General features: G+C 41.4%; 2 protein-coding genes and 1 pseudogene across 3 annotated transcripts; all 3 read right to left on the bottom strand.

Annotated features, from left to right (window-relative positions):
* Positions 1–10,391: 10,391 nt before the first annotated feature.
* On the bottom strand, positions 10,392–22,706 carry e2f2 (E2F transcription factor 2). Its single transcript, XM_089004453.1, is given in 8 exon segments — positions 10,392–10,782; positions 11,860–12,025; positions 14,148–14,262; positions 14,362–14,523; positions 15,399–15,618; positions 15,702–15,792; positions 22,096–22,232; positions 22,235–22,706. Coding segments are annotated over 8 exon segments (1,254 nt in total). The 5' UTR covers positions 22,344–22,706; the 3' UTR covers positions 10,392–10,528.
* A 2,286-nt stretch (positions 22,707–24,992) lies between these two features.
* On the bottom strand, positions 24,993–27,364 carry id3 (inhibitor of DNA binding 3). The gene is made up of 3 exons (XM_089004430.1): positions 26,997–27,364; positions 26,807–26,881; positions 24,993–25,465 (listed from the first exon to the last, which is right to left on the bottom strand). The coding sequence occupies exons 1-2, from the start codon at positions 27,288–27,290 to the stop codon at positions 26,828–26,830; spliced, it is 348 nt and encodes a 115-aa protein (XP_088860556.1). The 5' UTR covers positions 27,291–27,364; the 3' UTR covers positions 24,993–25,465; positions 26,807–26,827.
* A 22,611-nt stretch (positions 27,365–49,975) lies between these two features.
* On the bottom strand, positions 49,976–54,071 carry LOC148893609 (uncharacterized; annotated as a pseudogene). The gene is made up of 4 exons (XR_016116047.1): positions 53,702–54,071; positions 53,417–53,509; positions 53,092–53,259; positions 49,976–51,148 (listed from the first exon to the last, which is right to left on the bottom strand). The product of XR_016116047.1 is annotated as an uncharacterized LOC148893609 (transcript).
* Between the last annotated feature and the right edge of the window lie 8,203 nt (positions 54,072–62,274).

Here is a 62,274-nt window from a genome sequence, read left to right as displayed (position 1 = left end):
TCTTTTGACTTCAAGGTGGCGCCGCGAGAATGGCTGCCTTTCCAGCAGCTCCTGTATTTTGTTTTTCTACTTCTTCCTTTCCTCCTCCTTCCAAAACTTTGCTGCTGCGAAATGTAAATTTCTCCACTGGGAGACTAATAAAACGGTTGCGAACAAGTCCTGTCTGAATCCAAATCTTCTGTTTCTAACTCTGGCAAAGATTTTCTTTTTTACCTTAAAGTCTCTAAGCCTAATTAGAGTCATTCGTTGAATCCTGGTAACTCATTGCACCTTTTGACGCTGTTAATGCTTGCTGTAGTGTAGCCTTTCCAGCGCGCCCGCGCGCGCGCGCGCGCGCGCGCACACACACACACACACACACACACACGCGCGCGCGCGCGCGCGCCATAATTCTTCTGCGTCTGTTTCTTCTTTTGGGGATTGGCAAATATTTTGGTCCATTACCATCAGTTACCAGTAAGTGGCAGGAATGTACCAAAATTATTTGAAAACCAACGGGAAAGCAGAAGAACAAATGGAACCGGAAGAAGAAATAGAAGTCAACGAATGTATGCCGATGATTACAGAACGAGGATTACAGGAATGAGCTCTTCTGTTCTTGGTCTTGATTTTTGAAAAATAAATTTCCCACGAAAACATACAGTATATTATGAAGCCACTGATAGTTGGGAACATATGGTAACTGGATTTAATAGTGCTGTTTATTTATTCCACCATGGACGTTGATCTTTCACACCTAGATCATAGATGTCTTTTCTTCAGTGTGAGAGCGGTATATAATATTACCTCCAGGGAGGCGTGACGCTGGAGAAAATGAACCACCCTCTGTCATCAGTTGCTCGGAGGTGAAACACCTCCTCCAACTTGGCACCTCATTTTTTTCTTTTTCTGTGTGACCTCGGTGACCTCAAGGGATGATTTGATGCCATGAAAGAAATCCCCAAAACAGCAAAGTCAGACAGATGTGTGGAGAACACGTCCCAGCGTCCCGGACAGTGATCAAACACAGGACGTTTGCCCTAAGCTAGACATTGATACTCAATGTTGTGCAGATCGGCGACTTTATTGAAAGGGCGGTGTCAAGTTTACCAGCTTCCATTGTGGGTTTTAACTAGAAAAATATCGATATAATTTTGGGATGAAAAAAAAACCAACATTTTTGTATTTGAGTACCACAAATGGGCTGTGCAATTTAAAATGTTAACAACTGTAGAGAGAACCAATTTTTGTGGTATGACGGTTTTTGAATTTGCTTTTTCACACTATTTTTCTTTTACTTGGAAACCCATCCTCCATCATTTTCTTTAATGAAGTAGTGACAGCATTATTTTAGTGCCATCTAATGAAATCTCTGTGTCAAGGAAAAATGTTTAATTGATTTGAGGAACTTCATTTAGCCGACACAATGTTTTGCCGCCATCTTGTAACAAACATTAGTGCTGGGGAACTCTGTTGAAAGTAGTGGAGGCGTTGCATTTAGACAAAAAATAGTGCTTAAATGCCATTACGTAGCACAAGTGGAAATCAGACACTTTTTGAAGTGTAGTTTCAGTTGCGCATTAATTTTTCCTATTTGAGGTAAAGCTCACTCTCTAGCCACTCCCTAGACACTGCTTCTCTGTTCATACATGAATAGACAAACTCCTTGTGCCGCTTGTCCTTCAGTTGGCAATGAAGGCCGCTGCATGTGCGCCATTCTATGTGTTTACACACCGCCTAATGTGTGGGCCAACACAAACACGCCCCATGTCGACCACAGGCTTTATTCTGACGGCGCAAAACAGTCAACTTATCATTAGAGCTCACTTACAAGGAAGTGAAGTCTTGCAAATTCCAACCGCTTTTTTGTTTTACTTTGTAAGTGAAAAGTGCTCATTGAAAACAATAGGATTGTGCATATAGCATAGAGTCAGTCATGTTGGATATTCATTGAATGGGTTAAGTTCTTCCAAGTGCCTGTCCCAAACCGGTCCCGCAGAACGCAAAAAATACCTTTGTCTAAAATGCCTTAATGAAATGAAAAATTCCGAATGGTTAAACCCCAACCACTGATTGATTATTGGGAGTCTTGTCTTGTCTACATACTTTTGTTCACATAATATAGGCGTATTATGCAGTGTGCATACATCATGGCTATTTAGGGCTGATGTCATGCAGTCTCCCTTTGTCATGACAATACACTCCTTGAGTTTCGTGGCGGGCCCCTTGCAAAGAGGCCCTGCTTTTTTTTGTGCACCCTTCCAGCCTACACAAGCCTTTCAGCTTTTGTCGAACCCAACGAACCGGTCTGCTCTGGCCAAGCACCAGAATACAGGCCAAATCCCTGGCAAAAGAAAGAAGATGGGATTTAAGAGAAAAGGGGTGGGGTGGGGGGGGAGTACAACAAATCATGGGTCTCCATTTCCTGACGAACACCAAGTTCACATAGAATTTGCTAATTACACAACCAACATTTCATTTTCATTCAAAGAAATGTCTGTCAAAAGGCAAACTATTCCAGATCCTCAGGGGAGTGATGCACAGTGTGGTGTGGTTAAAAAAACACAGCATTAAAGGTAGTTTAGTGTAGTGTAGGATTGTAGTGTTAAAACTGATAGCGAAGTGTGTACGATAGCTAGCAAAAAAAAAATAAAAAATACTATCAAAGTTTGTACGGTAGCAAGCCAGACTTCACTTGTCCTTCCGCCCTTGAGTCTCTGACCAAAGCTAATGTGTTCACTAGTAAACCAAACGTGGTTCTTCATAATGTCATGGGATTGTGAACGTGCAAAGATGTGATAGTCACAGGGGACCATTATGGAACGTCAACAAAGTAGCAGTATTAAGCTAGCTTTAGCCATATAGTGCAAACAAGCTCATGTTCGCCATGGCTATTAAAATTTTGGATTGACTCAATCGTTACTAAAACATTAAATGTAATTGATTTGAAGGGGTTTCTTAAGTTTACAAGCAATTTAATGTCAGAGTAAGAAATTTACCTTCCCTGTTCATCTGAATCCTCTCAGCTATCCGAGGTCCCTTCGGTTTGCTAATCTTGGGCCCATTATTGGCAACATAGGGGGAGGGGGTTACAATGTAATACAGTAAAGTCTCGTTATATCGATATTCAAGGGAGTCCGAAAAAATATCGATATAACCGGGACTATCGATATATCCGATCCTGCGCCGAACTGCATTAAACAAAAGCCGCCAAAAGAGGGCAGCGCCATATCAGAAACGGAGCTGGCCATTAGCTCCCTTTTTTTTGGGTGAGAGATGTTCCCCCAATGTTGCCTCAAAATGGCACATATAATTCTTTAATGATTGTAAACATGTATGCTTTAATCTTCAGAACTACGGTGTATTTGAAACATATTCATAACTGGATGTGTAACAAGAAAGCATATTATCCGAATCTGAAGCCATTGTTTGGATTCACAAGCAATGCAAGACGTCTTGGCGTGAAGTCATTTTTATTTGCATTTGAATAAAAAGTGACATCGGCTGTCCCTTAATACACAGTATGGAATGTTAATAATTTTCAAAATCATCGCGCTTCAGCAGACAAAACAAGAAACATTGTTGCAAAAAACGATTGCATTCATATACAGTACAGTGGGCATGTACATAACACAACAGGGAAACTGCAACGCTTACATCTTACTGTATTATGTATACAATTTAAAAAAGTCATCAATCTTCTTCTGCTTCCCATTTTTACCTTTTAACACACACTTCAATCTCGTCTGCTACACACGAGCTAGCGTCTGAAAATGAAAATGGCTCTGCTACACGGGTGCTGGGCACGTAACCAAGTCACCTGACCAAGTCGACCAATGGCGCGACTGAGTGCGTGACACGTAACCAAGACACGTGACCAAGTTGACCAATGGCGCGACCGATAGCGTGTCACGTGACAAAGTCACACGGCCAAGTACACCAATAGCGCGACCGATGGCGGCTCATGTGACCAAGTTGACCAATGGCGCGACCGATGGCGGCTCACGTAACAAGACACGTGACCAAGTTGACCAATGGCGCGACGGATATATCGATATAAACAACAAAAATGGCCGGCGGGGGATGAAAAGGAGCATCGTAATAACCGGATTATCGTAATAACCGAGTATCGTACTAAACGGTACTAATTATACATAAAAAGACTAGAAATGTGCAAAGGAAATGAAAACAGTATCGTAATAAGCGGTACTATCGATATAACCGATATCGATATAACGAGACTTTACTGTATTTATAATTCTAGAGGTGGACTGTTATGCGGCGAACCAGCAAGCAGGTGGAAAGATGATAAAAGTTCACTCAGCCAGATGCAGGAAGGGTATTGTGAGTTGTCTTTATTTGAAGTCCCAACAGATGTTGGGTTTTTGCGGACCACTGGTAACACTGCTCTCCATGTTGTCCTTTCTCCCTCTTCTTCCTCCTCGAAGTGACTGGCTCAGTCTGGTTTTAAAGGTGCGTCGCCTGAGCTTCTGGCCAATCAGGTTGTCGTGCGGCGATACAGCAAGCAGGTGGAAAGAGGATAAAAGTTCACTCAGCTAGATGCAGGAAGGGTATCGTGAGTTTTCTTTATTTGAAGTTGATATCAGCTTTCAACAGACCACAGGTAACACCGCTCTCCAGCTTGTCCTTTGTCCCTCTTCTTCCTCCTCCTAGAGACTGGCTCAGTCTAGTTTTAAAGGTGCTTCACCTGAGCTTCTGACCAATCAGATCCCAGCGGCAATTGGCCATTCCCAGGTGGTTGCAATCACCTTCTCAATCAGTCTCAATCAATTAGTGGTCGCCCAACTCTACTGTTTTGGATGGGGAGAAATGCGCACCTTTCTCCCATCCAAAATCCAGAACACACAAAATTATTTAACATTTCTTTTAGCATCATGACATCATTCACCCACTCTCCTCAGAGTTCAGACATTCTTGTCAAATAATCAGCAATAACATTTGTTGTCAGGGCAGAGAAAGTCATATGTGACAGGTCCTATTCTCCTAGTCACAGCGTATGGGCCCTGCCACTTTGCCAGTAGCTTACTTGATCCCATATGCTACAATATTAACACCTTCTGTCCAGGGTGCCAATCTCTCCCTGATAAATTCTTGCCGTTATTCTCGCTGGAGATCCTCTTCCAGCTTCTGACGTTCTGCATCTTCCGCTTCTTTCTGCAATTCTGGGTTCAGAAACCATGGGAATTGCAGCTTGTCTTAGATGATGAAACTGTGGAGGTTGGGCATGTTAAGTAACCCAACTTGGGAGTTTCTTGTGCGGGACGAAGGTTCGTTGGCCTGGCTGTTCGAGAGTCAGCGCCCCGGGGCTGCGGTCCCAGAGGGGGATAATGTTGACTAGATCGACTGTCAAATGTCCATTCTTACTTGTTGGATGCATCTGATCTCTAGATCTGTTCGATCAACATCACCTCTCGTCTGAGTCTTAGGCTTCACCACTGGTTCCATCTCACTCTGCTCAGTTCCATCCTTGGCTTGGCAACTGTCAGACGCCTCATGGAAAAGAAGAACGGCATCTTCTTGGGGCAACTCAAGCTTCTGGTTTCCTTGATCCCCTTCAGAACTCTTCAGTCCAGTTTGGTTGGCCCATGCTACACAACTTCTTACTCGTCCCACCTTCTTCCTCTCGGCTTCCTCTTATCCTTTCCACTTCAGCAAGGCGTAACGATCCCACCTTCTTCATGCAGGGTGAAACGATCCCACCACTGCCACCAATTGTCGTGCGGCGAGACAGCAAGCAGGTGGAAAGAGGATAAAAGTTCACTCAGCCAGATGCAGGAAGGGTATTGTGAGTTTTCTTTATTTGAAGTTGATATCAGTTTTCGGCAGACCCCAGGTAACACCGCTCTCCAGGTTGTCCTTTGTCCCACTTCTTCCTCCTCGAAGTGACTGGCTCAGGCTGGCTTTAAAGGTGCTTCACCTGAGCTTCTGGCCAATCAGGTCCCAGCGGCAATTGGCCATTCCCAGGTGGTTGCAATCACCTTCTCAATCAGTCTCAATCAATTAGTGGTCGCCCAACTCTACTGTTTTGGATGGGGAGAAATGCGCACCTTTCTCCCATCCAAAATCCAGAACACACAAAATTATTCAACATTTCTTTTGGCTTCATGACACAGGTCCCAGGACTGTCAAATGTCCATTCTTACTTGTTGGATGCATCTGATCTCTAGATCTGTTCGATCAACATCACCTCTCGTCTGAGTCTTAGGCTTCACCACTGGTTCCATCTCACTCTGCTCAGTTCCATCCTTGGCTTGGCAACTGTCAGACGCCTCATGGAAAAGAAGAACGGCATCTTCTTGGGGCAACTCAAGCTTCTGGTTTCCTTGATCCCCTTCAGAACTCTTCAGTCCAGTTTGGTTGGCCCATGCTACACAACTTCTTACTCGTCCCACCTTCTTCCTCTCGGCTTCCTCTTATCCTTTCCACTTCAGCAAGGCGTAACGATCCCACCTTCTTCATGCAGGGTGAAACGATCCCACCACTGCCACCAATTGTCGTGCGGCGAACCAGCAAGCAGGTGGAAAGATGATAAAAGTTCACTCAGCCAGATGCAGGAAGGGTATTGTGAGTTGTCTTTGTGTGAGTTGGGTTTTTGCGGACCACTGGTAACACTGCTCTCCATGTTGTCCTTTCTCCCTCTTCTTCCTCCTCGAAGTGACTGGCTCAGTCTGGTTTTAAAGGTGCGTCGCCTGAGCTTCTGGCCAATCAGGTCCCAGCAGCAATTGGCCATTCCCAGGTGGTTGCAATCACCTTCTCAGAGTCAATTAGTGGTCGCCCAACTCTACTGGTTTGGATCGGGAGAAATGCGAACCTGTCTCCCATCCAAAATCCAGAAAACACAACACTATTTAACATTTCTTTTGGCATCATGACATGGACATTAAGCTATATTTTCAGTAAACCTCCCAAAAGTTCAAGTTAACAAGCCATGCCTCCTTATTTTATTTCCTTGCGTGTGATGGTTGGTTCATAGATTGTTTTTACTCACATTTTATTTGATAAAAATTAAAATCTCCCCATTTAAATAGTCAGTGTGAAAAGTATCCAATGGTTTTAACCTATTACAGTAAAGTCTCGTTATATCGATATCGGATATATCGATAGTCCCGGTTATATCGATATTTTTCTGACTCCCGTGAATATCGATATAACGAGACTTTACTGTATTTAGAACCAAGTACAGTGCATTTTAAGTAAATTTTGGTTGTACTGTATTTAATTTTGAATATAGCAAGAAAGTCCAACATGGCGTCCAAGTAGGCAGCTTTCAGCAAGTGCTCTCACGAGCCTTGCTTTTTTGGTTGTTTTTGTATATATGTTTTTTCTCACTTTGAGTTGTTGTGCATCGTGTGTAACGGGTACAGATTTGTTTTTCAGCATTTTTGGCCACGACATTCATCAAGGTGGAGACTGGTGAGCGGTTGCGCCTTTTCGGCGGCACGCAAATGCCTGCACTGTTTTTGATTGGGAGGAATGTCGGTGCCATTTGACTGTCATTGCTGGACATTTTGTTTTTCTACTTCTTTCTTTCCTTCCCTCTCCCTTTCATAATTTTGCTGCTGTGTAATGTAAATTTATCCACTGTGATACTAATAAAGGCTAGTGCAATCCAATATTTGCATTTACTCTTTTAGAACATGGAGCATTTACCTTGTATTCATTATAATTCATTTTCTGGTAGTCATGTGCTGTCTGTTACAGACATATAAAACATATCTTTTTTGAAATATATAAACCCTCTTTCTAGTTTTTGAAGAACATTTGGACTTGTCGCACTATTGTTATGTAATTTATTGTCATGTTTGCGGGACCTGGACAGTTTAGTAAATTTTGAAGTGGTGGTTGGGGTTAAAGTTTTGAGAACCGCTGGTCCATGGCAGCTGAGCTACTTCTGAAAGATTCATTTCTGAAAGATTCATTTCCCTGCAGCCCATGTCCCGCTCCACCCTTCCTACTCTTCATTTCCCTTCTTGTTGACTCAGCTCCGCCAGGTCCTGCTATCAATTTACGAGCGGGAGGAGGAGACCCGGTTTACGGTAAGGCTCTTCTGGACCACACGCGTGACTGACAATAGCGGGAAATGGACATAGAGAAGGTTTGAAACATTGTTGTTGAGCGCTACACAAGCAGAACACAAAATCAGTTAAAAGCAGTTGGTCAATTATGCTCAACTGTTTTCAGAACATCTGTTAATCCCTGACTCAGCAGACTGTAGAGTGGAGCTGGGTGGTGCATGGGAACAAAAAAATCAACCCGAACAAACTGTCTCTATATGTCGAACCTGTTTACGAGTCACAAATGCAGTGATATATGTTTACAGACAATATTAAAACTAATACGTTTAGACTTTAGAGTGCCTCGTTGTCGTGGCATGAAAAAGGCACGATACGGATATAAAATGTTCTGTTAAAGGTGAGTGGCGGTTGACAGTTGAGTAGGTCGTGATTTCAGTGCATTTCGCAGACATGTTTTTCGTGAACAACTTGATTTTTCATGATTTTGAAGCTTCATTTAGTATAACTTGAATTTTTAGTTTAAAGTTTAAAGGGATTTTACCCAATATACCGTAATACATTTTGAGCAGTTTCAGACACTGATTTGCATTGTCAGAAAATGTCTTTCAGACTCAAGTTCCACTGGCAAAAGCTCAAACCCATAAAATAAATAATAGCCTCATTATGTTGCAGCTCACTGATGACCTCCGGCCATGCAAGCACACAAACGTTCATATAACCACAGGCAATTAAAAACCTTAGAAAGTCTGCCATGATGGATGAGGAAATGTGTGTAAAGCAGTTTTTATAGCCTTGTGTTCACCAAACTTGCCTTGTGGAGCAAGGGCTAATGACACTTAGGGCTAATCGGCACCTGATGCTAGTTCAGCCGTAAACAGACAACAAAAAACTGCTGGCTGGCAACCAGTTGACGCTTACCCCACCAACATCCCGAAGACAGCTCGAATAGGATACAGTACGCCTGTGACCCCCGTGAGGGGAGGCGGATCCTGAAGAGGCATGGTTGGATAGAATTTTTAGGAGTCTTAAAAGGAAACATCTCGGCATTGGAAAGACTGTAAATACCAGTAGATGTGACACACTGTTTGGCAACTTTAACCATGAGGAATAATTGCTTCACTGTTTATTTCCACTTTTTCATAAAACAAAACACAATATTATAAAAATATTAAGTGCTGCATGTAGTACAAAAATTCCTGTATGAAAACAATTCAGCAAAAATAGGTATAAATACAAAATCATCTATGTACAAACAGCACCAAAAAAATCACTAATGTTGATTGAAATGACTAAAAATTCTCAAAATCTATTTCATAAAAAAACAAAACATGCGAATAAGACAAAATCACTCAAGCATAAAACCTAAAAAACGTTCTCCCCATGTTGCTAAAAAAATAATAATAAACATTTCACACCCAAATGCACTTTCAAGTTTTGTTAGGACAGGACAGTTAACTTATTTCTAAAAGCCCAAATAACTACCAGAGCAAATATGACACTTTCAAACATTGGCGGTAAAAAAAAAACTCACACATTTGAACACAACGAAGAATAAAAAGACTTCCTCAGAAATACAATAGTAATTGTGCATGACCAAGTCCACATCAATTTCAAGCTAATTCGGAATCCACACATCCGAATAAACACAAGGGTGCCTCTTTATTATTGGCTGCACATGAACGGCATTTAAGCACCTGATTAAAGATACTGAACATCACTTAGACACAACTGCAGATGATGATTTTTTGAGCGTTCAGTGCTGTTATGGCTTTACCTTCAGTCCTTTCCAATGATTCAAGCCTGTATGTAAAGCTTTGCAACTGTCAATTAAAGCTAACGCACAACAACGCTGCCCCCTGCGGGCCTAAGACCGACAAGACAAAGGATGAGATATATAATTCCTGAGTTAAACGTGTCAAATATCTTCTCTGTTTCATCATTTCTATGAAATGATTGATCCTTTGCAGAAGTGAAATTTAGTTTTAAAAAGGACAACAGCATTGCTGTTTTGATGCCAAAATGAAATGCAAACACAGCATATAAATATATGTATATAAACATATACAGTACGTATATATAGAGTACATATATATGCACATACACACACATATATATGTACTAAAATGCATAACATGTAGGTATTGTTTTTTTACAATACATACATATTTTTATTAGTTAAAAATGTCCTATTAATTGTAGGATTCGTATCACCTGTGGTTCAAATATGGCTAGTATGAAACATAGCATCCTGCCCGTCATTTAACACAAATGAAACCTCAGAGGATCTATTCAGGAAAGCCTCAACAACTCAAAATTCATCATGTATGTATGTTTAACGTTCTGGCTTGTAAGTGCAACGTTGGAATGATACATTTCTTTTTCTTTTCTTTTCTGATGGTTAGCAAGACTTCACTAAAAAGAAACCTACCTATCGCATCCCCCACAACACTTTTTGGAGGAGCGGGGCAAACAGGGCTCCATACTGTAATATTTTTCCAAAAGTTCCATAACCTTTACAAAAGATCATTGAGGTCATACGTGTTAAAAAATTCAGACACGCCCTCACCATCCTCCAGGCTCCACAGGTAGTCGCTATGTTCCAGATTTGGGGAGAAGCTGACGAAGGGGGTCCCGCCCCCTTCGCTGGGGAAGGACGTGCCAGGTAGTTGGTCTTCAGTCATCTGAAGCAAGCTGGGAGGCAAACCCAGCAGATGCTCCACATCCAACAAAGTGGAAGGGGAGGAGGTTGAAGCTGTGGAGATGGATGCTGTGTTTGTTTTGGGGGAGTAAAGAAATTATGTCTAACATTTTTTCATGGAAAATGTGGCAAGTGGATCATAATTTTTAAACTTAAAGGACTACCGACGTCACTTTTTTGTTTCCTAACTGACATCATAAAAATGTTTTATAGCATCTAAAATACCCAAAACACCAGTATGATATTTTTATTCAGGGGCGTTCCTTCAGTGACGTCACGTACGGACTCGTCACCAACTCAAAACCAAGACTTGCGGAATGTTCAGCGTGAGTCTTAAAACGTAAAATATAGCTATATGCGGTGGAATCTTTGTAAAATACGCTCAGTACAAGTCATTTCAAGCCATTTTACAAATTATGGACACAACTTGTCCGGAGGCGCCGGTTGTCCTTTAATATTTATATATGGATTTGTATCGTTAATTAAAGAGGCATATGAACTTGGGTGGTTTTGCAATGGGGCTGTCACTTGCCGAATTATTTTCTTTGACTTGAAATTCAAAATAGTTCAACGCAAACTGAATGAGAATAATCTTTCAAGGCTTATCACAGAACATACCAATGGAAAGAATACAGTCGACTCCATTCTCATCACAAAAAGGCCCCTTCAACTTTGTGGTAGTAGTATTTAGTAGTGTGTGAGTGAGCATATGTGCCATGAATCTATTTGTGGTTGTGCATTACGTTGCTTCAACTTCAACATTTAAATCATCTCCATCATCTATTCACTCTTTGCAATACATTTACAATACTCTTTGCAATACATTACAGCATGACAAACACCAATCAGTCATAAACTGGTTACAACAGTCAAATATGATTTATGATACTATACAAGAGTTTCGAGTTGCAAGTTTGGTCAGTGAACGAGTTAAACCTGTAAGTCATGGCCCCACTTTCTATTTATTTATATTTATTTGGTATAATGTGGGATGATTACTCATGAAGCAACTCTTGATCTATACGATCAGAAACTTACTTTGAAAACTTAACCATTGTTAGAAAACTCCAACCCAGTCTTCCAATCCAAATTTAAAACCACAACCTTGATCCTGAATTTGATAGAGAAGAAAAAGTCCAAACTTACCTTCAGCAGACTCTTCTCTGTTGCTGCTGAGGCTTGCTGGTGTTGCAGTGGGCTTTTCTGGTGTGACCGAGCTTTTAACCGCATTGGCATCTTCGAGACACTCCTCTGGACACAGGTACACTTCTATCGGACCATTCCTACTCTTCAAATAGATCTGTAATGAGCCCTGACAATAGAAAAATAAATCAATGTTAGTGTCTGATTTATATTTAAGATTTATATTGGTAAATGGTTGAGTCTGAACATGGCACCTAGACCCCACCACAGGCAAGTGTTAAACCGAAGAAGACACAAAAGAAAATTACGGTCGAGCAGAAGAAGGAGATCATCGGAAAACACGAACGAGGTGTGTTTGTGTGACTTAGTGTCCCAGTACCAGTACGCTAAGTCGACAATTGCTACGTGTGGCTAAGGGTGTTTCTGTGTTGTCGAAGCAACGGTCTCAGGCAATAGAAGAGGTTGAAAAACTTGTGTTGATTTGGATTAACGAAAAGCAGCTCGCAGGGGACAGTGTGAGTAAGGGTATTATCTCCGAGAAAGCACGGTAACTTCACTCGGATATCATCAAGAGGCAACTACATCAACGGCCATCACAAAGGTCAATAAAACTTTTTTTTTTTTAATTACAATACAATAGCACATTTATTATACGTGAAGTAAGGTATATTTTGTGTAGTTTTAAGGCTTATTTAGTAGAAAATATTGTTTTATGGGGACTTAGGGAACGGATTATTCTCATGTTAATGGTTTCTTATGGGAAATAAATGTTCGGCAGACGAACCTTTTGCCGTACACACACTTTCTGGGAACCAATTAAGTTCGTGAGCCGAGGGATCACTGTATCCTGTAATTTACAGACTATAAGCCATCTGAGTTGAATGGGAGGCTTGGATAACCAGCGGCGAGAAATCATTTACCAAAACTGGCCGTATGCGAAGAGCCACTTTTGCACAAGACTGCCAGTGGATACTGACAGCTTACAGCAGTGTGAAAAAAATCCACCATTACCAATGGGTTTTGAAAAGTCGCTCTGCTGCGTGACGGAGAGGACAGCACAAGCACGGGAATGACTTTACCTCAGGATGAAAGTAACACTTAATGCGACAACAAAAGAGAGAATGGGGAATATCAGACGCTATTCCAATCCAACGCTCAAGAGGAAGACTCCATGGTTTCAGTTGACAGGAAGAAGATGATGACGGCTCTCGGCGCCTTGCTGTTTTTGTAACCAGCCCTGTTAGTAGTGCTAACGTGTTGCTGCCGTGTCACTGGCGTGTCTCAGTGAATTTTACCAGCAAGTTTTTGTAACCAGCCCTGTTAGTGAGTGCGAACGTGTTTCTTCCGTGTCTTAGTAACTTGGTATGTTGTTTTTTTTACCCAGACCTGTTAGCGAGTGCTAACGTGTTGCTGCTGTGTTACTGCCGTCACTCAGTGACTTTTACCGGCATGTTTTTGTAACCAGCCCTGTTAGTCAGTGCCAATGTGTTTCCTCCGTGTCTAGGTAACTTGGTATGTTTTTGTACCCAGACTTGTTAGCGAGTGCTAATGTGTTGCTGCTGTGTTACTGCCGTGTCTCAGTGACTTTTACCGGCTTTTTTTTTTACCAGCCTGTTAGGGCTGTGTTACTAACATAATGCTTGTTGTGTTGCTGCCGCGTAACAAGTACTGTTTTTAAACAAGAGTTAAGGTATATGATTAAAACTTTTAAAACATTTTCTGTGTATTGTCTTTCTTTATAAACAATCGCCTTATAGACAAGTGCGGTTTATGTATGTACAAAATTGTTTTTCCTTTAAAAACGTGAACACATGAAGATTCAGCCTTTTGTTTAGCTGTGAGAATCAATCACATTTTTGATCGCTCCAAAGGCATTTTCATCTCTAGTTAAGACGTTTTCTGAACTAAATGTTTTCTTCGCGGATTTAAGTTTGATGAAGAAAACAGTCTCTATTTAGCTTGCAGAGTCCAAACATCTACTGGGTGATCACAGTTTTTTTTTTTTTTAAATAAACATATATATATATATATATATATATATATATACACATATATATATATACACATATATATATATACATATATATATATATATATATATATATATATATATATATATATATATATATATATATATATATATATATATATATATATATATATATATATATATATATATAACTTAAAATCAGAGCCAAAAGCAAAGTCACACACACACAATGTGTTGCATGCTTTAAGACAGAATCAATAAGGCGAGAAGGAGAAGAGTCAAACAACGGACGTGTCCTCACCCCAGACGAATCTGGTACTTCCAATTTGGTCTCCGAGGGCGCCTTAATGGCAATCACAGTCTCCTCTCGGAAGCTGCCGATGAAGCGAATGTCTTGGTAGGTCACGTAGCCCAGCGTGCAATTTTCAGGTTAAGGGGGTCAACGGTCAAACAAAGACGACAAGGTTCTAAAGATCTCGACGAAGAGGATAGAGTTGTTGTTTTGTGAAGGATATCTTTGGTTGCCTTTGTGTTCGGTGAGCTGTTTGAGCTGCGTGCTGCTGGAGCGGATGAGCTCGTCCAGCGATTGCTCGGCTCGCTCCAAGTCTTCGAGTTCTTTCTGTAACGATCGGGCCTTCTCTCCTCCACTGGTGCTGCCTTCAAACACGTCTCCAACCCTTGTGACAACAACAAAATGTATGCTTTTTTTCTCATTACCATAAGAGTTGGAAATGGTTAAGATTTTTAAGAATAGTTTTTATTTTGTTTTGGGAATTGTTTTTTTTTTCCTCTGTGCAGTCTTAACTCATTCACTGCCTTTCCAGAATTTGTTCGGGAATTGAAAAGCATGACGTGGAGCACCACTCCCGAATTTGTTCGGGTTTTCGTTTCTCTTGCGGGTGGGTGCCGATAAAGCGCTGGTCAGAATGCTGGCAATGTTTTTCTCTCCCACGAGGGGGCAGCATTTGCCTTTTGTACAGCCGCCCCCATTTCAAGCTCGGATAACTCCAGATCCATATAACTTAACAATTAACTTTTTTTCTGCTGAAAGAAGAGAGTCTAAAGTTTCTTGAGCTGAATTGAATGTTTATGTCGTCCTAAAACTCAATATTCTTTGTGTCCTGCAATTTGAGTGAAAAGGACAAAAACCCTGGCACATGGAGTGGACGCATTTTTGCACATTGTCTGGCAGTGAATGAGTTAGTCGTTTGTATTTTGTTTTGGGTATTGTGTTTTTTCTCTATGCGTTCTTAATTAGGTTTCCATATTTTTGGTGTGACTCGAGTTGAGATTTGTTTTTGAGCTGCGTGACAATGAACATTTTTGGGGTGTGATTATTCAGTTTGAATGGCTTGAATCCATTTTCGGTTTCAGATCCACATTTAAAATGTCGGGTTTGATTTGCAATTGTCGATATGGAAAATACATATATATTTTTCTGAATCATTGTTACCAATCTCAAGTGACTATACTAAAGACATCTACATGGGAAGAGGAAATAGAAATGAATATATTCAAATAATTTCTAAAAAATGGTTCAGTCCAAACTTACAGCCATTGAATGTTGTTCTTTGACTTTTTACGAATGAGCTGGACTCCCTCCAGGACATTGGTGATGTCGTAGATCCTCCTCTTTTGGACCTCCAGCACTTCTGTGGCCCAGTTCAAGTCCAGGACACCATCAGGGGACTCGGCGATGAGGCCGACAAACTTCTTCGTCAGCAGGCCCAGAGAGGTGTCGTATCTCGTTCGCTCGCCCGGTGACTTCGGAGCTAAATGAATAAATCAATACATAAAATATGCTGTAACTCCGAACAAAAATGTCTACTTTCCATTTCAACTTGTGTGTTCTTACTTCTTGGACTTGCCGCAACACCACCTTTGCCTTTTGGGGTACAGAAATCAGGGAGGAAAACTGGGTCTTCGAGATCTAACTTCCTTTTGGCCTAAAAGAGGAAATAATTGAAGTTACACATCAGAATATCCAAGACAAAAGCAGGAACAATCCCTTCAAGCCTACGTAGTCACAACCTTCCTGTATAAGAAACCAGGGGGTGACTCTGAATATGTGCCAGTTCAGTGTTACGTCACAAACGTGTGCCACAAAGCTGATCCAAAAGAGGCCCATCATAAATGCGCCAACAGCTCTCAAGTGCTCAAACAAAGAATCCTCTCACACTTTCCCGATGCAATTCAAGACTGGGTTGCTTGGACAAGGAGGGGGGTGGAAGAGAAGGCGGGGAGTTTAATTATCTCTCAATTCCAACAGAACCCCAGAAATCCTCAGAAGACTCAGAATAAAATTTGCCAGTTTTATGGACCTCCTCTTTGCCCCAGAAGCTACTTGTTCCCAATTATCTGAGACAGCTGGCGATCTCAGGGACTCGAAAAGTGGCCAGTCATGTTGGGACAGTGAAAGCCGCCATTGTGTTAACATGCTAAAGCTCGACATGTCCACCTGTTAGCTAGCGACATCTGGAGCTATACAGAAAGTATAGTAAGCATATGGACTACTGTAGTCTGTCTATCCATCTATCTACACAGTATACACACACACACACACACACACACACACACACACACACGCACACACACACACACACACACACACACACACACACACACACACACACACACACACACACACAAACACATGAAAGACAAGAAACTTTTGTTAACAAAATGCTGAGAGTGAACATTTAATTTGGCAAAGAACAAATAATGTCTTTCAATATCTTGAAGACCAAAAGACAAAGTCCACCGAATAAAAAGAGGTGGTATTTATACCATGTACTAAAGTACACTTTAAAATACTTGCAGAGCAAGACCGGTAAATGGAGAAGCACTGATTCAGCTTCTGTACTTCAATAAAAATCAAAACAGTACACTAAACGACTTTGTGAATTGTGCCATTAAAATGCTGCATTACCGAACCGAAAGTAAAAGTGTGATTCCAACTGAAATGCGAATTGACCGTTCAAAAGGATAAGGATTGGATTATCCTTTATTAGTCTCACAGTGGGGAAATTTACATTTCACAGCAGCAAAGTTATGAAAGTAAGAGGAAAGGAAAGGAAGAAGTAGAAAAACATATACAGTATGCTGAATTGTTGCGGTTTGGAATTGAAACGGATTTACATGGGAGAGGAGGGCGCTTATAAATGAAATGTATTATTATTATTATTATTAGGAGATGTGAGACAATTTCTTTTCGTCAATGGATGCTGCAGCTTCGTGTTTGCTTTAAACGTTTAGCTTGTAACAGATGTGCACATTTTACCATGACGTCTCTGATCCACTGGCGAAAAGGACACTTTGATCCTCACGTCTTTCAACTAGAACTGCTTCATCCAACAAAGATGGTGCAGAAAGTGCGTCAGATGACTGTCTTTTGTGTTGTGTCACATTATTTGTTATTTTGTTTTTGTTTTACTTCAAGATGGCACAGTGAGAGTGGCTGCCTTTACAGCATCTCCTGTATTTTGTTTTTCTACTTCTTCCTTCCCTTTCATCACTTTGCTGCTGAGAAATGTACATTTCTCCACTGCGAGACTAATAAAGGCTAATCCAATCCAATGTAATCCAGGAAGGTCTTGGTATACTTTATGTTTTTTTAAATTGAGGCTTGGTAAATGGGTTTCAGATAAAAATCCTGCAAATGTTGCAGTATCACAACTTTGTCGCGACCTCACCCTGCCTGCTTGCTGGGTTACACCCAAGCAGAACCCACGCGACACCCTGAGCTCCTCTGTCCGCCCAATTGCCACCGCGGTCGTAGAATCTCCGTTGTCACATGAAAAAAAAATATCACCAGCCCTTGCAGCAAACATTTCCTGTCAAGCGTCTATGACTCCAGATTCTATTCAAACCGAAGGCAAGCTACAGAACGCACGCCCCACAAAATTATACTTTATTATACAAACCCCCACCTGACAACCACACCCTTGTAAACATCGTGTAAAGATAACAAAAGACGCATTGCAGAAGACATCATCAATGCGGTTTCTTTTAAGAAGTATTGAGGATCTGCTGTTTTGTGTTAATTTTTTGCTTTGGCAGTGCTTGAATTCATGTCAACTTTTGGATTGATCACTACCGGGTCTGACGGTTTCGGTGTTTATTTGCAAAAATAGCGTAGACAATTTTGGCATTTTGAAAAAGTATAAAAGCTAAAAAAACACTCAAGTTTTCACAGAAGCGGTATTGATAACCTATAAGTAGGGTGTAGTACAGTAAAGTCTCGTTATATCGATATTCTTGGGAGTCCGAAAAATATCGATATAACCGGGACTATCGATATATCCGACCCTGCGCGCATGTAATTTTCTCCGTGCGTGCATAGAAATAGTATCGTAATAAGCGGGACTATCGATATAACTGATATCGATATAACGAGACTTTACTGTAGTATAAAAAAAGTACAAGAAAGCACACTTAAACCAACCAACAGCACTACTGCAACCCAAAAAGGTCAAATAGCTAACCCAGGGCTTGGTCCAAAAGGGACCTAGCCGATGTTGGGTTATTTATACACAACACATTGGGTTGTGGATTTGACCCAGCATGTGGGGGTCTAGATTTTAACACAAGGAGTGGAAATGATACACACTGATAAGTTAAATTAAAGCACAGGAGTATTCATTGTCAAGTGTCTACCATCATTTTCAGTCTAAGCGCATACAGTCATGGCCGTAGTCAAACCCCAAAGGTGAAAACCTGTCTTGGGGGTCGGAGGCGTCCCACATGGAGATTGCAGTACAAACAAACATGGATTGACTTTCCCGAGAGAAAAGCTTTCAATTGACAGTTGTATGCGCTGTTTGCTTATGCGTGCAACTTTTTGTTATGCGGTAAACGGTGACTGTTGTGCGCCTGTTCTGTTCAATTTAAATGAAGGAGCAAGTCCTATTTTTTGGCATTTTGATCATTTAGAAAACATTTTGGGGTGGATGGTGGGAAAACGCCTCTCTATTTACAACATTTTCTAGATAAGACATTTCTTTCAGAACCGAAGTTGAGGTACCACTGTGTAATATTGCGTCAAATATTGCCCACCCGGCATCCATTGCAGCCCGGTCATCCTGCAAGGGGGGACTCTCACATCAAAGCTACCCCTTCTCCAACGATTGAGTTTTTTTCGTGTTCTTTTCTTGTCCACCTGGGTGTCAAGGTCAGAGGACGTCATGAGTACTTCTCAACTGTGGCCCTTTGAGACCGTTAGTGATTCAGGGAGATCTCAATAAATGTGACTTAACTTGTTTGACTTGTATTATATTGAGCGTGATTTCACCGGAGCTTGAGTCACACATTAGCTTTCTTTTACGAACTTATTGACATATAATTTCTACTGTGTCTTTTTCACTTTCTGTGAATTGCTTAAAGCGCCATCTTGCTTTCATACTTGCAGTTGAGTTAAAGATTTGCAAGATTCCGGGTACAAGTGTCACATGAGGACACGGAAGCCAAAGAGGAATTGAATGTGTTGCGACAATCACAGAAGTGCAAAACAAATGCACATTTGGGAGTCACTTCCAACAGAATGCTTTTATGCAATATGACACATCTGATTCAGATTACACTTTGGAAAAAAAACAAAGCACTCTAATAACAGAATATTTTTGTACGATTATTTTTTTAGTGGTGGTAGGGGGGATTGCCAGCCAACGTGGGATCAATATCACATTGTCATGACACCATTTTACTTTTTTTTTCCTTAACTCATTCATTGCCAGACGATGTGCAAAAATGTGTCCACCGCAGTGCCAGGGTTTTTGTCGTTGTAACTCGAATTCCAGGACCCACAGAATATTGAGGTTTAGGCAGAAGTGTAGTGAGCGTGGTATGCAGGGGTACGCCGGCGACCCACTTATCCTGACGCCACATTCAATTTTTATTTCGGTTTTAGCCCTGCACTAAAATAACAGAGGAAAAAAAAAAAAACATTTATTTTTGGAAAGAGAAAGACGCCTTCGGTATCAAGACATCCAATTCAGAGACTTTGTGTGAGAAAGTTGATCAACCAGTCAGCGCCAACACTGAAGTCACTTCGTCAACGAATGCTCGATATGGTGATGGTAGCACAGAGATGGCGGGGAGCTCCAGTAGCTCATCGATTGTGCAGCGAGCATCCTGACCCAGTGTGACAGTTTCTTTGACAGTCAATGAAAACATCAACTGTAAGTTACTGTGTTTTTTTTGCTTTCGAGGCCGTGCTGTCCGTTGGTTATTGAAATGTTTGTTGATCATTCTTCTGATGCAAGTTATACTTATTAACGTTAGCCTGCGATTATTTAGGAGTAGTAAAACATAAAATTTAACATTAGTTCAACTGGTGTTGTAGCCTATGATTGATGTTCTGTATGAATATATAGAACATCTCAGAATCCTGTACACCCACTTCAAAAATCCCCACTACACTACTGGTTTTACGACGACATAATACAACACAAAATACAATGCAATACATACATATTGGTTTATATTGGGCTATAACAACAGTTGAAACTGGAACAAAGCGCTATCATGAAAAAGGAAATGGTGCCCCTTGTGGGAAGGAAAAAACATTGCAGAGGCCATGGCCAGCGCTTTATCAGCACCCAAATAAGAAAAAAATAAAACACGAACAAATTCATATTTTCAATTCCCGAATAAATTTGTGAATGGTAGTGAATGAGTAAACAGTTCGAATGACATTTTGAGCACCCTCATTGTAACATACACACTACATTTCATATATATTCACACACTTACAATGTATGGGAGGGAGGCAAAGACCCCTATCAGCCCCCAAACACGGCAAGACTATTGCGTCCTTATCAGTATGCTGTCGCTCGCTTCTGAAGACCGACCAATAAGACTATCAGCAGCTAGTTCAAGGATAAGCAAATTGAACACCCATGGATCACAGAATACACCATAGTTATACTTTGGTGCGCCATGCAAGAAACATGGAGTCATAATTCATCAAAATAAACATATGCACGGGTTCCATCATACAAGGCACACCCGAGCAAATTGTGTCTGTGGGCAGGTAGCCCCCCTCACTGTACTTAGGGGACTAATCCTCTTGCGGCAGCTAATAGCGACGAAAATCCCGAGACCGAGGGATGGTTCAGCATGAGATTTGGACGTGACCACGGTGTCACCCCCTTAACCTTTGCAGCTTTGGCCCAATTTGACAAACAACAGCTGGTACAGAGAACAGGTTGTTTGGTGGTGTAATACAGTTCATGTTGGACTTTATTCAGTTCCCCCCTTGAGTTGTGTCGAGCAGGTGTCTATTATGACCTTTGAACCTACCCTTGATGAACTGACAGGCAGGTGGACCAGCTGCCATACTACAGTGTCATCACTAAATTAAAAATAAACAAAAAGTGAAACAACTCGTGACTGGCTGTCAGATAGAAAATGCCACTCAATGTTTTTGCTTTGCTTTATAAATACAAATGAGACTGACATTGCCGATCTCAAATAATGAGGAGGCAGGTTATTAGACTTCATAAATGCGAACGAAAAACAATTACAATTAAGATTAAGGAAAAAAAAATCATGAAATAAAGACAGCAATGCTTCTTCTTTTTTATTTGAACCAAACTTCATTTTACCTTTTTAGATCTATCTATAATTGGTGGTCAGCCATCGGCAGTCATCACCGGAACTCGCAGGACGGCCACCTGCAGCGATCTATTTTGGAGAGCATCAATTTGACGTGTATTTTTCATTATAAAAAGTAGTTAGTTGTCCTTTTCATTTTGGTTACATTAACCAATAGAGAAAATAGTTTATTTGTAAATGTTTATATTTATAAAAGTGAAGCATCAAAGAATAAAACGAATTCAGAACGATATTTTATCTTATGGCAAGAAAGCTGATATCACAATATCCTTCCAATAGCGGATACCTTTACTCATTAATCCATCCATATCAAATGTATTATTATTATTATTATTATTATTATTATTATTATTAGTATTATTATTATATAAACAATAATAAGAACTTTTCTATCAGTGATATTGCTATTTTGTCCTGCATCGGAGGATTGTTATTAAGGTAATGGGTCACCCAACTGAGCCAATTCTCTCATATACTGTGCTGTATTAATTTTTGCTGGTATATCCCCAGTCCAGATATGTTTGACTCCATTGTGTCTCCCAATGTCAAAACCGATTAAAACATGCATACCAGGGCTACATTTTTCCACCCACACTCACTGGCACACACACGGGCTTTGTTGTTCAATTCCTTACCGGCAGCCGTCCTGTGGTCGATCTATTGGGCTTTTGGTCAGGTCCGTGGGGGGTCGAGTAGAGGTTGTGCGGTCTTTGTTCCACCACGGCGGTGTTGGGGCAGATCTGGCTGAAGTAGCCCACCGGTACCGCGCTCAGGGAGGGCTGGACAGACCAGTGCTGAAGAACTCGCCGGCCACAAGCTTCATTTTGGGTTGGTTGCTCGGAAGTCCCGAGGCTGGGGAGACGCCTTTGGGTAGGCGCATCATTGTCCGCAAAGGGGACCCGTTTCAAAATGAATACTAATGATACTATCAACGAACAAATACCAACATAAAATAACATATACTGACAATTAAAACACGTTCTAAAAGTCAAATATCACACAAAGAAACTACAACGGTTCCGAGTTCCGAGTGGTGACGTCAGTCTAAAGGCATAGGAGTCGTATTAAGTGCACACAACTCCGCTCGCAAGCCAACAATCGTGGCTTCGATTGTACAACTAAGTTCGCCAAAGTGCATTTAAAGGTCCACGGGCTCGCTCAAAACGAGAGTCCGCGAAGCTGCGCTTCCGTCTTGTTTTCAGCTCTTCAGTAGGTCAGTGTGTGTGCGTGTGTGCGCGTGTGTGTGTGTGTGTGTGTGTGTGTGTGTGTGTGTGTGTGTGTGTGTGTGTGTGTGTGTGTGTGTGTGTGTGTGTGTGTGCGTGCGTGCGTGCGTGACCCAGTACGCCCGAAGTCACCAGGCTGCTTTCTCCATTCAACAAGAACAAGCCCGAGTTTTACCGCCAAACTTGGTCGCGCGAAATTTAGATCTCCCGCGGTTACGGCGACGCGCTGATTGGCCAGTGGCACGCTCGGTACGCCTTATTTGCATAAAACGGTTGGGTACACACGGAGGAGGGGCGGCGGAAGGAGTGGTTTTTCTTAAAGAGGCAAGAACCTCTTTTTGTTTTCCTTGGAGACACTGTTCTCTAAGAAAAATAATGGCGTGAATACTTTTAGGAAGAATAGAATTAACATAGCAATATTATTGTGTAAAAAAGGGGATAAGAACAAGAATGTTCGCATGGACGTGATCTGTACAATCGTATTGTAACGTCCGGTGCCAGTATTCTACCAAACACGTTTACTTACACTCTTTTCTTAGAGTACAATATTTACAATGGGGAAATTGGGCACGACATAATCTGACGAGTGCATAATGATGTAATTCTAGTGACATTAAAAAAACTTTTTTTATAACCAAAGAACATTCGTTGTACTAAGTTCATCCTGTCTACTTGATATCTAATTTTAAGCAGATTCTTTATTTACAGACAGTGTAGGTGTTCAAATACCTGACATGTTTCGGCGACTACTTCCGCCTTCGTCAGTGTCACGGATGTATATATATATATATATATATATATATATATATATATATATATATATATATATATATATATATATATATATATATATATATATATATATATAGGAGATATGGATGAAAATTAACTGTTGACTTATCCGCACTCACCAGCACTATCTATCGGCAATTATAAGAATCGTTTTAATTTTTTTTTTTAATTAATTTTTCCGAAAGGTAACATTTTTTGGGAGCCAGCCAACAACAATCCAATAAAAATATCTAGACATTTCAAGCGTGTGAATTGTGAGGTGGAGTAGCGCTCCTAGGAAAGTGAGAAAAAAATACGTGTGAAGGTGCAGGCTCGTGAGTAAGCAAGTTGGCAGATTTGCAAGTTATACTTTCAGCACGTCAAACTATGTTTTGTTATATTTAAAAAAAAAATCAAGAAAATACACCGACTGAGTCTTTGAGGGAAAAAATATGACACAAATATCAACACATCTCCTCCACAATTCTGGGATTTGAATCTCAAACCCTGTGTGCATTGCGGATTCTCAATCAATAAGTAATAAATGTAACTAAGTATTGGGCATAAATAAAATCTCCCGGTGCATCATCTATAAATTTCGTCACAACCTTTTCATGGTTCTTGCAAATACCGTGTGCCATACAGTGTATGGCATACATACACACAACACAAATGTTACGCTTCGTATAGAATCGAACACATATTACCACTAGATGTCAGTGTGGTATAATAAAGTGTAGAACTAAACAGATCCTGGATAGCACGAGATTGCGCTATAACGCTAATTTTCGGGCTACACGCATGCGCATCTGGTATGTTCAATTCTTTTGATTGATGAGATAATGCCAATACAAAAATTTCAGTCGATTAAAATACATTTTGACAGAACATTCAATCTGTTTGACAGGTCCAAACTGGTTCGGCAAAGAGTGTATTCAAATATCTGCCGCAACGGTGTGCTGTTTATTCATTTGCGGAAAAAGAAAGGAAATACAATGCCTTGAAATCGTTGCAGCGTTTTTTTACCCGATGTGTGTCAAATAGACTCTGCGGGACACTCTTGTCAGCGGTTTGAGTAATTTGCTTGACGTCATGACGTTAACAATTTTAGGTACATTGGACATGCTTTTACTTTTGCATGGCCATTTTGACTGCACTTTTTGTTTTTTTTTTTTTGTGTGGTCTAGACTCTAGACCACTCTAGAGCACACATACTGCTGCTAGTGCACTCAATTGAACAATTTTTGAACATTTCTACTCATATCAATCTTTAAAATGGAATTAAATACCAAACAGTAAAATACAATAAAAAAATCTTGTTGGTTCAAACGCGGTGATAAATGTTCTGTAATTGTTTCATCAACACAAAATGTCTCAGAAATTAAATTTTCAATGAAATAACATTTGAAAAAAACCATAATGAACGCACAGGAAGCACCCTGCACCCTCTTTAGATGAATTTTTCCATCATACACATCCTGTCGTTGCCGCATGGTTCTACACCACCTTCACAACACATGCAACAAGCCATGTTCAGGTAAGTTTAAAATTTTGTTTATTTAATGACATTACAGCATATGTAATACATACAACAAACTTTACAATAACGAGTTTATAAAACCCAGTGGATTATCGTCTGAGGAAATAACACAACTATCCCCACAGACATTTACAAGTAACTCTATTATAGAGTTTCTGGATTGTTATGATTAAAAAAATAAAAATAAAAACATAAACCTTGCATACAAACCTAATAGACACGTGTTGAATGGAGGTGAGAAAAGAAATATGGGTGATAGCTGGAATGCAAATATTTGAAGGTGAAGAAGAGGAATGGGTCTGAAACGGACGCCCGGCCTGATGAAGCTTTCTTTGGTGTATTGATGTGTCCATCCCGGACGGAACGAGCAGAAAAAGAATCAGCACTTTCCATCTCTTCTGCATACTTAACCCCCCACCCCCATGTGCTCTTCTGGCCTGCAGTGAAGTGGAGACATGTGTTTCCCTGCACCTGCATGGATAGAAGGAAAGAAAAAGTCAAGTCAAGAGTCTTCCTCCTCCCTTCTCCTCCCCTCCCTCGCAGCCGCAGACAGACTGGCGCCGAGCGTGGAGCGTTCATTCACCCCGGGCAGAGAGCAATGAATCCGCTTGACAAACGCAACCCGGCCCTCGCTCAATTAGCCGCTGCTCTGGATTGTTCACACATATCAATGGGCTGCTTTATCTTAAACTCCTTTTCAAGTGATTTCACACTGACAATCCCCCCCATCCCCTTTTCCAATGAACACAAACTAAAAAGCAATCCAGTCCCTCAGCTTTGTAACAGCAGGGGAAACTATTCTTCACTTACTTGCACTTAAGGGACCAAAGTGCTGGTGTTTTTCCATCAATTTGGTGCATTGTATTAGTTTTCATGGAAGGGAGGTAGACATACAGCCTATGAGCCTATGATGTGGCATGTTAGAGCATTTTAAGCTTTGCAAAAACCCAGGAAGAATGTTACAAAACACCCTAAAACAGTATTCAGTGGTGTTAAGAAAAAATGTCCAGAAACTATATAGTGTGCAACTAGTGAATTTTAGTATTTCATAATAATTTTTATGTAGTTTTTTTTGTTTGTTTGGAAAGTAAATACCGATTGTTTATGTGCATTTTGTCTGAAGAATATTTGAAAATAAAAACAGATTTCCAATGCATATTGTATTCATAACACATTTTAGATATATACTGGATATATAGATAGATAGATATATAGATATATAGATATATTATAAATGTATTCATGAATATAATATGGACATCTAATTGATAACATCTCCCTTGCTTCCAAATGACCGTTGCCCAATGCCTGAGGGAAAGTCTTCCACATTTGTATTGTCTAGCAAGCATCCCCATTACATTTAACATTCAAATCATGTCATTGGAAAACAAAAAAAAACACTTTTTTGTCCCTTTCAGTAACTCATTTCATATATTGGAATTGGGAAAAGGGGTCAAAAAGGTCAAAATCAGCGGGTCAAAGATGTGTATGGTAAGCATCCATTCAAATTCTCATTGTCAATAACTGCAACTTTGCAAGCAACTCTTTTTCAGTAGTAGAATTTGTGGTTCACTAATAATAAATAGAAAAAAACATGACAATTCCTTATTTTCTTAAAATTGAATGCGGATCAGAAAAAGCCTTTTATTGTGGGGCCCCAATTGACCCATGCACTTTATGTTTCTCACCACTGATCAATCCATAATGAAAGAATATAGATGATGTCAGTGATCATTTTAAGAGAGAATGTGCCATTCTCACTCCAACTTACTTATATTTAAACTGTTAAAGAAAAAGAATACTGGTACTTACCCATAATCAGACATGTATATCCTAATGGCACAAACGCCCTTCATCCTTGGAGAAAGTCCTGGTCAAGTCAGCAGTCTGCAAGAAAAGCCAAATTTTGATGACCAAAACTCCATTGTATTTGCGACTATTTTGACGTTTGGCCCAGACGAATCGATGACATCAAAGGAGTGACTAGTCCAACCCTGCTTACCTTTATCGACAAGAGCCTCGGGGTCTCTTCGGCCTCCAATGCAATCTGTAGATCGAAGATGTAATCGATGACGTGCTGCAGAATCTCCACCTGGCTCACCGTCTTGTTGCGGGGGATGCTGGGCACCAGCGCGGCCAACCGCGAATAGCAGTCGTTCATGTCGCCAGCCTGAACCTCCACGCACGCGTGCTGTTGCTGCTTCGTCGTCCGGCCGATAGCCACGCTGTGCTCCGAAATGCAGCACACGGCCTTGTAGCAGCTCCTCCCTGAGCGAACGGGGCTGATGGCTTTCATGTTGGATTTTGACAAATAGGAAGATTATTCTCGGTTTGTCGAGTTGCGCGTTCGAGAAAGGGGCTCGCTGTCAAGACGAGCACGATAGTGAGGCTATATAGAGAGGGTCAAACCACGCCTATTATCGAGCACGACAATATGATTGGCGGGAGTGAAGAGAGATGTGTTTTTTCATTGGCCAAAATTGCCTCGTGGTGGTGTCCGTCAAGAATGAGGAAATGGTACTTGGAGATGTAGTACTTTGCATGGGATTGTTAATCAATGACTGTATCTCTTCCAGGTAGTTCAGAGCAAAACATCATTGAATGTTATTTAAAGCTGTCTTTCTTTTCAATTTATTTTCCTGAAATAAACGTGTTTTTATGGTGTTCAGTAATTCCATTCCTCAAAATATGTTTTTTGTAAATTTTGAGGCATGCTAAATTCCTGAACAGATATTGACCTAAATCAATATAAAGTTAAGACATTGTGGATGTTTGTGCGTTGGTGGTTTCTTGCTTTTCCAAGCAATTGTGTTTGGTTTTGATATGACTTTGTACACATGAATATAACATTGACATGATGCAATAGTGAATGCAGAATGCGATTTGAATTTGACACGTGGCTATGGTTGATATACGTATATATCTTTTTAATGTGTTTACAAATGTGTGTACGGACGTGTGATAACAGCAAAGCTACATTCGATTGTATCACAGCTTTCATTTCAACTTGTATTTGAACAATTGCACTTATTTTACTGTTCGTTACTTAGAGTGTAAAGGTTTCTGATTTTAATTTACATTTCGATGATTTAAAATATTTTTTTGCTGTAGCATAAAACTGTGTTCGTATTCAATTTTACTTTTTAAAATGTTTGATGAAAATACAGTTAATATGAAGGTTTTTAATGAATTCATTTCATTAATTCCTTTTTGCAGCAGAAATAATGTTCCCTCCAGCTTCTTGGATAATAAAAACTGTCATAGGCTGTCTCAACACTGTGAACACTGTGTTTCAACACTGTCGACAATTTTTGCAATCCATTGTGTTATGTGCCAACTCAGCAAAAAAAAAAAAAAACTAGCAGACAGTTAAAATGGAGGTACTGTATGTGTATTTGTATTTACATTGTATTTTTAAGCAGTCACATGGTGTCTTTGACTATCGAGAGTTTCTTCCTCCCCATGTGCCACAGAAGACACATGATGCACATTTGTCTCTTGCAAAAAACACAAATAGAATAATAAAAATAAACAAATAAATAAAAACAACAACAACATTGAAATAATTGCGGATGACCCAAGTTGGCTGCAAGGGAAGGACGTCCCGTTCTGCTTCTTATATTGATCTTATTTTCCTACTCTCTCTCTCTTTCTCTCTCTCTCTCTCACGCACTCACATGCACTCACACAATCCTGTTTTGTAGAGGAATGCAGCGGCCAGCCAGCTGTGTGTCCTATCCCGGCCCAGCTGTGTTGATCTAACGCGCCAGTCCCAGACATGCTGGCGCCAGCCTCCCGACGTCATCCATTCAGCCGGCGCGTCCTCTCGCCCCTCCCCCGCGCCCCACCCTTCCCAAGCTCGATGGTTCCGCCTCCTTCCCCCACACTTGGTGCGGAGACGCTCAGGTCTCTGATTGGTTTGCTTCCGCTGTCAATCAACAACGCCGCGCTTCAAATCCGCAAAAAAGGGGGCCAAATGAGGGAATATCAGCAGCTAAATGTGACGTTTAACTTAAAACGCTAAACTGGAGTAATGCTATTAAATGATATGTTCCTGTTGTGTTTATTATTTTGCTTTGTGCTGACTATTATGTGAAGTGCTTTGTTACAGCAGCAGCTGTTGTGAAAGCGGTAGATAAATAAGGATGTACGTATTGTATTGTATTGTATTGTATTGTATAAATATCACCCAGTTTGACATTTTTGTGCTATAAGAGAACGAGGAAGGGATACATATTCCTCCCCCTTTTTAATGACTCATGATAACAAAGTAAAAGGTTTTTTTCTTCAAACAGCAGAAAAATACATCTGCCTAACCAGAGTGGATTGGATTGGATTGGATATGCCTTTATTAGTCTCACAGTCGAGAAATTTACATTTCACAGCAGCAAAGTGATGAAAGGAATGAATGCCATGCCAGGATGCCATTTGAATTTCTGTTACCGGTAATACAATCAAGTCAACACATTATTACACATTATTCATTATTGTTATTTATTTTGACTTCAAGATAGCGCCACAAAAGTGGCTGCCTTTCCAGTAGCTATTATATTTTGTTTTTCTACTTATTCTTATTCCTTTCCTCTTCCTTTCATAACTTTGCTGCTGTGAATTGGGAATTTCTGTAATGTGAGACAAGTCAAGGAAACCTCATCTCATCTCACATTAATGTTCTTTTGGTCAGCAAAAGCTTTTGTAGGCATATGTCTCAACATGCGCAAGCTTCATTTTGGAGGTTGACCAACTTATACCACTGATGGAAGCTTAATAAAATAAAATAAAATACAAAATAAAATAAAATAAAATAGCAAAAGTGTAACCATTCATAAAAAGATATACTTCCCCCTTCAAAACAGTATATTTAATATCAGATAATTATTTTACATACTTCAGTACAGAGTTCTCAGATCTGTTGCGGCCGAAGGCAGGATCATGGAAAAAGGAACATGATTAGCAAATATATAATTTCCTAATTGGATTGGATTTGCCTTTATTAGTCTCGCATTGGAGAAATTTACATTTCACAGCAGCAAAGTTATGAAAGTAGACAAACAAAATACAGGAGCTGCTGGAAAGGCAGCCACTCTCACGGCGCTTGAAGTCAAAAGAACAAAAAAAAAAAAAAACTACATAACAAATAACATGACAACACAAAGACACAGAGAGTCATTGGCTGACATTTGAAACGATTACAAAAAATTGCAATCAATCCAAATTGAATGATGGGGGTGTGGGTGCCATACGGGACAATACTTATTCCTGCTTTGACCTGTACTCGCCACCAGCTAGCAAGAGCTAGTCACCGGCGCTATGAAGGGATTCCCGCCACAGAGTTGTTGCAATTGTACTTTCGTCACTGAAATGGGCCAATGTCAACCGTCTATTGGGAGGGGAACATTGATCTTAAATTGTATTTCTTTTCCTTTTGTGTTTATTATTTTTCTTTGTGTTGTCTATTATGTGAAGCGCTTTGTTAGAGCTGCAGCAGTTGTGAAAGCACGATATAAATTAGGATATATTATATTGTATTGCTAAGTCAGCGTTACCTGGATTCCCCTACTAAGTTGCGGCAATTGCACAGAGAATATTTTAGGTACATTCATACTATTAAAAAAAAACACGGGTGAACCTAAAAAATGCAATAAATGTTGAAATTTTTTTTGACTTTGATGACGTTTTTCAGAATTATTCTGTCTTGTAATGTGCTACCAATTAAAACGTAGCAGTCAACTCAGCAAAATGTTTTGAACTTTCTTGTGACTTCAACCACTACCAAAGTTACATTCAATAAAGATATTTTTTTTTTCTAAACACAAGTATCACTTTCAGGTTCTTCATACAAGACTGTCTCAGACTGACTAGTTGCACATGCGCACACGCGGGATCAGGTGCTCGCCCTGCAAAGAGCACGGACACAATCGCCTCTCTCTTTCAATGGATGGGAGAATTCCGAGCCTGGCGTCAGTGAGTCTGCCCTCCTCCCATTCCCCCATCCCTGCCCGCCCCCCTGACTTCTCTCCCACTCCCTCCCTGCCTCCTCCATGCAGCTGGACGCAGACAATCAAGCCATCAACAATCGCCACGCATAATGATCACCAGCCTCCTCCTCTTTTTCTTTTTCTACCCTGCTCAATCAAATGACAATGCTAGCGTCGTATATTTCACAGGCCAAACGTATCTCAAAATGTCACAAAAGAGCTTCAATCCAGTTGAAACAACTCTTGATATTACACTAAAAGGTTAGCTTACTCACCCCCAAAAAAGAAGTTGTGGCGTCTGCAAAGACTTCTGGCGATATGCGGTGATGTCATCGATGTGTGTCATCCTGGGAGGTCACGATCTTTTTGTACGAACAGATCACGTCATATCGCCACGTGAGAGCCAAAACATAAGATTCAGAAATTATCTCGTTTTCACCACACAGCCACACAACATCTTCCACAAAATTCGATATGATGCGGACTAGCTAGCATGAAGTGTTAAGTATTTTAACTCATTCACTGCCATTCACAAATGTATTTGAGAATTGAAAATAAGAGGTTTTGTTCGGGTTTAGTTTTTTCTTGTTTGGGTGCTGATAAAGCGCTGGCCATGCCCTCCAGCAATGTTTTTTTTCCTTCCACAAGGCGGCAGCATTTCCCTTTGTTCCATGTTAGCGCTTTATTCCGTCTTCAGCTGTTGTGAAATCACTATATGAACCAATATGGATGCATCGCATTGTATTTTGGACAGCCGCCCTCATTTCAAAGCTCATATGACTCCAGACCCATATCAATTAGGAAATAACTGTTTTTTTTCTGATGAAAGAAAACAGTCGAATGTTTCTTACGCTGCATTGAATGTTTCTGTAGTCCCAAAACTCAATATTCGGTGGTGCTGGAATTCGAGTGACAATGACAAAAAAACTGTCACTGGAGTGGAGATATTTTTGTAGATATATGGCGGTGAATGAGTTCATGGTTTTTCGTGATTTAGCAATTTCCTGATAAGGGACACATTTTCATTGGTCATTTGAAAAAAGGATAAAAACATCATTAAAATGACTAAATCATTAGTTCCACTTACAGTGATACTGTGAAGCAAATGCTGAGGCTATGTGGCAGCATTTGCCAATGCTTGGAATTTGAAAATGAGTTGTAACTTGCTCATTTCTCAACCAACAGAGTGCCTCGAAAAGTCACCACACACTTTCTCGATTGGATTTTCGGTTTAGGAATCATGTAGCCAGATGTTGTCGCGGTTTGCAAGGTGGTGTTGGTGGTGGATCCCAAAAAGCAGGCAGGAGGGAGCAGCAGGTTGTATTTGACAAATTGTATGAAAATAAAGTCAGCAGGAACAAAATCTAAAACATCAAAATCATCTGAACAGAAAAATACAAAGTATCAAAGAAAACCAAGAGTAAAAGTCTGCCAAGATGAAACAAACCTGACAGGTTGCAGCAAACACATACACAGTACACAATGCAATGACCCGACACCGAATGGTCGTGCAAGGTGTCTCTTTAACTGCCACTAATTGGAACGACCAACACCTGTGCGGCTGCAGGCAGGGCCGACAGCACTATCCGTTGGTCGCCCATCAGAACGTGGCAGTCTGCCACTGATCGGGACGACCAGCACCTTTGCAGATGCAGGCGGGGCTGACAGCGCCACCCGTTGGTCGCCAACCAGATCGTGACAGATGTGAGGCAATTTGCATATTGACAGCATAGGTTTTGCATCATCGCCGCCAAGACAGTCTTAAATGGCGGTCACATAACTTCAACACGTATGACAACTTAGGCTATCAACGGCAAATTTCTCGAAATAAACCACACAACTCGCCATGGTGGCTGCAACAATTGATGAAAACACAGAAAGCCTTGAGCTAGTATTAGCGCAAAGCCAATGAAAGTCTATCCATCTGGAGAGCTGCACCACACGGAGATGGACAGAACGCCAGTCGAGGACAGAAAATCTGCTTGCCAGGTGGCAATTTTGCAACGCTCCTCCAATATCAATTGGAAAGCCAAGGGCAAGAGAATGATATGCTTGCCCAAACTGCAAAGATGAACCTACGGTATCACATCCTGATGGCCTCACATCTGTCCTATGATACCTGAACCAAAAAAACACCATGGGGACACCATGTGTTGTTTTTTCTTTGATTGTGAGATGTTATTTTCCTCAATATTGATGGCACTTTTCAAAAAACGTTTTCTTTTAAATGCACTTTTAAATCACGCAAACACACTGAAAAACCTCCAATGCATTGAGACTCAAGTGTCTAAATATTGTACAAACAGCAAAAACATTTCATGCGTTTACATGAAACGTTTTTGCAAACTAAATTAGTTTTTATCCTGTAATATACACCAATAATCATGCCCAAATGATGATGAACATGATTAACTCGTTCACTGCCAGACGTGTGCAAAAATGTGTCCACCCCAGTGCCAGGGTTTTTGTCATTGTCACTTGAATCCCAGGTCCCACAGAATATTGAGTTTTGGGACTACATAAAGATTCAATGCAGCGTAAGAAACTTTATAATAATAATAATAATAATAATAATAATAATAATAATAATAATAATAATAATAATAATAATACATTTTATTTCAAGCGCCTTTCAAAACACCCAAGGACACTTTACAATAAAAACAATAGAACACAGCACATAACAATAAAACCATAAGTAAAATGATAAATAATAAAATAGCAGAGAGAATTAGACATTGAAAGCAATTTTAAACAAATGGGTTTTGAGATGAGCCTTGAAAATAGGGAGGGAGTCAATATTACGGATGTTGGGTGGGAGTGAATTCCAGAGTTTGGGAGCAGAGCGGCTGAAAGCTCTGCATCCCATCGTGGTGAGACGGGCAGAGGGCACATAGAGGTGAAGGTAGGATGAGGATCTGAGGGACCGAGAGGGAACAGAGATTTGAAGCAGGTCAGAAAGATAGGGAGGAGCAAGGTTATGGATGGCTTTGAAAGTAAACAGAAGTATTTTGAATTCGATACGATGTTTAACCGGTAGCCAGTGGAGTTGCTGGAGTACAGGGGTGATGTGGTGAAAGGAGGGGGTTTTGGTGATGATCCGGGCTGAAGAATTTTGGACGAGTTGGAGTTTATGGAGAAATTTCTGATTGACACCGAAGAGAAGTGCGTTGCAATAATCGATGCGGGAGGTGACAAGACTGTGGATAAGGATAGCAGCGGAGTGAGGGGTGAGCGAGGGACGGAGACGGTTAATATTACGGAGGTGGAAATAAGCAGACCGAGTAATGTTATTAATATGGGAGTGAAAGGAAAGTGAGCTATCGAGGATGACACCCAGACTCTTGACCTGAGGGGAGGGGGACACGGTAGAACTGTCAATGGTGAGGGACTTTAGACTATCTTCATTAGAAAAAAAGAGTTAATTCCTTAAATTATATGGGTCTGGAGTAATATGAGGTGCAAATGGGGGTGGCTGTACAAAAGGCAACAGCTGCCTGCTCGTGGAAGGAGAAAAATGGCCAGAGGTCTGGCCAGCGCTTTATTGGCATCCCCTCGAAAAAAAAAACAAAACCCCAACAAATGCGAGAATGGCGCTCCACATCATATTTTCAATTCCCGAATATATTCGGAAATGGCAGTGAATGAGCTAATTTACATCCTTTTTATGGGCATAAAATAAAGGATGCCTGAAGAATAAGACATTCAACTATCATTTTCCAATTTCTTGAACCAAAATATGACTGACACTTCTTGTTTCTTTCTTCAAATTTAGTGTTATAAACGATATACCATACCACTTTGTGGGAGATATTGGAATTACACCCCGATATGCAATTCAGTACAATACATATTTATTTATAGAGCGCTCTAACAATGGCTGAATAAATAAAATGGAGTTATACTACTACTACTGTACTCAAATCAGCGAAATAAGCTGGATTGCAAACCCAAGAGAAATTCTGAATTCAACATGATTGGTATTTGATGGGATACCAAGAGTCAATGGCCAAATATGGATCTGTACATAAATACGTTTTTTGTTTGTTATAGCAAACAAAATATTTTTAAGCATATTATTTCTCTTGCTAGAAGAATCCCGATTTTAGATTGTGTCTTGAGAGTGGAGGAGTGTTTGAACGCATAGCTAATTGTTTAGTTTTATGGATATTTTCAACACCCAAATCATGTTATGGGAAAATCTGCCTCACATGCAATTACAATCACGTCAAATGAAGTACCTCCTAGCATCGAGTTGTTTTCACCGTCAACACTACCCTGGACATGCAGAGTGTACAAAGCACATGCCTGTCATCCAGGAGCTGCACTTCCACACCGGTGTGGCTTCCCTGCATGGGAAAGAGGCTGTTGATGTAGTCAGGTGACCCTGCTCGTGTCCTTGGATGGGAATATTTGACACTCGTGAATAAATGGAGGAAAAGCAACTAGTATGGCAGGTGGCAAGGGAGAGAAGGGGGCGGCAAAAAAGCCAACGGCCATGCGGGGGCCAAAACAAGCGTTTCACAATGTGACTCAGCAATGGAGGCTGGCAGCTGTTGGTCACACTTTTGTTTTGTCGCTTGACTCGACCCTGAATGGAACGGTCCGTGTAGTCGATAGCCATTCGGTGAGCATCAACACCTGGTTTTGTCTTAGCTCGACTTGCTAAGTTGTTAGCATGAGTTGTCAAATCAGCGTGCAATATCGTAACATGAGGCTATATTTTCCCATTGAGACATTTCGTAACTCGAAGATGTCATATGAAGAGACATTTGTAAGTACAGATGCTCCCCTACTTACGAACATTCGAGTTGCGAACAACAGTACATACAAACATTTGTTTAGTAACATATGTAGTCTTCTCTCCAGTTGTACATGTACATATCTTTATAGATCATATATTTTGTTAATTGTTAATTTTTCAGTACAAAGCAATACACGTTACTTATACAAGCCTTCAACATACTTATATAAATGTTAAACATCCTCACTGTATTTAAGCCTGAAATATACATTCCATTCCAAATATAGCACTGAAGCAACTGACAAACAAATTCACCTTACAAACGACCGTTCGGAACGTATCTTGTTCGTAAATTGGGGAGCGTCTGTAGATATATCACTGTATATCAAACCAGAGCACCTCAACCATGGTAGGATATCCAGCTCCAAAATGCTACATCAACAGAGACAACCTCTTTTCAGTCTGCGGAACGGCAGTTGTCGTCACACCAATGTAAACAACCATTCAAACAAGATAATTTTAACCAATATTAGTAGACATTCTTGAGTAAAAGCTTCCTGGATGAGTTTGAGCGTTTTTGTGGTTAACCAGAGACTCCCATCCCCAAAGATTTTGGCCTTCTCTATTTATGTTAGTTGTTTGTCAAACAATCTCAAGGCCTTCTCAAAGCATTACACTGCGCGGGTAATTGAAAAAAAAAAAAGCAGGACAGTTAATACAGGTGTCAAACGTTTTTTAAAATCAGCTTGTTTGTTTCTGTGTAAAAACCTAACCCACTAAGCAGATCCCTCTTCATGAGAATCCAAGCCTGCAGTGAATTGGGGCCGCCACGTGACATTTGAGTCATTAGTGGGATTCATTTAACGCATGTGTTCCTCCCGCGGACAACAGTTGCACAAGATTATTAGCAGTCATAAAACTTGATTAGATCACACGGCGTGTGTGAGCTGATTCCGTCACACATCACACACACTGGATGGGGGATCCGACTGGACGAAGTGGCCAGCTTTCCTTTTTCATGTCTGCGCATGCTTCCCTCTGCTGTTTATTCGCCCATTCCCGAGATAGCGCAACGAAGAGAGAGGGCCCTGCCGCGCTTCCATGAATGGTCATCCATTCCGTTTCGTGTGGGTTAGCGGTCGATGCTGTTTTCCTTTTGCCCTATGGGCAAGAATGCAGAGGCCTTCACTGAGGGGAGAATTGACTGCAAATGGTTCCAATTCAGAATGTCTTGCGTTGCATGCATGCATTATGTTTTTTCGATAGAATAGATATTTAATTGCGAGATTGTAGCTAGCTAGATAGCTAGCGGGATGATAGCTGATTATCCAGACTGACAGACAGACAGACAGACAGACAGACAGATTGTAGCTAGCTAGCTAGCTAGCAGGATGATAGCTGATTATCAAGACAGACAGACAGACAGATTGCAGCTAGCTACCTAGCTAGCGGGATGATAGCTGATTATCCAGACTGACAGACAGACAGACAGACAGACAGACAGACAGACAGACAGACATATTGTAACTAGCTACCTAGCTAGTGGGATGATAGCTGATTATCCAGACAGACAGACAGACAGATTGTAGCTAGCTAGATAGATAGCGGGATGATAGCTGATTATCCAGACAGACAGACATATTGTAGCTAGCTACCTAGCTAGCGGGATGATAGCTGATTATCCAGACAGACAGACAGACAGACAGACAGACAGACAGACATATTGTAGCTAGCTAGCGAGCTAACGGGATGATTACTGATTATCCAGACAGACAAACAGACAGACAGACAGACAGACATATTGTAGCTAGCTAGCGAGCTAACGGGATGATAGCTGATTCTCCAGACAGACAAACAGACAGATAGACTGACAGACAGACAGAAAGACAGATTCTGTGATGCGACAGAAGTCCAGCTGGGTACACTTCACAGAGGCACGCTGCATCCCTGGTGGGTATGTGTGCACCTGTGTGTGTGCATGTATTTAGGTCAAGTGGGTCACAAAAAAAAATCTTAGACCACACATATATGTGGGTGCACGCACGCACGCACGCATACACACACACAGACACACACACGCACGCACGCACACACACTTGCACTTTCCCAATCTGGGTCAGTTGTACCCCTCTTGGTCACCCTTGTCGTGGTCTTCCAGATGGAGGGGGCAGAGTGGGAGAAGAAAGGTCTGGGATCCGGGTGACCTGATTAAAAAAAATACACACATACACAATCACACACACACACACACACACACACACACACACACACACACACACACACACACACACACACACACACACACACACACACGCGCACACACACACACACACACACACACACACACGCACACACACACGCACGCACGCACGCACGCACGCACGCACGCACGCACACACACACACACACACACACACACACACACACACACACACACACGCACGCGCACACACACGCGCACGCACACACACACACACACACACACACACACACACACACACACACACACACACACACACACACACACACACACACACACACGGACTGCAAAGCTACTCTGCTCATCAAACCCTGACCTTGGTACTGGACTCTCCAGTTGTCTAGTCATGTTTGGCACACACCGCAGGAAGAACCCCATATCAGCCCTGTCTATGGTGTGTTTGAGTGTGTCTTGTTTTATATTCTGGACATTTCCTGCACACATTCTCCAGCTGCACTGTCACTTACTGGAAATATGCTCCTTATTACTCAATAGTGCTAAAAATACAGCTTCCACTAGAGTAACTAAAAGAGGCCTACGGAAGTTGTGTCCCACGCATTTGAATAGTGTCAGCGTAGACCTCCACCAAGGTCACTACCATTTAAATTAGTTAATTTGTTACATTTAGTTTTCAAGCTGCAAGTATTATTCTGTAAGAAACAAAGTTCAATGTTACTGTCAAACTAGACAAACTAAAACAAAGAGAATTACTGCAAATGTAACTCATTCCCAAATTTATTCGGGAATTGAAACTATGACATAGAGCGCCATTCCCAAATTATTTTTCGTTTTGTTTTTTCTTGGGTGTTGATAAAGTTCGAGCCAGACCACTGGCAATGTTTTTCCCTTCCACAAGTGGCAGCATTTTCCCTTTTTTCCATGTCAGGACTTTGTTCCAGTTTCAGCTGTTGTTAAAGCGCTATGTAAACCAATATGTATTGCATTGTATTTTGGACAGCCACCCTCATTTCAAGCTCATATTACTCCAGACCTATATAATTTTGGAATTAACACTTTTTTCTGATGAAAAAAAAGAAAGTCTAAGCTTTCTTACGTTGCATTCAATGTTTATGTAGTCCTAAAACTCAATATTCTGTGGGTCCTGGAATTCCAGTGACAATGACAAAAACCCTGGCCCTGGTGTGGACACATTCTTGCACGTTTGGCACTGAATGAGTTAAAATGACCAGATACAGTAACTTTGTCTGACATTCTTCTCACACAACATGAAAAACACCATAGAAGAGCTAACATATAGCATCCATGTCACTGTGTTATATCCTTAAAGAAAAAAGTCTGACTATTCATGAGGCGCAAAGAGGCATTGCTCCACCTCTATCCCTCTCAACTCAACTGTAAGATGGTACACAAATGAAGTAGGGGCAGTGAAAACAGCAGGAGCCTCAGAATTGAACCCTGCGGAACACCACAGTGAGTCACAAACTGCCCCTGTTTGTGACTCACAGTGACCTAGCCTTACACAAAATATTTTTTAGCCAAATAGGACACCAACCTTGAAGGAGCAGCACTATCTCCATTGAATTAACTCATTCACTGCCAGGCGTGCCAATATGTGTCCATTCCAGTGCCAGGGTTTTTGTCATTGTCACTAAAATACTGAGTTTTAGGACTACATAAACATTCAATACAGCGTTAGAAACTTAAGACACTCTTCTTTTATCAGACAAATTCTGCCCCCTTGTGGAAAAGAAAAAACCTAGCCAGAGGCCATGGCCGGCGCTTTATTGGCACCCAAGCATGGCGCTCTACGTCCTATTTTCAATTCCTGAATAAATCTGTGAATGCTAGTGAATGAGTTAAAGAAAAAAATGTCCCAAACCTTTAAATAGGTCGATGTTCGATTTAATTCATTATTGTTTTTAAATTCTGGGTTTAAGGGGCTGGAATAGCTTAACAGCATCCATTCCAATCGGAAAGGATGATTTGAGATCTGGGTGTGTAAACTTTGATGACATCACATAATCTTTTGCTTTTATTTGTCCCATTCAAATTGTAGAAATTTGAGAGGTTGCTTATCTCATCTGTAATTTGTGTTCCTCCCGTGCCCCACCTCCTCGCTGCAGACGTCTGGAGGGCAATAATTAACTCACTTAAGTCCTGCAACGCGTTGACACAGGTGAGCAGCGCTATGGTGGTTAAACACTCATTATTACAACTCACACACACACATGCAGACACACACAGATATGTGACAAAGCTCTTAGGCCTGTCTGTCACATTGAGGCCCATTTGGTCCCTCCGTTCATCGTATTCTCACTGATTGGATAAGGCTGACGCTGGCCCCCGTCCATACAATGTGATCAATTTAACACGGTCGTTGACTGGCTTTTGTCAGGGCCTATCTGTCCCTGGCGTGCGATGCGTCCTTCACTCTGAAGCTTATCAGCGCTCTTTCAAGTGCCGCTATTTATTATCTCCCTTGCGAGACCGTCTTTTACCCTGTCTGAAAACCTCATTTACACACAGCCCGTTCACATTTTAGGTTTTAAGATGAACCTCTATGCCTTTTGAAAGCAGCAATAAATGCACATACACACACACACGCACACGCACGCACACACACACACACACACACACACACACACACACACACACACACACACACACACACACACACGCACGCACACACACACACACACACACACACACACACACACACACGCACATGCACGCACGCACGCACACACACACACACACACACACACACACACACACACACACACACACACACACACACACACACACACAATCTCATGCACTGTTGTACATTTAACTCATTCACTGCCATTCACAAATGTATTCGGAATTTGAAAATCTGACAGACGGCGATTCCCGAATTTGTTCTGGTTTTGTTTTGTCATGCTTGGGTACCGATAAAGCACTGGCCATGGTCTCTGGCAATGTTTTTTCTTTTCCACAAGGGGGCAACATTTCACTTTTTTTCCATGGTCGCGCTTTGTTCCAGCTTCAGCTGTTCTTAATATATATAAACCAATATTTATGTATTGTATTGAATTTTGGACAGCCACCCTCATTTCAAGCTCATATTACTCCAGACCCATATCATTTAGGAATTAACTATTTTTTTTCACGAAAGAAGAGAGTCTGATGCTATATTGAATGTTTATGGAGTCCTCAAACTCAATATTCAAGACTCAAAATTCAATGACAAAAACCCTGGCAATGGAGTGGACACATTTTTACACGTCTGGCAGTGAGTTTAATAATAATAATAATAATAATCATAATAATACATTTAATTTCTAAGCGCTTTTTAAAACTCTCAAGGGCACTTTACAGTCACGGGATGTTTTTTTGTGCGGGTGAGCAGTGGCAGCCATTCGCGCCAGCGTTCACTCTACCTGGAAGTTAAAACATATCATCAGAATCAGAATCTGCAAGCCTTTAATAGTCCCACAGTGGGGAAATTTCCAATCTCCAGCAGCAAAATTGAAGGGTGGGGGGGTGAAGAAATAAAAACTAATTATTCTATGCATATAGAAATGTCAGAAGACTGAAATGTTTAGCTGAAAAAAAAAATCAGAACTGTACATAGTGCAAGTATAAAAAAGCATATTTGATATATTTAACTGTAATATTAGGAGATTGTATCTTTTTTCATGAAACATAGATGATATAAGGATCTAACCTAGGAAACTAAAGAGGATGATCGTCTACAGTGAAACCTCAGTTTAATGGACTCAGAAGGCCAGAGGCAAACAGATGGAAAATCTCCTTTCTAAATTAGCTGTGTAAGTGTGTTAGTTCCAGGATTGTCCGCAATTAGCATTGCGATCAAAATGAAGATGATACAAACCCCTCACATTTAATCGTAGCTACAAAATTCTCCTGTTAAATGACAAAAATGGAGTCTGTTCACTGTCGATCTCAGCGGCTAAAATCTCCGATGAAGCGTAGTTGTGGTAGCTGAACCGTGAGAGTGTTGAGAAACTTGCTATGTAAAGTCTTCAACTGTCGTTACGGACACTAATGGGACCCACAGTGTTAGATAATGACCATAAAAGGAGCTTTGGGGGTTTCCAGATGACCACCTCTCTCTTTTGCAAAACAACACGGCGATGTTAGGCTAACCTCCTGCTGACTTAGCCGGAGCATCTGGCAAACGTTAGGCCTCACCTGAAGTCTTTGCGGTGAAATCCGAGCGGCGCTCATACAGATATGACCGGGCTGCCACAGACCGTGTGTTTGTCTGTGCGATCGTGTGTGTCTGTGTGTGTTTGTGTGTGCAGTGGTGGGTGCGTGTACTCGGCCAGGCATTTTGCAAGGCAATTGCTGGATTTGGGAATGGGGGGCAAACGTGGTGAAATGGCAGATGGGGTGCGGCGAGATTCCAGTTCCATTTTTCATTTGTGATCACTTTAAAAATGCCAAATATGACTCAATTAATTTAATCAGGCTATATTCTTCTCAAAAATATATATCTTATCAGAAATGAATGGTTGGAAAATGAAAATTGTTTTCAAAAATGCATTAATTCCACTGGGTCCGAGAGGACAGTAATTTCATCTGCGCTGTATGTCATGCATATTAGCATATTTGACAATAAAGCTGACTTTGATTAATAATCAAAAGACTTTAACTTATCCAAATCTTATACCATATTTTCCGGTATATAAGGTGCACTCAAAATCTTTAATTATTTTCAAAAGATGACCTTGCACCTTATATGCAACTGCACCTTACTGTTTATGTGAAGTAATATTGAGCCACAACAGGTCTAACAACTACTGTCAGCAGCAACAACTCCCCCATAGAAGACATAATGCGTAACTGCAGCCTCTACTGCAGCGCCTTATAATACGGTGTGCCTTATATTTTAAAAATTGTATGGATTTATTTATTATATTTGGAAAACCCTTTTCATTCATTCAAAGTACAGTGATACCTCGGCTTACGAACGCCTTGGCTAACGAACTCTTCGGCTTACGAAATTCACAAGAATATAATCTTGGCATATAAACTATTTTTCCGGATACACACGGAGCGCCACAACGAGTGATGTGTCGTTCGCGAACGAGCATGCTCTCCTAACAAGGAAATGGCAGCCGACTTGTTTTTCTCCTCTATTCCCCGCCCCCAGTCTTCGGTTAAAGCCGCACGTGAATGGTCAAGAATGCAGCAGTGAGTGGGGGGCGGGTTTCAGAAACACAGAGCTGCGAATAAAATAGATAGGCAGACAACAGGCAGAGAGTGAGAAAATGGATAGAAAACTCTGAAATTTGGATCGTTTCAACTTTATTGATAGTTCAAAGGCAGGGTGTCGACTGCAAGGTTAAAATATCAAGCTCCACAAATAACCCGCACAAGCCATCCGTACACTTGATGCAAAAAGCTATCAACCCAGCTAAACAGAACACAATTGATGAGGAACTAGGTAAAATTATCACAGAGAAAGCATGGCACCTTCACTTGGATATCGTCAAGAGGCAACCTGGAAGTTTGTCATCTATTGATGATTTCAAGGCTAGCCACAGATGGTTCGAGAACTTTAAGCGTCGTACAGGTATTCATAGTGTCATTCGTCATGGTGAGGCAGCCAGTTCTGACGATAAAGCTCCCAATAAAGCTTACAAGGAATCATTACTCAAGATGGCCACTCCATTCCATCAAGCCATCAACGACCATCACAAAGGTAAATGAAACGACTTTATTATACAGTACAGTTTATTTCTTTAATTACGATACCATAGCACATTTATTATACATAAAATAAGGTATATTTTGTGTAGTTTTAAGGCTTAGAATATTAGAAAGTAGAAAAGTATGTTTTATGGGGACCTGGGAGCGGATTATTCTCATTTTAATGGTTTCCTATGGGAAATTAATGTTTGTGATACAGACTTTTCGCCTTACACACTCTGGGAACCAATTAAGTTCATAAGCCAAGGTATCACTGTACGCCTTATAGTCCGGTGCGCCTTATATATCGAAAAAGTTTGAAAATACACAATTAATTGGGTGTGGGCCTTATACTCCAGTGCACCTTGTACACCGGAATCTACCGTATACATTTGTGTAAAATTATGATTTTCCTTTCCCAATGTGCAGTTATACTACACAGATGTATTTCCACCATATCAACATTTTAGGTTGTGACCATTCAGCCGCATTTAAGTGGAATGAAAAAAGCTGCTATGATTATGACTCAAATTGGCTGTGACCACTCCCATGGCGGCGCATCCCTCCCATATGTCTCTAAAATTACCAGTCTAACCTGCCTCCCGTGAACATAAAATGTATAGAAAATATAGTATAGCGTGTCGGGTCAGGGTGTTAGATATGTAACTTGAAGAGGAGGTGCCCCGGGGGAGCGGGAGGGGGGGGGGGGGGGGGGGGTCACGTGACATTGAGTAGTATATGTATATGCGGGGTGTGAGCTGTAGCTGACAGCAGCTTCAAGTACATCAACTGTAGCTCACCATGCGAGGGCATAACAATAATTTAAGTTAAAAAAATCATTTAAAAAACACTGCATGTCATGCAGTCTTTTGTCGACACAGACTGACAAGTTAAAAAAAGACCCAAAAAAAAAGACCAATGAGACAACAAAGGCACACTCCCTGCACATCTGCTGTATTTTTTTTCCAGAGAAGCCATTTCCTGTCAAAAGTCTGACAAGGGAATAATGATGGCTTTGATTGGGCCCCCAGTTAACGGGAGGCACTTCCTGTTGCTTTGTATTGCTTTCATTGTGAGGCGGCGGGATGGGGTTTTTGAGGCATGGTTTTGGGGAAACAGCTGTTGGAGATGACACAGTCAAGAGCATCCCTGTGACCTCCCGTCACTGCGCACACATATTGTATGGACTAAATACAGAGTTGCGCATGAGTCTGAGATGTCGTCATTACACTTAAAAAAACACACCTCTCAATACAGAAAGCAGATGATGAAATACCAGATTTCAAAAATCAATATGGTTCAAAATATATTCAATATGTACCCCAAAACTGTGAGTGACTTCAACACCGCCCGAATCTAATTTCGCAATTTCATCCATTCATTTTGTTCAGATCATCTGATAAAATGAATCTTCGTCTGTTCTTTATATCCATCCATGCTAAGGCCTATCTCAGTTTACTTTGGGGCACTAGGTGGGGGACACCCTGAATTGGTTGCCAGCAGGGCACCCATCGTGGAATCACACTTGCAATCAAACCCAGGGACAATTTTGATTGTTCCATTAAAGGACAACCGACGCCTCCGAGACAAGTTGTGTCCATAATTTGTAAAATCACTTCAAATGACTTCGACTGAGCGTATTGTACAAAGATTCCACCGCATATAGCTATATTTTACGTTTTAAGACTCATGCTGAATATTCAGGAAGTCTTGTTTTCGAGTTGATGACGATCCCCTCCGTGACGTCACATTTCGCATGCCCCTGTCCTGAGGCAGGAGAACTGTGTGCCTCACCGATGCACACTGTTTTGATAAAAATAAAATAAAATAAACACTGTAGTACAGTGTTTATAATGTACAATGACTGTACATTCTATAAACCAGCTAAATTGTAGAAATGTAGTTCATATACTAAAAGCTTTTAAACACGTTAATAGCGATATGCAGAGGGACAGCAATGCGGTCTCACTGCAGAGCAAGCCAGCACAGTTAGCATAGTGATTGTGAAATCCATGGTGAGGCTCAGCCGGCTGCTGCCTCACCGCTCGTTTCCACTTAGTATTTGAACGGTAAATGTGAAAATTCAGCGAAAAAAAATCAAAAAATGGTGAAGTTAAATGGAAAAGAACGTTAAAGTACAAATCACTAAATAAATATAACTTTAATTAATTTTTTCATTTGATATTTCCATGATGACAGGTGAGGCACAACCTCACCTGCCTCCCCTGACTGCACGTCACTTCAGTGCTCATATCTCAAGTGTGCACTGAACAAGTGGAAACAAAAATGCTTCAGTGGAGTCACTCGTATCTCAAGGCACGACTGGAATGCAATAAGCTAATGAACTCATTCACTGCCTTTCCCGAATTTATTCGGGAATTGAAAATTATGACATTCCGGAATTTGTTGTTTTTTTTTTGGTCTTGTGGGCGGTGTCGATAAAGCGCTGGCCAGACCTGTGGCAATGTTTTTACCTTTCCACAAGGGATGAAGAATGTCCTTTTGTATCCATGTTAGCGCTTCGTTCCAGCTTTACCTGTTGTTAGAGCGCTATATAAAGCAATATGTATGTATTGAATCTTATTTTGCACAGCCACCCTCATTTCAAGCTCCTATAAGTCCAGACCCATCTAATTTAAGAATTAACTCTTTTTATCTGATGAAATAAGAGAGTCTAAGGTTTCTTACGCTGCATTGAATGTTTATGTAGTTATCTAAAAGTCAATAGTCTGGGTCCTAGAATTTCAGTGACAATGACAAAAACCCTGGTACTGGAGTCAACACGTTTTTTTGCACGTCTGGCAGTGAATGAGTAAAAAAAAAACACAGACGGTGCAAGAATTACCTTAGAGTGCAGTTTATTGGGTACGTCACTTCCTCACTTTACATATGTCACTACCTCACTTTACATACGTCACTACCTCACTTTCCATACGACACTACCTCACTTTACATACAGAAATTACATGTATTGTTTGTTGTCAATTGTATGTCTTTTTTAGCCACGTTATAAGTGCCTTGCATGTCTTGCACGCTGGGTCCAAGAGGACATTAATTTCATCTGTGCTGTATGTCATGCATATTAGCATATTTGACAATAAATCTGACTTTGACTTTGACTTGACTTTGACAATTAATGAAATGTGATGTTGGAAATCATTTCCCAAAAATATTTGACTCCTCAGAAGTTTATCTTTGCAATTATTTTTTTTTATATGCACCATTTTCTCACTTTAAAATTCTTGCAATGTTTTGGCCTCCGCAAATAGTCACACTGATGGCGTAAAATGGCATTTTCCCGCTTAGAATATCATTTATATATTTTGTTCAAATTGGGGCTCAATTTTGCTTGTGTGCTCAGAAAGTGTTCAACTTAAAAAAGATATATTCCAAGAATGTGTGATAAACAAAAACCTCAGCATGTGGGACATCAGCTGATGTCTAACACGTTACAGACACATGACTTGTCTCTCATTGTTTTTGATTTCTAAAATCTTTTCTTCACAATCTGCCCTTGAGATGGGCTAGTGGTCGTTACATTTGCGGCCCTTGCGTTCCCTTCAAATGCCGTATTTGGGAGCAGCAGACATAAGAGGTAGCGTCCGTGAGTGTGTGTACCCGACAGCAGCAAGCAGCAGGGGTCACGGCATCAAATGCCGGGGCTAATTGAACTCGGGGTCATGAGCGCGCATCGCTGATCGTGAGTCCCGCTTAGCGTATCTTGATAACATCGCAACCGCAATTTTCACACAAGGACGGGAAGATAGCTTATCAGGCTTTTAGTGTCGTGCTCTCCTTACGGGAAAGTTTAGCGCCATAAAAACACAAACAGGCAATAGGGTGGTACCTTGACATACCAGCGAGCCAAATTTCAGATTTGAAGAGACACAGGCTGTTTTGTTTTTTTGTTGATTTGCAAGAAAAAAAACTATCTATCTATCTATCTATCTATCTATCTATCTATCTATCTATCTATCTATCTATCTATCTATCTATCTATCTATCTATCTATCTATCTATCTATCTATCTATCTATCTATCTATCTATCTATCTATCTATCTATCTATCTATCTATCTATCTATATATATATACAGCCTGAGTCTCTTCAAACCTGAAATTTGGCTTGCTGACCTTAAAGAGAGTATGCATGACTACTTTGTAGTTAGAATGAAAGTGAATGGAATATTGATCACGTGTCGGATGTAATGACCTTTGACCTGGATGACATGTTGATAAAAAGCCAGGACGCAGACGTAGTTTTGATCACTCATTAACTGCTTGCCCGTGTGCGTGTGTGTGTGTGTGTGAGCGCGCGGTGTTTGCGCTCCTTTGTGTTCCTCTTTCCTCTATGACATTTCTCTGTAGCGTCACCTCTGACCTGGTCGCCTGACCTCGCTGCTCTTATTCCTCCTTGCTCATCCAGCTGTGGACCAGTTTAAGTGTGTGCGTGTTTGTGTGTGTGTTTATGTGCGCTTGTACATCGGCAACGCATCCTGATGAAACAGCGTGCACTTTGACTGACAAAAGCCACCACGTGTTTGTCGTCTCATATCTTAGGTCAAATAGTAATAATCACGAATCACATGTTCACTGCAATACAGTGGACCGAACAGAGTCCAATGCAATATGTTGACAATTCTTATCTCAACTTTTTGGGGAGAAAAATCTAACTCTAACTAACAGGAAGTGGCAACAACAAAGGTAAAAGTTTACTGCCATCGTGCCATCATTCACACACAAATTGTATAATCTTTCCTGCAACATCCAATGTCATTAAAAAACAACCATTTTTGATTTGTGAAGAGGGAGCATCACCTGTATTTTCCCAATTCAACTCAGATTCCTCGCGCCCTCTATAGGCGAGCGGATAAACTACACCCATAACAACTGTTGCAAGTCACCTTCCATAACATCCAACGCGTTTCTCTTTCAAGCCTCATTACGGATAAGGACTGTATAAAATACACAACTCTCTCGGAAGGGTCATTCCCTCACATATGTCTTTTGTTTATCAATAAAAATGTTCCAAATCTGTGCCCCGAGTTATTTCTTCCTCATTTTTTGGGTCCTGTTGAACCCAACCGGGTCGCCTGGCACTCCAGTACACAGGACCTCCTTTTGGTTCCCTCCCATCCCGCTCTGTCGCTCTTCCTCTGCTTCCTCTCGCTCGCTCTCCCCCCTGCTAGGATCCCCACAGCTGCGCCGACCAGGTGCGTTCCGCCCGCCCCCTTAACACGCACACACACGGACGGGCGCAGCAGGAAATGCCTAATACCAGTTTTAGAATGATGCCACTATGCCAGCTTGTCAGCGAGAAAAGACGACATTGAGGCATGGAGCGAAAGTGACAGCACTCAGGAAAAGGCAGATGAATGATTTTGTGCTCAATTAACACATTTTTAAATGACTTTTAATCCTTACACACCGCTTGGGTCAAATGTGTCCCCATTATGGCTTTTGACAGACCCCAAAATGTCCTGAATTTTGGGTCAAATTTGGCTTGTGTCAACTACCATTTCAAATTGGCGGTCGCAATGGCAGAAATCTTGAAAACTATCAAACTTTTACTCTAGGACAGCCGAACTGTATGTAACCACCAGATTTTTGCTAATTCTTACAGAAGCATCCAACCGTCGGAAGAGAAGCCACAAAGAGATTCGAGGGTGCCTCGATCCAGGCATTAGATCAGTATCTACAAGAGAAATACCTATAAAGTGACCTTGAGAGTTATGAAAGGCGTTTATAAATGAAATGTATTATTATTATTATTATTATTATTATTATTATTATTATTATTATTATTATTATTATTATTATTATTATAAAATAACACTTTCCCTGACCATGGATGACAAAGATTGGAAAAAATATGATGGGCTTTGAAGATGGAAGGTACATAGGAGTCACTTGAATTCCAGGACCCACAGAATATTGAGTTTTAGGACAACATAAACATTCAATGCAGCATAAGAAACATTAGATTCTCTTTTTTTCAGCAGAAAAAAGACTCCATTTCTAAATTGTATGGGTCTGGAGTTATATCAGCTTGAAATGCGGGCAGTTGTCCAAAATACAGTAAAGTCTCGTTATATCGATATCGGATATATCGATAGTCCCGGTTATATCGATACTATTTCTATGCACGCACGGAGAAAATTATATGCAAACAGGGTCGGATATATCGATAGTCCCGGTTATATCGATATTTTTTCGGACACCCTTGAATATCGATATAACGAGACTTTACTGTATAATGCAATACATACATATTGGTTTATATAGTGATTTAAGAACAACTTAAGATGGAACAAAGTGCTAACATGGAAAAAAGGGAAATGCTACCCCCTTGTGGAACATTGCCAGAGGTTTGACCAGGGCTTTATCAGCACCCTCTGCAAGAAAAAACAAAACCAGAACAAATTCGGGAATGGCGCTCCTCGTCACACTTTTCAATTCCCGAGTTAATTCGGGAATGGCAGGGAATGAGTTAAATCAACGAGACTGCTGCTGCTGTTTTGGTGAGCAAAGGGAATCAAGTGGACCAGGGTTTTTGTCATTTTCACTTGAATTCCAGGGCACACTGAGTTGTAGCACTGCATAAACATGCAATGCAGCATTAGAAATCGTAGACTTTCTTCTTTCATCAGAAAACAAGAGTTAATTCCTAAATTATATGGGTCTACAGTTATATGAGCTTGAAATGAGGGCGGCTGTCCAAAAAAAAAAACAATGCAATACATTTTGGTTTCTTCTTCTTTTCCTTTTGGCTTTTTCTTCAAGGGTTCCTCCAGAGGTTTGATATAGCGCTATATAGCTGAAGCTGAAACAAAGCGCTCACTGGTAAAAAAAGGAAATGCTGCCCTCTTGTGGAAGGGAAAAACATTGCCAGAGGTCTGACCAGCGATTTATCTGCACCCCAAAAAAAGAGAAAAAAACTAAACCAGAACAAATTTGGCAATGATGCTCTTTGTCATATTTTCAATTCCTGAATAAATACGTGAATGGCAGTGAATGAGTTAACAATCTTTCCTACACCCCGCCCCCATGAAAGATTGACACCTCGTCAGTCACACCTTCTTTCTCTGATTGATGTCACTTTACATTTGAAAATGGCATCCAGAAAGAAAATGGAGTGAGGATCATTATATACCTATAATTTGACCTTTCAAATGTAAATTGGTAAATATAAAAAAAATAACAATAGGAACACAGTGGCTGTATGAATGTCTCGGGGTTCAGTACATCCAAGTGTCTGACTGATTTTGTCATTTGCAATTTAACAAAAAGTAGAGTGAATGTGTGTCAGAGGAGATATGACCTTTATCTTCTTCACAGACTTCTGGATGGAGGACAAAGGGCCTTTGTGTGCAGATGGCGTACGAGCCGTTTGGACCAGTGGCAGAACACCTTCAAGCTGCGAGACATCTCCACAGAGTAGCGAAGAATGTCAAATGCAGAGGAGACTGTGGGAAGTGACGAACGTGGCGGCGGAAGGGCTACAGCGTCAATCTGAAACTCACAAAGCGGGGATGTCGCGTCATGATACAAGTAAGCAAAAGCTTGAAGGTCATTGGCTGCAAAACAGGAAGGATAACTTTGAACTGATGAATGAAGATGTTTGTTGTGGCTAAGCTCAAGTCTGAGGTCCATGGTTCCTATCTGGGCTTAAGATGTCTTCTCCTGTGTTCTACAAGCACGCTAGCATGCTAGCTTAATTAAAGACTCGACTGTCGCGGCTGGATGGTTGCATGGTTTGAAGAGCCCGCGATGAGAAGAAAGGAGCGCCAGCATGCCTATGTGGAACTGTCGCGGCTTGGAATTGAAGCGGATTTACGTGGGACAGTCTCTTTGCATCAATGGATTCTTTGTGTTTGCTTTCAACATTTAGCTTGTAGCAGACGTGCATATTCCACCATGATGTCTACGATCCATTGGTGAAAAGGACCCTTTGGTCGTCTCCCCTTTCATCTAGAACTGCTTCATGCAACAAAGAGGATACAGAAAGTGCGGAAGATTGAATGACTGTCTGTGTCTTTTGTGTTGCGTCACATTATTTGTTTTTTTGACTTCAAGATGGTGCCGCAAGAGTGGCTGCCTTTACATCAACTCCTGTATTTTGTTTTTCTACTTCTTCCTTTCCTTTCCTAATAAAGACTCATAAAGGCTAATCCAATCCAATCCATCCATGTTTGTTAGTCCCTATGTGCCTTGACAGCGACTGATGACCAGTCCATTTTTATATCTACATATGGCAATGAGAAGTGACAAGTCTTGCATTTATTTATCTGTGTTAAAAACTGAGGGCACCGTTTCCGTGCCCAGTCTAACTATGTACATGAAGTTGGCGCCGTTGTGGGAGTGTACGCTGGGTGCTTTTTCTTCCCGGCCAATGGAAGCGGATCCTCTCATTCCCTTTAAAATCTTTGTAGGAGAGGCATACAAGAGTTTATGACATTGAAATTGTGCAAGCAAAGCTATACTCGGAATCCGTCCTGAAGATTGAAGTGCAGAAAGCACTAAAATCAGATATCCATGGGTGATGAATGTTCTGTACAGCTGCACCTCCATAAAATCTACCAAAATTAAACAATGCCACCTGTACCACAAGTTAGACCTGCTCCCAGCCGGTCTAGGGTCTAGACTCCTTTCAGTTGCCAAATTGTCAGGCACGCCGCGGGCGTGTAAAAGAAAATTCACACACATGCTTAACTGGACTTGCACAGGCCACAGAAATGAAGATGCACCAGTTTTTGATGCTGAGTGCAGGTGTGCTTTCTGTGAGTGTCCTGACTGGTGACCGCTCCATGAATTGGCCACATGTGCCCCGATATTAACTCATTCACTGCCAGACATGTGAAAAAATGTGTCCACTCCAGTGCTAGGATTTTTGTCATTGTCACTCAAATTGCAGGACCCACAGAATATTGACTTTTAGGACTACATAAACATTCAATACAGCGTAAGAAACCTTAGACTGTTTTCTTTCACCAGAAAAAAAACAGTTAATTCCTAAATGATATGAGTCTGGAGTTATATGAGCTTTGAAATAAGGGCAGCTGTCCAAAATACAATGCAATACATACATATTGGTTTATTTAGTTCTTTAACAACAGCTAAAGCTGGAGGAAAGTGCTCATATGGAAAAAGGGAAATGCTGCCCCCTTGTGGAAGAAAGAATAAACACATAGCCACAGGCCATGGTCAGCGCTTTATTGGCACCCAAACAAGAGAAAACAAAACCTGAACAAATTCAGGAATGGCGCTCTACGTCATATTTTTAATCCCCAAATAAATTCGTGAATGACAGTGAATGAGTTAACGACCAACCTTTCTATTGATCGTCAATAATTGCCAGTGATTAAATGCATCACAAACAACTTGACCTTGCCGTTTCAATACTTTTGGAGGGGACTCAAATTATTTGCTGTCCAATGACGACAGTCGGTCCTCACCTGAATCAGGGCCGTCCTGATGAGCGTGGCTAGTTGCAGCAAGTGAACCCCGACGGCCCCCGCAGCCTTGGAGGGCATGTTGACGCTTTCTGTGGCTGCCTTGAGCCACTCAGCGTGCATCCTGAAGGCCAGAGTGTGCGTGTACAGCTGAGATAGAGATTTGTTGGCCTACAAGGGCAAACAAATGTGACGTTAGTAGTGCCAGAAACACAAATGCACTCACAAGCTTTCACTGCATGTGGATGAAGGATTTTTTTAAGTGGGGGTGGGTGGGTCAATCAGATGTCAGATGTTTCTACAATTGTGACATGATTCTGAAATTTACCTTCCATGTTTGGAAGCGAGTAGCAGTGATCAATATGACAGGAAGGCTTTGTAGTCGGACATCCAACAAGACCCCCACAAGCCCTTCACCCTGCTGAAATACAAATCGGGAAGTTTCAATTCGAAGCTTTGGGACAGCAAATAGAATCAAGAAATAGAAGGATGAGGAGGAAGATGTTGAAGCAGAAAATGAGGAGGCGAATGAGGCGCAAGATGTGTATGAAATGGAGGAGAAGGGGCAGGATGAAGGAAGTAGCACAAGAGGTCAAGGTCATATTTCAGTGACCACGTGTTGGAGTTGCTCCGCAGTCTCCCTGATGGCGTCCATTTGATCGGCAGCCGACTTCAGCGCCCTGCAGAAGACGTCGTCGTGGGTGGGGCGACACTGTCCCGACCGTAGCAGGCACATCAATAGCAGGAGACAAAAGAAGGAGTCATGCATCGCTGGCCAGAAAACACCACATTGATGGCGGTGATGATGATGATGCATTACAATCACCACGCTTCATGAATGAATAACACCAGCTCCTCAAAAGTCTGCTTTCAAAGGATTCATCAACAAAACACTTTGGTGTCATTCATCAAAGTCATCAAAAGAACAAAGTGGGCGTGGCCTAATATGTCCTGATTAAAGTCACTTGCCGTAAAATGACCATGTATCTCCCAGTTGAAATGGATGGAAACGCGATTAATCAGTCCCACCAAAAATACAGTTTTTTTTCATTACCATATTTCTGGAATATAAGGCGCATCTCCAACGAATGACATGTTTAAAACGCTTTCCATACAGAAAGTGCACCGGATTATGAGGCACATGGTCAGCTTTTGAAAAAAAAAATCTCTTTTAGGTATGCCTTATAGTGCAGAAAAGACGATTTTTTTCCCCCTTAAATTATCAACACTTTGAAAGTTACCAAATTTGGAACATGAGTCGCGCGTGCTGGATGGCCGCAGCTGCCAACAAGCAGCAGTTTGGCAGATGAGCAGGTAATTTTTGGATGTTGTTCACAAAACAAGCGGCAACGTGTTTTACGCCAGTCTTGGCTAATTCTCAAACTAAACGTATAACTAAAACAATGACTTTGTTTAATGAGGTTTCTTTCTTTGAAAGGCCACAATAGATAAAACAGTGTGTGACTGCAATTTTAAAAGTGCTGGATGGGTTCCTTAAACAGATGAAAATAATTTAGAATACAGTTACTGTGCAAGTACATGCTTGACACAAATAGAAATATGCAACCTGCTGACACCTCAAGGATGGCCACATTGTCACCTCAACGTTTTCCACCAACTGATTTGACTGCGTCAGGCCAGAATTTCCACCGGATGTTTTTTGAGGTGATTTTAGTTTCTAAAAACATGCTAAAAAAAACCTCAAACAGGTGAAGTCTTGCAGAACTCATTAAAGAATACTCACGTCTAAATAGGAGTACTGTATATGTAAGACTAAAGAGAAGTTATATGTGTGCTAACAAACATTGAAAGGGATGGAAGCACCAAAACAGTGTGTGTTACAGATGTTCCCCTACTTACGAACATTCGAGTTACGAACAACGGTACATATGAACATTTTTGCAGGTATGTCGGAAAATGTTCGGACAGATATGCTGTAAGTTAGATTTTGTATTGCCCGCCTTAGTAGTGCTTCTCTCCGCCGCTAGTGCCGACATGAGGGGCTGTGAGAGCTCGACCAGTATCCACCCCGCAGTTTGTTTGCTCAGTTTGTCGCGGTGCCTGAGTGTGTAAACGTATCTCAAGCATACTAAGACCTTTGACATTAGTCCAAACCAATAAAGGGGACTTATACAAGCCTTAAAGGACAACCTGCACCTCCGGACAAGTTGCGTCCATAATTTGTAAAATCACTTCAAATGACTTCTACTGAGCGTAATTTACAAAGATTCCACCCCATGCGTAAACAACGGCGCTATACGCAGCAAAATTTACAAGCTAGTCAGCGAATTACCTCAGATTTTAAGCCCTTGCTAAAATATATGGTGATCAAAATGAGTGAGAAAGCTGGACCAAGTAAGAAGGAGAAAACATTACTTTCATACGGAATGGGAGGTGGACTTTTTCTTCACGATGTCATTTTCAAAATGTGTATTGCCAAGTGCAGGCAGACTTCTTGAATTATCATTTCATAATTCACCAACAAGCGTTATGCGCTAAAATGCTCAACATGAGGAAATGTGCTACCTCCTTGACTGCATTATTCGGCTCCACTGATTTATATGAGTCAGCCTTTTCCTACATGAAGATCATTAAGTCCAAATACCGTTCCACCATGAATGATGAACATTTGGAAATGTGCTTGAGGCTGGCTGTCAGCATCTACTGTCCGGACTATGCATTCCTGGCTGATTCAATTCAGTGCAAGTCATCAAAGTAAACTCAGGTAATTACAAAAATGTTAATATCGATGAGAAGGTTTCTTTAGCCGTCATCTGTACAAAAGTGAAGGTTTCGGACGTTTCGCCTCCTATCCAAGAGGCTTCGTCAGCGAACTAAAGTCTGACTGGTCGTATCGGCCCCATTTATATATCCCTAATGTCCAGACATGGCGGCGCCGGACACAGCTATGATAGGTCCCTACTCTCAGGTTGGGGGGGGGGGCAGAGGACCCCTCCCTGTGGCCCCACTGATTGTTCCTACATTCCTGACTAACGACTGGCCTATTACCCCCACTCCCACCGGTATCACCTCATCAGCATAACGACCCTCATCAGCATTACGAAAGTTGCCTAACCTGTTTTGCCTAAGCAGGCTATTGTATGAACGATCCAAATTGAACCTCACCCCACCAGACCGGTTTAATGAAGGATTTTGTTGTTTTATAAGAATCGCTTCTTTTACCCCCCTTTCAAACCATCTATGTTCTTTCTCATCGATGGACCACTCCTGTACGACTGAGAGCTTACACAGACGTAAAAATGTTAATAGTTATGTATATGTAGTTATGATGTGTGTTGTGCAATATTGGCTTATTCAGTTATGTAATGTACATCAACATACAATCCTTAATACATTTGAAAATAATTATGTTTTGCATTTTTGTAGTGGGTAGATCATTTTGACTTGTTGTTTTTATAAGTAGCTCGTTTGCTGAAAAAGTGTGAGCACCCCTGCTCTAGTGGTACAAAATGAATCACCGTATGTTCAAACTGTGCCTCATTTCACAGTTGCTTCGAACAGACGTCCAAATGGATGAAGTCATTGTTTTGGTTGATTTGTGACATTTTCTTGCAATAACTCACATTTTCTGTTCCGTGGTCATTATCACACAAAGGTGGACGAGGAGATCCCACGTGGACAACTTGAATGATGGAAGAAGCCGCCATTTTGCACGAGTGTGACCAAGGGGCATCATAGGAGTGCGGTGTTCCGAACCTGATGATTACCTCATTCACTGCCATTCACGAATTTCTTCGAGAGGACCTAAACAAGCCGGCTGCCATTTTCTTGTTCGGAGAAAGGGCTCGTTCGCGAACGACACATCACTCATTGTGACATTTTCATAAATTTAACGTTTGTAAACCAAAAAGTTCATAAGCCAAGGGGTTCATAAACCGAGGTATCACTGTATCAGCTTTATTGAAGGAGCCTTGAGAAACTGGCGCGACATCTGTTCAAGTCACCACATGACGTTCACAACGTCATGTGGTTTTGGAGGACGCAAACTGTACGAACACCTCATGCACTTCAAACAGACTGTCAATGGTTCTCGTGAAAATTAGCATCTGGCTTCCAACATAGAACAGTGAACTTAGATTGTATTTTAACACAATGATCAATTCAGAATTAAAAACATGAAAGGAATTTATAGTGTATTTTCAGTTTACATGTATAACACATGCACAGTGTGCAGCAGGAAGAGTGTGGGTGTTCAAGAACAGCTGCTTGCATCATTTTTATCCTCCTCCTCCTCCTGACCTCTTTTCATTTCTATCTGTCATCCTCCACAATGATTCCAAGTCCTCACTCACTTCCCTGAAGGTGAACATGTGCTGGGTCAGTGTCAGGTTGAGATGTGTTGCGGATAGAATAGGTAGAGACAGACGTGCTTGTGAAAACACGATATCTACGCACATCCTTCTTTGTGTACATGTGTGTCATGCGAGTGGCACCTGAGAAAGCCCAACATTGCGCAACGGCAATTTTCCTGTGTTGCAATGGAGGGCTTGCCGGCGTGCTGGCAAACGTGGTAAGGTGTGGCCTGCGTGCCAACAGATGCAGATGGACGGCGCAGATAAAGGCACCATGGGAAAAAGAAATACATACAATTTGTACTAACTGGAAATAACACAGGCAGTATCAGTGAGTGGACATAGCAAAATAAATTCAGAATATGATTACAAAAGTTCATTTTGTTGCTAGGCAGATTTATTGACGAGCAATTCCTACTGACTCAAAGCAGTGTTTCTGCTTAATCACGTCCGTTGATGGCCTTTTGTTGCAAGGTAGAATTCACGGGGCGCAATAATAAAAAGAAGTTCAAGATGCCGCCAGAGTAAGCCACCGTCAGCAAGTGCTCTCACGAGCCTTGTTTTTTTTTTTGTGTGTGTGTTTTTGTGTTTTCTTTTGTCACTTTGTGTAGGTTGCGTCGTGTGGAATGGATAGAAATTGTTTTTCTGCATTTTTGGCCATGACATTAATCAAGGAGGAGACTGTCTTGAGCGGTTACGCCTTTTCGGCAGCACAAATATGCCAGCACTGTTTTTGATTGGGAGGAACGTCGGTGCCAGTTTTGAGACGATTGTTCTTTTTTGCGCCTGTAATGGGCAGCATTTTCACAGCCCCGCTTTGTTCAGTGGAAAGGTCGGTGCTGTTGGACAGTCTGAGCCCACGATGAGAAAAAAGAAGCTTCAGCGCAGAGTGCCGATGCGTGTGTGGAACTGTCGCGGCTTGGAATTGAAGTGGATTTACGTGGGACAGGATATGTGAGACAATCTCTTTTCGCCAACAGATGCTACAGTTTCGTGTTTGCTTTCAACATTTAGCTTGTAGCAGATGTGCACATTTTACCATGACGTCCCTGATCCATTGGTGAAAAGGACACTTTGATCCTCTCCTCTTTCATCTAGAACTACTTCATGCAACAAAGAGGGTGCAGAAAGATTCAGTGACCGCTGTGTCTTTGTGTTGTCAAATTATTTGTTTTTATTTATTATTTAGTTTTTTTGTTCTTTTGACTTCAAGATGGTACCGCGAGAGTAGATGCCTTTAAATCAGCTCCTGTGTTTTGTTTTTCTGCTTCTTACTTTCCTTTCCTTTTCCTTTCCTAACTTTGCTTCTGTTAAATGTACATTTCTCCACTGTGAGACTAATAAAGGCAAATCCAATCCAATCCAATTCGTGCCCCAAAGCCTGGTGGAAAAAAATGGCTCCCACAATGTACTGCCGCACACAGCAGAAAAAGGACAGGGACAGGTGGACAAAGTGTGTTTGCAAAATATGTGGGTCACATTGTGCCCGCTGACCGTATTTTTACATATTTGTCAGTGGCAATTGTGAAAATGACTCTTTGCACTTATTTCTGCACTTCCTGTGCATATGTAAGCGTCACGCGCTGCCAGTGTCAGCTAGCACGGGCGGACGCACACTGGCGACCAGGTGCACAGTGCGGGAAGTGAGCCAATAAGCTGGCGGCCCAGTAAGCAAGCCAACTGGGCCCCGCGGCCACGTGCTGCCCTCCTCCGCAGCCGCCCTTAACCCATTCGTGTTCCCTCTGGGGAGAAAGAACGAGATTATGATACAGTGGAACCTCAAAAATCTGTTTAAGCAGTGGAGGACCGTCAAGGCCTGCAAAGCATTCTCTGCTGGCCTAAAGATATCAGAATTACGGACTTAACGGATTTAACCAATCACATTTCCGTCATCATTTGTTACCAAGGTCAGAAATCTACTTGGACGCCTTCACACATTATCACATAATTGGCTTGTCACTATCCAATCATAGTATCACTTGCCGCTGGAGATAAGTGCATACTGGCCAGAGCTAGCACTCAGTATTGGGAGAGACGGCAGCTTTGTCAACACACAATGGCTGAAGGAGAAGAAATTGATTTGGTTGCAGATTTACAATTAAAGCAATTTTCAAGACAGACTTTTCAAGAAAAAATGGACATCCCTGGCCCATGGTACCCGCTAGTGGACTGGTAGTAAATCACACCACACTTTTTTCAGTTTGGATTGATTTAGACGCAGCACAACTGAAGGCCGAGTGATGAAATCCACAGCCCGCCACTGTGTTTAAGTGACGATTAGCTTTTCCCTGTCACAAGTCAAATTGCATTAAAACGAGTAAAGGGAAACAAGTTTTGAAAGGCGATTATAAATGAAATGTATTATATCGATGAGAAGGTTTCTTTAGCCGTCATCTGTACAAAAGTGAAGGTTTCGGACGTTTCGCCTCCTATCCAAGAGGCTTCGTCAGCGAACTAAAGTCTGACTGGTCGTATCGGCCCCATTTATATATCCCTAATGTCCAGACATGGCGGCGCCGGACACAGCTATGATAGGTCCCTACTCTCAGGTTGGGGGGGGGGGCAGAGGACCCCTCCCTGTGGCCCCACTGATTGTTCCTACATTCCTGACTAACGACTGGCCTATTACCCCCACTCCCACCGGTATCACCTCATCAGCATAACGACCCTCATCAGCATTACGAAAGTTGCCTAACCTGTTTTGCCTAAGCAGGCTATTGTATGAACGATCCAAATTGAACCTCACCCCACCAGACCGGTTTAATGAAGGATTTTGTTGTTTTATAAGAATCGCTTCTTTTACCCCCCTTTCAAACCATCTATGTTCTTTCTCATCGATGGACCACTCCTGTACGACTGAGAGCTTACACAGACGTAAAAATGTTAATAGTTATGTATATGTAGTTATGATGTGTGTTGTGCAATATTGGCTTATTCAGTTATGTAATGTACATCAACATACAATCCTTAATACATTTGAAAATAATTATGTTTTGCATTTTTGTAGTGGGTAGATCATTTTGACTTGTTGTTTTTATAAGTAGCTCGTTTGCTGAAAAAGTGTGAGCACCCCTGCTCTAGTGGTACAAAATGAATCACCGTATGTTCAAACTGTGCCTCATTTCACAGTTGCTTCGAACAGACGTCCAAATGGATGAAGTCATTGTTTTGGTTGATTTGTGACATTTTCTTGCAATAACTCACATTTTCTGTTCCGTGGTCATTATCACACAAAGGTGGACGAGGAGATCCCACGTGGACAACTTGAATGATGGAAGAAGCCGCCATTTTGCACGAGTGTGACCAAGGGGCATCATAGGAGTGCGGTGTTCCGAACCTGATGATTACCTCATTCACTGCCATTCACGAATTTCTTCGAGAGGACCTAAACAAGCCGGCTGCCATTTTCTTGTTCGGAGAAAGGGCTCGTTCGCGAACGACACATCACTCATTGTGACATTTTCATAAATTTAACGTTTGTAAACCAAAAAGTTCATAAGCCAAGGGGTTCATAAACCGAGGTATCACTGTATCAGCTTTATTGAAGGAGCCTTGAGAAACTGGCGCGACATCTGTTCAAGTCACCACATGACGTTCACAACGTCATGTGGTTTTGGAGGACGCAAACTGTACGAACACCTCATGCACTTCAAACAGACTGTCAATGGTTCTCGTGAAAATTAGCATCTGGCTTCCAACATAGAACAGTGAACTTAGATTGTATTTTAACACAATGATCAATTCAGAATTAAAAACATGAAAGGAATTTATAGTGTATTTTCAGTTTACATGTATAACACATGCACAGTGTGCAGCAGGAAGAGTGTGGGTGTTCAAGAACAGCTGCTTGCATCATTTTTATCCTCCTCCTCCTCCTGACCTCTTTTCATTTCTATCTGTCATCCTCCACAATGATTCCAAGTCCTCACTCACTTCCCTGAAGGTGAACATGTGCTGGGTCAGTGTCAGGTTGAGATGTGTTGCGGATAGAATAGGTAGAGACAGACGTGCTTGTGAAAACACGATATCTACGCACATCCTTCTTTGTGTACATGTGTGTCATGCGAGTGGCACCTGAGAAAGCCCAACATTGCGCAACGGCAATTTTCCTGTGTTGCAATGGAGGGCTTGCCGGCGTGCTGGCAAACGTGGTAAGGTGTGGCCTGCGTGCCAACAGATGCAGATGGACGGCGCAGATAAAGGCACCATGGGAAAAAGAAATACATACAATTTGTACTAACTGGAAATAACACAGGCAGTATCAGTGAGTGGACATAGCAAAATAAATTCAGAATATGATTACAAAAGTTCATTTTGTTGCTAGGCAGATTTATTGACGAGCAATTCCTACTGACTCAAAGCAGTGTTTCTGCTTAATCACGTCCGTTGATGGCCTTTTGTTGCAAGGTAGAATTCACGGGGCGCAATAATAAAAAGAAGTTCAAGATGCCGCCAGAGTAAGCCACCGTCAGCAAGTGCTCTCACGAGCCTTGTTTTTTTTTTTGTGTGTGTGTTTTTGTGTTTTCTTTTGTCACTTTGTGTAGGTTGCGTCGTGTGGAATGGATAGAAATTGTTTTTCTGCATTTTTGGCCATGACATTAATCAAGGAGGAGACTGTCTTGAGCGGTTACGCCTTTTCGGCAGCACAAATATGCCAGCACTGTTTTTGATTGGGAGGAACGTCGGTGCCAGTTTTGAGACGATTGTTCTTTTTTGCGCCTGTAATGGGCAGCATTTTCACAGCCCCGCTTTGTTCAGTGGAAAGGTCGGTGCTGTTGGACAGTCTGAGCCCACGATGAGAAAAAAGAAGCTTCAGCGCAGAGTGCCGATGCGTGTGTGGAACTGTCGCGGCTTGGAATTGAAGTGGATTTAC

This window comes from Hippocampus bargibanti, linkage group LG09 (assembly GCF_051943395.1).
Source record: "Hippocampus bargibanti isolate YZ-2025 linkage group LG09, ASM5194339v1, whole genome shotgun sequence".
NCBI classification, from domain to species: Eukaryota; Metazoa; Chordata; class Actinopteri; order Syngnathiformes; family Syngnathidae; genus Hippocampus; species Hippocampus bargibanti.
This window is presented reverse-complemented; position numbering and strand designations above follow the sequence as displayed.

What these genes read in the sequence shown, in the direction of transcription:
- id3 (XM_089004430.1), bottom strand. Translation starts at nt 27,290, where the DNA reads ATGAAAGCCATCAGCCCCGTTCGCTCAGGGAGGAGCTGCTACAAGGCC. An exon ending in CGAGGCTCTTGTCGATAAAG is followed by an intron (nt 26,882 to 26,996) that starts GTAAGCAGGGTT and finishes CTTTTCTTGCAG; the next exon opens with ACTGCTGACTTGACCAGGAC.